Source organism: Mizuhopecten yessoensis, unplaced genomic scaffold (genome assembly GCF_002113885.1).
Source record: "Mizuhopecten yessoensis strain PY_sf001 unplaced genomic scaffold, ASM211388v2 scaffold9733, whole genome shotgun sequence".
Lineage (NCBI taxonomy): Eukaryota > Metazoa > Mollusca > Bivalvia > Pectinida > Pectinidae > Mizuhopecten > Mizuhopecten yessoensis.
In genome coordinates, this window is record NW_018408195.1 from 40,562 (window position 1) to 109,449 (window position 68,888).

Sequence of the window (68,888 nt, forward strand, 5' to 3'; positions counted from 1 at the left end):
ATCTCATGGCTTCCTTTCAATGCAGCTTGTCTAAAAGCACTCTCCTCAGTATCGTTGAGTAACGTGCAATCACAGCCTTTCTCGATAAGCAATTTCACTACGTCCAGTCTGTTTTCCTCAACAGCTCTGTGGAGGGTTGTTCTGCCATTACAATCCCTCCCTAGGACATCAGCACCATTATTAATCAAAAATTCGCACAAACTCAGAGAGCCTTTGCTGGCTGCATTCAGTAGAGGCGTGGCCCCGTATATGTTGGGGGTGTTGACGTCCGCGCCAGCCTTGATCAATTCCTTCACACATTCCGCACTATCATGTAGACAGCCCACCAGAAGAGCCGTTCCATTGGTGCTGGACGTACAATTGATGTCAGCTCCGAGACTGATCAACAAGCGCAATACCTCGATGGAATTGCGTTCTGTACAGCTCCAAAGTGGTGGAACATGATCATGAAAATGTTTGTGCTTGTAATGTCCTCTCTGCTCAATGTCTACCTTCCATTCTGACACTAGATATCTGATGATGTCTAAATGACCCTCTTCACAAGCAATATACAGCGCTGCCTTGTCGTTCACCAGATGATGTAGGACTTTGGAGCATACCTCGGCTGTCAGCTCTTTCGATGACAAATTCTCTTTCAAGACTTTTAACTTGTCATCTCCAGTACGAATTATGGTGTGGATAAAGTGTGCGTAAGAGTACACTTTTTCTGGAGACATAGTTTCCCACATTGTGTTGTTTGCAACTCATAAATTTACACGTACAGCATCATGCTACAACAAAAAATATAAACATTATGTCATTTAATATGAATTGTTGAAACCGTTAAATAATTAAACTTAACAAGTTACCTTAACATGTATTTTTTTCTTAAATAATATGTGTATAAATATATATAAATACTGAGAAGGTGTTTATATATTTTCACCAACACATATATATATTTCACCAAAGTTGTTTATTATTCTATACAGACATTTTCAAGTTTCCCTTATAATACAATTTGAAAACTATAAAGGAAAACTTCTGAAGCACAAAATATATGTCATTTTTTATTTGCAACAACAACAATGGTATGCTTATCAATGGCACAATAATTATATGTTAAACAATGCAATGAAATGCTGCATTTTAAATTGCCAAGATAGGATTTTTTGTAGTTTTTCTTTATAGTTTATAAATTGTACCACAAGGGAAGCTAGAAAATGTCAGTCTGTACATACAGAATAATAAAATAATTTTGGTGAAAATATTTGATAAAAATCCTGTATTTGGGTAACACCTACAAATGTACAGTAACATTTTATTACTGAAAGGGGGAACAAAGTGAATAAAGGCAAAATTACGTCATTCTTTCACTCTAATAAAGTGCAGGCGTTAATTTTTTTGTAAAATGTTAAACTGTATCACACCCTTTGCTTACAAGTTACAGTGTAGTGGAGAGTGGCCATGGCTACAGTATAATAAAAGAGGCCGTTGGTCAGCGTTTTCTATTGGATGTGATTTTGCCGACTGCGACGGCGCCTGTCAGAAGTATCACACTGTGTAAACCTCTAACACTGTGTTAGAGGTTTACACTTCGAGATACATTTGACAGGTGCCGTCGCAGAAATAGCTATACCAAGCTAATGTTTGTATGTTTATGGTATGCGACATTGAATAAATATTCTTGTATCTTGTATCGTTAAATAAATATTCTTGTTGCAGTCGGCAAAATCATATCCGATAGAAAAAAAGGCCGACCAGCGGCTTCTTATGGGGTCCAGTTCACTCTGACGATTGAGCTATATAGCTGTAAAGACCCATAATAGCTCTATTGACCTATCTGAAATAGGTTTTTTAAGCTATTTTCTTTTTGAAGGAAAACGAAACAAAGTCGCTTTTAAAAGAAGATTTTATCATTAGGTTGATAACAAAAGATATAAAAAATAATGTCAAAAAATCGAAAATTTTACATTTATGAAAAATAAAAATAAAGGTGGTAGGTAAATCTTGTACGCCGCTCCCGCTCCCGTCCCAAAACCCCGTACCAGACATATAGAGATATTTTAATATCTCATTAACGCGATCGTTTATATTTTTTATAAAATTATACAATAATTTCAAACATTATTTTCTAAATGTGACTGTTAATAAAATGTAAATTTATCATCTAATAATTTAGAAATTGACGATAATGTTTATTTCAAGGGGTAAAACTTGTACGCCGCAGTCAACCGTGAAAATCACGGTTTTTCATATATAATTAGATATTCAGTGAAAATTAACATGTTATTTTCAAATATATAGAACAAAATAACTTACTGGTTATAATTATGTAAGTTTCGTTGAAATAAACGACATATTTCATATGAAATTCTGACTTTGTTGTGATCGCGGGGAGTTTTGTTTACTCCCGTACCCGTGCTATGGGGACATCACTCCGTCAAGACTCGTGCTAAATATGCATAAATATGTAAAAAAAACTTTTAATACAACTATTTCATTATTTCTTTTTCATTTAATAATCTGCAATTTTTTTACATGTAATAAATAAGAGAATAATCCCTTATCGGAGTGATGTCCCCTTAGCATGGGTAAGGGAGTAAACAAAACTCAAAACTCCCCGCGATCACAACAGTCAGAATTTCATGTGAAATATGTTGTTTATTTCAACGAAACTTACATAATTTTAAAAAGTAAGGTATTTTGTTCTATATATCTGAAAATAACATGTTGATTTTCACTGAATATCTAATTATAAATGAAAAACCGTGATTTTCACGGTTGACTGCAGCATACAAGTTTTACCCCCTTGAAATAAACATTATCGTCAATTTCTAAATTATTAGATGATAAATTTACATTTTATTAATAGTCACATTTAGAAAATAATGTTAGAAATTATTGTATAATTTTATAAAAAATATAAACGATCGCGTTAATGAGATATTAAAATATCTCTATATGCTTGGTACGGGGTTTTGGGACGGGAGCGGCGTACAAGATTTACCTACCACCGAAAATAAACACCTAAATGTATACTTTTTGTAGTCAACATTACCATAAAACTTATTGTTTTGTGCGACTTTGCTTTGATTTAATGAAAATCGAAATCTGAGAAATTATAGCTCAATGCAGCTATAATTTATAGGTGAATATATACAGTATAGCTAGCTCAATCGGCAGAGTGTACTAGTACTGGCATGGACCTGCTTATGTTATACGAGCAGTGATGAGTAGAGTATAGCATAGATATTAAATAGAACATAGAAAAGTTCCTACATTTTCCACCTTCCTCAACTGCATGTACCTTAACTTAACATAGTTTTTAGTGTAGTGTCCGACCTAATATTTATGTCTCTGCTATTTAAATGAGGGGGGGGGGGGGCATATTCGCGTCGTTGCAGTTGTGCCAAACATATGCTGCTCCCAATGCAAGGACTTACGCACTGTAATCAATGAAGAACAAAGTCAGTTATATGGTTTGTCAATTTACTGAGTTACTTTAAACGCTTGAAATTTGTACTCTTACCTCTTCAAAATTCTGATATGGTAGTATCAAGGCTACAAGAGACAGCCAAGGAACATTTACCGTACACAATCGAATCCAGTTATTCTGACAGGAAGTGGAATGCTCACGTAAATAAATGAGACGCAAAGCGGTAAATAAATTCCGGACAACACAATAATGGTGGATAAAAAAAGTATTCACAGTTGTGTTACAAGATTTGTTTGAACAGAACTTAAGGTAAACAGTTTGAGCTCATTTCTAAGTGATACAGTCTCATTCGATATACTTGTAAGGTTATTTATTAACAGCGGTTATATAACTAACTTCACGCTACCACAGTTGGTAACTCAAGTTACACTTTCAGTTTTTCAGTGATATTTAAAAAAAATCAGATCTTGACAAAGCCGACTACCTATGGTGGTTCATTTTCAGAAAAACAAATTTAATTTTAAGTAGATCTAATTTGTTTTTGAAAATATGTTTAATTTGAACCCAGCAGAGCATTAAACCCAGAGACGTACCATAAGCCGCAATGGGGTAAACATAAACTAATTCAAGATTTTTTATCATATCTTTTCAATCATTTCTTTTTTATGATTAGTATTAACCGTTCGTATCAATCATAAAAAAGGAAATGATAAAAAAAAAAATCTTGAAAATTTTAGTCTGATGAAATAGTGTTATGTTAAATCTCGAAAGGTTATGTAAATCAAGAACGAATTAATGAATTCGAAAACACTTGTACAAAATTTGATATTATTCATATAAAAATTCGGGTTTTACTTGTTAATAATCAGACTTAAAGGATTTCACAGAATACAAGAGATTGCTTCTAGGGCTTAGTAGAACCACGGAAGTATCTAAGTCCGTGGTAGAAACTTTAAACGCTTGAAATGTCACATCCCTGGAAATGTGTACTCTTACCTCTTCAAAATTCTGATATACTAGTATCAAGGCAACAAGAGACAACTCTTATCTTCTCTTGTGAGCAGGTATTGAGTGTTACGTCATTTGTTTGTGAGAGTAACGTCATCAATTTTTGAGAAAACGACGTATTTTTTTCACACAAACCAATGACGTAACAATCAATACCTGCTCACAAGAAAAGATAACTCTGCAATACGCATAGACGGAATACCTTTGAGCAAGATACTTTACTCCGCTGGTTCCAGTCTACTCAGCTGTAAATGAGTACGTGGTTGGGCAGTGCTAGAATTGTCGAATGCTAGCTGTGAGCGCCGAAATGGCAGCTCCGGCTGTATGTTACCCATGAAGTTGAGAAAGATATTTGCTGGTTGCAAAGGCCCTATAACCACGGACAATAATGTGAGAAATGCTTTGAGACAACCTACGAACTAGGTTGTGATAAAGCGGTATATCAGAACCTCGAATTACTATTATTATTAGTCATAGGCGTAGCAGCCATAACGCAGAAACGCCCGTGCGTACACAAAAATAAAGTACAGTAAAATAAAAATCAAGTACAGTAAAAATGTTGATGTATATTAGTACGCCAAACCACCTAAAATACATTAATTATGTTAACCAGATAAGATTTGTGTTGTCAATTAATTATCTATTTTAGAAAAACGTCTGCTAAGTTACTTAGTTAGCTATATAAACAAGAGTTATCTCGCTTTGGACAATACATCTGCGACACGTAACAAATCGATCCGGATACATCCGCGGCAGATTTGGTCGAAATTTAGTATTAAAGGAAGTTGTTACTACACCGGCAAAAAACAAACATGGAGAAAAGTCAGAAAACAAGGAAAATTGACTCCTTCTTTAAACCAAAAAACAAAGACGATGCACCTGCTGAAAGTCCCGACGTTACCCCTGGCGATTCCGGGGCATATGCCAACATATCGACAGTTGTACCTGTCCCACTACTGGCTCCACACTACCCTGAATTAGGAACTAAATTATTTTCACATCTAGCGTGGTTGGTGTTGTTCTGACGCCTTTTCCCCTATATGTTGAAAATACTGGCTGCCCATATGGTTACTATGGTTAATTCCACGACGACTCTATGGATTGAATTGCCCGCTTATATCAAAAGGAAACATACGCAACGAAATAGGAGCAAGTTGCAAAGCTAAAAGTAGTTCAATCGATCAGCACTCCAGGAAAAGGTATTCCAACTCGGTAATATAACCTCGTCTTGAGCCGTTGAAATATATGCCCCATTCCCTTATGGAGCATAACAAGTTGCCCTTACCAAATAATTAAACTGTATTGTTATACAAACGTCATGTGTTATTTTCTTTAATGGAGCAAATTCATAAACCCATGCCAGAACACGGGAAATGGCTTCTGAGCCCTTCTAAAATTCTATTTTTTCCGGGGGACGACCTCCATACCCCCTAACGGGAGGGGGGATATCCCCCTCCTGTACCCACCCACCCCTCGTACTTCGCACATCGGCGTCGGCAGCACACGTAGCGTACACAAGTCAAGTGGGCCAGCTACGCCCCTGTAATAGTTGAAACATATTCCTGCTGTAACTCTATTGTGTTCGTGTCTGACTTCGACACTTGAATTCCATTGTACGTATCAATTCAGTATTTTAACATGTGTACTATTTAAGTCTCGCTACAGATATTTACAATGTATACGCATGTACTTTAAACATAAATCAACACCCGACTTTATACCTGTGTAATACTTATATACATACAGATAAGTTTACTGATTTTATAGTCCAACGCATCACGCTGATCAACACATGTCGACTTAGAATTTTATCAACATCGCATTGTGGTCGCGAAAATCTTATCTTGCCCCCTATACTGGAGCAGTCACCTTCTCTGAAATACTGGAGTCTCTCTCTCTCTCCCCAATCCTTTGGAGCCTCGCCACTCCCTTAATTCCCGATGCAAGTCCGTTTATCAAAACTCATAGTACATAAGTTATTAACTATACATGATCCCGTACCACCCCTTGTATATTTACCATATGGCAAATACAGTTACCCAGGGGCCTGTTCGTTTATGCGGAACAACCGGTTTGACCGTTTATAAATGTAACAATTTCGGGTATAAATCCTGGCGGACCTGCAAATGTGTATGCAGGCCTTGCAAGACTTTCTCAAGGCTCGCCTGAAAGCAGCATCAGATTACTAGGTCCGACCTTATTTAATAAACGAACAACAGTGGTCCGATCGGTTTGACCGTTTAAACGAAAACGGCCCGGTCTGGTTTGTGGAGTTCACACTCTCGTTCTTATCTCTATGTCATCCATGATGGACCTGGTCGCCACTAAATGGATACCCCTGTAGCATTATCTTCAATTCAACAGCCATGTTACATGTTCCGGTAAGTGTTTGTTTTTAGAATTATCTTACCGCAACCCCTTTCATTCTCTTGGGGCCCGGCCCCATCTTTTAAGTTCAACAATATACAAATGTAAAATAGGGTGGAAAAAGAAGTGAGCTATCGAAATTGGTGACAAATAAAGGAATAGTGGACGTCATAGTTAACTGGGCTACATAGAACGCAACAATGATGCATACGTCAGCGCCATCCATGAATTCAATTTTGCAGGAAGTACGGTACCATCACGGAATTAGGTTATCTAAGTCCGTGGTACCATGAAGTAAGGTCCAAATGTTTGGTAACATATTCATCGCAATAAAACATATAACAAATATCTCCGGTTCATTGATTAATTTTAATCTATTATTTGTTGTATCAATCCTTTGTATGTGTGTGTGTGTGTGTGTATGTATGTGTGTGTGTATGTATGTGTGTGTATGTGTGTGTTGAGAGAGGAAGTGTGTGTGTGTGTGTTGAGAGAGGAAGTGTGTGTGTGTGTATGTATGTATGTGTGTGTGTGTGTTGAGAGAGGAAGTGTGTATGTGTGTGTGTATGTGTGTGTTGAGAGAGGAAGTGTGTGTGTGTGTGTATGTGTGTGTGTGTTGAGAGAGGGAGTGTGTGTGTGTACGTATGTATGTATGTGTGTATGTGTGTGTTGAGAGAGGGAGTGTGTGTGTGTGTGTGTGTGCGTGTGTATGTATGTATGTATGTATGTATGGTATACATGTACAGCCAATACTTGATAATTCTACGCATGTTAATTAGTCTTGAATAATGTATTTTCTCTGCTGAGTTTTCAACAGTGCGTCTTTAATCAGCAGATATGTGCAAATTATGACGAGTAGATCAAAATTTCTGTTGTTCCTTTCTTAATTCTTTTTTCGGTTTCTTACATTGTTTCAAATTGCTGGATTGCACATTTTAAAGTTGTAGTTGTTCCCGTTCGCCTTGCACTATGTTGTCATTCGTTCTCATTTGAGAATGGGTAGCGATTTTTGAGACATAGAGTGGCGATCGGGATTTGTTCAAATCTATTTCTATTTTATTCAGTGTAAATCCAGGTTAAGTTTACAACCAGTTTTGGTTATCGTTGAGTTCGCTTTTAAAACACATACACTCCCTTGTCCTGTTCGTGGACTCTGCAGTACTTAATATTGAGTTTCTTTAATTTTACTCTCTCTTTTACTCACTCACATGAATGTCGAATCTAACCCAGGTCCAAACGAGTTGTCTATTTTTCATTTAAAAGTCCGAAGTTTTCGAAATAAATTTCTGTATATTGAAGATGTTGCTCACGAATACGATATTTTCTACTTAACCGGAACTCATTTAGACGAGCATTTTTCTTCTGATGATCTATGTATAGAAGGTTTCCATACACCTTTCAGGTTAGATAGAAATTTTGCGGGTGGGGGGATTCTTGTGTATGTACTAGAAACTGGTCTTAAGGTAAAACATTTATTTGATCTAGAATATCCCGGTGATGAAGTACTATGGATCATTGTCGAGCTACCTCAGTCCAGTATTTCAATTTGTACAATATATAGACTGGAAAATGCCGTAAGTCCTTTCTGGCATAACCTACGTGAATCTATAGATCGAGAATTACCCCAAGGCATATTTTGTCTGACATAATTTCGACGTACACTTTTTCAAATGTTATTTCGGAACCAACTAGATTCGGCCCAGGTAGACAAAGCCTTCTTGATCCGATCTTTTTATCTGACTCGTTAAATAGCATTGATGCATCTGTAGTAAATATAGACAGAAATATAAGTGATCATGACGGTAGTCTTCTTTATATTGAAATACCTTTTAATACGAAACCTGTTTTTAAGAGACACGTTTGGCTTTACAAACACGCCGATTTTAATCAATTTAACCAACTAATATCAAATCATGATTGGGAGGGTGATTTTTCAATGTGCGATTCAATTGATGCAGCATGTGAAATATTTACAAAACATTTTTAAATTTTGCAAATACATGTATTCCTTCTAATAAAGTAGCTGTGAGACCAAACGATAAGCCTTGAATGACGTCGGAATTACGTAAAAAACATTAGAATAAGGGACCGTTAACATAAAAAATGCTAGATTAACAAACATTTTTGAAGATATTGAAATGTTCAAGACACAGAGAAATAAAGTTAATAATATTAAAAAGCATGCTCGTTTAAGATTTTACGATAGTGTTCATGGAATTATTGAGCAATACTCTTCGACTGATGCAAGCAAGGTCGTACAGGAGACTTGTTAAACGACTTCTGAAATCTGCTCGCTCGCCCCATTCTATTCCCTCGTTAGTTGATCCCTTATCACATAAATTTATTATTGAAAATACTGAGAAAGCAGATTAATTAAATAAATATTTCTTTTCAATTACTGAAGTTGACGATGACAATACCGAAGTTCCCATTATTCCGAACATGACTGAGAGAGTGTGTGATGATATTAGAATAGACGCCACAGAAGTCAGTGACATCCTCCAGATTTTGAAACTTCTGGTTGCGACATCAGTCATCATATGTTAAAGTACATGTACACATATGTTTGTTAACCATTAACATTATTGTTTAATATGTCGCTATATACTTGTACTTATCAAGCTATGTGGAAATCAGCAAAAGTTATGCCCCTTTTCAAAAAGGGTGATAGGCATTCTCCATCAAATTACCGATCGATATCATTATTATCTTCTGTAGGCAAAGTATTTGAGAGGGTTATTTTTAAACATGTTCATAATTATTTTATGAGGAATTCTCTCTTCTATGTACACCAGTCTGGCTTCATGCCATACTACTGTTTATCAATTAATTGAAATTTATCACAATATTTGCATGGCACTTGAGAAAAAAGAACATACATGCTAAATATTCTGTGACGTATCAAAAGCTTTTGATAGGATTTGGCACTTGGGGCTATTGGCAAAATTGTAATCTTATGGAATTACTGGAAACCTTTTGGGATGGTTTAAAGATTATCTTTGTCATAGAAACCAGCGAGTTTTCAGTGCTGACTCACTTTCGTCCATTGGTTTTATCAAAGCAGGAGTACCGCAGGGTTCCATTATTGGCCCTTTACTTTTTTAAATATATATAAATGATATTGCTGAAGTTTTACGTTCTACATCTTGTCTTTTTGCTGACGATACCACCATTTTTAAATCCTTCACACTTTGTGTTGATATTGAAACCGAGTTAAATCAAGACTTACTGTCGCTCGATTACTGGGCAAAGCAGTGCCTAGTAAGTTTTAACCCTGGTAAAACAGAGGTTTTGTTTATTTATAACTAATTCCGTAAATCTAAATAGTCAACTTGATATTATCTTTGGTGGTGAAATTAATTTAATTTCACTGAAACGCATAAACACTTGGGTGTTGTTTTCAATTTAAGTGGGAAATGGTCTGATCATGTCAATTAGGTTTATAATTCTGTAATGAAAAAGATAAATGTACTCAGGAAGTAAAAATATATTCTTAATAGGAATACTTTGTTGAAAATGGAGACCCCTTTTAGTTTACCGGTGTTTGAGTACGCATGTGAATTGTGGGATGGATGTACTCTTAACGAATCGGAATTACCTGAAAAGGCTCAAAGAGAAGCATTATACGTATCACGGGTCTTCCGTCATATGTAAACAACACTGCTTTATACGTTGAAACAGGACTGGAAAAGTTAACAAACTGAAAAAAAAAAAGAAAACCATGCAGTTGTTATTTAAGATGAAAAACAGTATTACTCCTTATTTTCCTAACGATCTCTTACCACCTACGGTTGCTTTTACACTTAGAAACAGAGATGATTTTATGTTCCAAATGATAGACTTTTTGTACACGCTCTTCTTTTTACTTTCTTGGAACGGCTTAGACATGGAAACAAGATCTTCTCCTTCGCTCTTCACTTTTAAATCCGTTATTTCACATCCAGTTAATCAAATGCACCATCTTTCTACAGTTTTGGAGAAAGAAAACTTAATATATTACATACAAAGTTGAGGTACAAATGTAGTCCGTTAAATTATTACCTTTTTTAGAGTAAATCTGAATGAGAACTCTGGATGTACTTGTGGAAACCCTTGCAAGTCCTCGTTATAATATACAAAGTCGTACTCTTCTTTCAAATATAGATGATTTAAATCTGGATGTTGTCATTGATATAAATGTACTGCTCATAAGAAATGAAAATCGGTCGGTAGAAGTAAACACTTTTTAGAAATGTGCAAAAGTACATAAAACCCAGCCAAAGGTTTAGTTAATGTCATATCACTTTAACGCATCATATTTGTATCTGTTGTATTATTTCATTTATTGTATAAAAAAAATGGCATTCATTGAGATCGAATTACGCTATTTCTCAATTTATGTTAAATTTATTGTGGAGAGGGCCTTTGTAATGTTGATATAACTTGTGCCTAATCAGTTTGTTTCATTTATGCAATAACATATGTTTAACTCAAAAAACATGTAACAAGCTATGAAAAGTCAATTTAAACTATACTTATTTGGTACTCGTGACGACCGCTAGTTTATAAAACAATAAAATAACCATTAACTTAACTACCGTACAATTCCTAAACGTAAGGGTTGGTTTGATATCGTATTACGGTGATCATTTTTTTTTATTGTTGAGCATTTCAAAAGCTTTAATGTCTGTTTAAAACGGTACCACGGCCGCTTCCGGCTGTAAAATGGGCAGAAACGAACAATAAAACTGTACCAGAAAAGTGAAACGCGGTACACGAACGAATTAAGTAACTGAATAATTAAAATACTTCAAATGTGCCTAGCCGCCTTCGGCCATCGTATAAATCCCCTCTAGAGACGGAAAAACCCTTTTCGGACCAATATTAAGTATCCTTACAATATCATTACAATTAATACTGCATTTTTAGGTACTGTCCGCCCGTTTTGCTTACTCTATTGGTGTTTTGATTGATTGATTGATTGATTGATAGGTTTTACGTCCGCTTCACTATAATATAAAAAAGGGAAAATATATCATTCATGAGGCAAAAAACAGTATTGGTTCAAATGAGGGTACCTCTGTTTTTTCGGATTTTCAATTCTGCCACTTATTTTGAATAAACTCGTGAAATTTCCCACTGTCATTGTTTTAAGCATGTTTCAAAGATTTAAAAACAGAGGATGTTTGAATAGGTTCCAAAAGCAAAAAAAAATCTCGTACAAATTATCGCCGAAATCGGCATGTTTTTTCACTCCAAATTGGTGACATTGAAGCGAGGCGTTGATAAATACCTTTGTATAAATCACAGAATGTCCATTATTATGAAGAGGATAATACACTGGAAAGAAAAGATTTCAATGCACATACTGGAGCAATAAAATGAAAGTATAGATCGACCTATAGCTAGATGGCGCCTTGAAGTGTCCAGTTTATGTTATCTATTACGAATAGCAAATAAGTGTATGAAACTGCTCGTTTTCATAGATATTTTATATTTGACATCCGCTTTTGATGTCTCCTGGCGATAAATTTGTGATGGTCGTAATGAAGACGACGTTTTTACATAATGTTATCTTATCGCATGATGAAAAACATGATTTGCGATCTAAAACATGATTTGCGATCTAAATCTATCTAAATCTATCAAAATTACTTTTTTTCGTGAATTGATGAAACCTGTGGCATGCCTTTTAAGCAAAACATACAACTGGTTACCTATACATTTACAGTTGTGTTACGATCGTAACAGGATACGCGCTTTCTCCTGTTTTTGTTACGAACGAATATTAAACATNCCCCCCATTGCAACTAAAATCTATTTCTATTTTTTGAGGTAATCAGAATGTTTTCTCGGTCGCATCACATAAGAACAAGTAGAATGTTTAAAATTGATTTCTTAATTTCTTTTTAGATCTGAGACTTGCCAAAAGTTTTTTTCTCCCACCAGTAATGATTTCTTTATTCATTGAGCTGGACACCTATTTAAGTATATAGGTAACTGGCATACGTTCTGTACTCCTTGCCAATAGTAAAACATACTTGCAAATCTTGTTAGCCCAGATGAACCAGTTTTGCCGAAATCGTCCTAGTAATTAAGTAAGAGTTGTCAGGACAAATATTTTTAACAAAGGGCCATAACTCCTTAAAAAGGGCCGAAATGAAAAAGAAAATACTACCCTGATGCACGACATCATGGGGTAATTACCATATCTGTTAACTTTCATTGAAATCTGACCAGTAGTTTAGGAGACAGACAAAGTGTTTTTTAACAAAGGACCATAACTCCTTTTAAAAGGGTCGGAATGAAAAAGTACTACTTGGATGCACAACATCAGGGGTCAGTTACCATATCTGTAAACTTTGCAATTGGCCGAGTAGATTAGGAGAAGTTGTCAGTACAAGATTTGTTTTAAGAAAGGGCCAAAACGACATGAAAAAGGATTGGAAAAAAATACCTCAATGCACAACATCAGGGGATAGTTATCATATCTGAAAACTTTCGTTGAAATTGGCCCCATAGTTTTGGAGGAGTTGTCATGGAAAGCATTTTTCAACAAAGGGCAATTACTCCGTAAAAAGGGTGAGAATGAAAAAATAATACCTGGACGCCCAATATCACGTGGTAAGTTATCATATCTGAAAACTTTCGTTGAAATTAGCCCCGTAGTTTTGGAGGAGTTGTTTGGACAAAGATTTTTCAACAAAGGGCCATACTTTTGAAAAAACAAAAAGGGCTCAAAGTGAAAAAATTATGCCTGGATGCACAACTTAAGGTGGTAATTACCATATCTGAAAACTTTCGTTGAAATTGGCCCCGTAGTTTTGGAGGAGTTGTCTGGACAAGGATTTTTCAATAAAGGGCCATACTTTTGTAAAAAAAAAGAAGGTCAGAGTGAAAAAAGCAATGCACAACTTCAGGTGGTAGCTATCATATCTGGAACGTTTCGTTGAAATCGATCCATAACTTTAGAAGGAGTTGTCCGGACAAAACGTTTCAGGATTTGTTCAACAAAGGGCCATAACTTTGTCAAAAATGGTCAGAATGAAAGAAATAATACCTGGAATGCACAACTTCAGGTGGTAGTTATCATACCTGAAAAAAAAAATCGTTGAAATTGGTCCATTTCTTTAGAAGGAGTTGTCCGGACAATTTTGTCTAGGGACAGAGAGAGAGACGGACGGACGGACATGCTGATTCCAGTATAACCCCCACCCCCACCCTAGCTTCGTTGCAGGAGGTATAATAGCATGTCTAACTTTGCTTACTCAAGTGATATAACAATTACATGGCTGACATGTTGAGTGTAATACTATATAAATGAGTAACATATATTAATTTTCAAAGTTACTTCGTCTCTCAGAGCTATTAATTTCTTTACATTGGCATGCCTTTTCCAAATAAGGGAGGGGACCAGTGATTGTTATTGCTCAACATTATCCAAACTACATGTGTGCTGGTCAACATGTAACACCACCACAACTATTGTGCCAATATTTTACATAATGACGAGATACATAACTCATCTGAAGAGACGGGGTTATAAAATAGCAGGGGCGGATCCAGGATTGCCTTAAAGGGGGGGGGGGGGGGGCGAGAAATGTTTCTCAATAGTCAACGGTGTGCTGCCGAAGGCGCGTAGCGCGAGGAGGGGGAGGGTACGTGAGGGGGTCTTCTAGAAAAAAATGTGTTTTCTATAACGTCTTAGACGCGATTTCCCGTGTTCTAAGGATTGCTTTTATGTTTGATTAACAAGAAGAAAAAAACATATTTTAAGTATGGCCTAAAGACTTTTTTTGTGTACTGGAAAAAAAATTAAAGTTTCGGTTCAAATTCTCTATCAACAGCGTGTTTTAAAAGTCAGATGGTATTATTATAGGGGCAACCTGGTGATGACAAGTGTATGAATCCACAGGGGGCTTGTTCATTATTACCTTATTTGGCGTCCCACCCTCAAGGGGGATACGAGAGGTCCACCGTCAAAAAATAAATGTAGGGACGCACAATATCTAGTCTTCAGACATTGTACCTACAGTACCGTACTTCATGTAATAGTTTGTCGTACAAAAGAACAAATAACACCATAACATCGTTGCTGTTTAATTAATGAGTTTCTCATGGCATCACTAAGTTGCTAAACAAACGGATAAGTTCAAATCAGTGCGACACCCAAGACCACTAGCTATATAGTCTTTATTTTATTATTTTATAATTGTTGACTAATTCACTAGTGTAGACAATGATATATCTGAAATGTCCACGCTGATTAACTCATGTAAGGGCGTGCATATTACCAACAGTGGTACATTTGCTAAGCTATCTGGTTAAAATGGTACAACTTAGGAGGCACATACGCGTCACCTTTAAATTTAATTTAAAATTATCATACTTGTAAGTACAGCATATCATCTCTTTCTGGTACGTACAACTTATTACTACGTACACACTAGTATGCTGTGTGAAGATACCATCGTGTACTTACAAGAAAGTATCTTCACACAGCATACTGGTGTGTACGTAGTAATAGCTGTAAGTACCACAATGAGATATTATGTTGTACATACAAGATAGTTAAACTTTACAGTTCCAACAATAATATAATACCAAAATAATTGAATGGGTATGTTTAGTCGATTATACATAATATTGTCAGCCGAAAAAAACCTTTATCGTTCTTGTATAATGATATGATTAATATCGTCCGGGCGGTTAGGAAGGTTACAATAAAAAGTATTAATTTTCAGATCATCTATAACGAGCGGTCAATAATATAATTGTGCCCCCCCCCCCCCTAAATCCGCGCCTGAATAGTGATAAAAACTCTCGCTTGATAATCGATTTAATACAACGTAATCCGTATCACATTTATTAAATAGCAGTTTATGCACAAATGTAATGTCCATGTGATAAATTCATATATTTAAATAAGTTTTCCATTTTTGAGAAAACTTTATTATTTGTTTAACTAGAGTAATAACTTAATAATACAATTTCAGCCTAAAAGACACCATGTTGCAAACGCAACAGTGTGAAATTTGCAATTTTGAGTATGAAATACTGGTAAACGATAGAAATCCGGCATTATTTTTCTCAACCCTTTTTTTTTACCCGTTAATGTCATAGCCTTCAAGAAATGCTTAATAATTTGATTTGGAAGTCACACTTTCTGGACCAATACTGAATTTTGTTAAATATCATAGTAGGGATGTCGATTCCAAAGTCAAGTCCGTATCCCGGTCATCAGGACGGGCAATGCTGTTGCTGCAAGTTAAGGGATTCATGGTATGATGTAGCTGGTCTGTAACGCCATGGGGATATCATAATCTGACAAAAACATCCGGAACACCTTTTTCCGGTATCGTCTCAGTATATCTTAATTTTCCCGCGATTACAACTATCCCATAATGCACAGCAAGGCTGTAAACACATGGACGACGACTAGATTGAGATCGGGAAGAAAACATACGTTTTTGGTGATGTCATCACATAAATCAGTGATGCATGACCACGACGGGTATTCTCATGATCCATTGTGGACAATATGAGTGCAAGAACTCGGATAAGGCATTGGACAAGTCGTAAAATAGACGATAATTTACTCAGACAAGTTGCACCCTCACCGAAGCCATCGACATCTGACGAGACAGCAGCGCACGTTGGATGTAAGTTTGTTAGTTGTAAACACCGTAACAAGTGAACAAATATTGAAAGGTTTGCTTGATCGATTGCCTTCCTATTTATGTCGTCAATTTTGAAAAATATATAGATGCATTCCTAGCATAACTTTCTCAAAACCTTTTTGCATTCGACTGATGTTAGTGACAACACTGTCAACAGTCTGCAACAGTTGACACAGGGACCTGAGAATTAAGACACGATCCACTTTTTAGTAATGACAACATGTGTCCTGAGACCTTTACTAATATTTGACTTTAATTTGTTGGTCATCATTTTGGATAGATAAATGGTTTCGTTGTCTTAACACATGCATGCTACACTAAGTTATACTGATATGGGTGACAGAACATAGACACGCCCCACAGTAGCCTGAGTTTGCTCTTGCCCTAACACTGACTAAGACATTTTGACATATAGATTGTAATATGATGTATATGTACATGTAACTGTTCTGTTTCACTGTGTCTTGAAAAAGGAGCGGATCGCTCTGAAAATTTGACAACCTAAACTTTTCCACACTGTTGGAATTACTTCTTTGCCCCATATATATATATATATATATACTTACTAGTCGTGTACCAATAATCGGAAACATCGATTAAATCGAGTTTGAAAAGGGTCCGATCTAACAATCGATTTTGCTGATGAAAGATCGATTAATTATGTTCAATTGAATTGTAATCCTTTTCTAACTTGAAGCAGACGCAACATCTGCACCGACATTATAAATTTGGTGGTTAATATAAAAATGGAATTGTATATATGGTAAAAAAGCGGAAATGCTTTTCGTTGCGTCACTTGTATTCGTTTCGTATTATACATACATCCGCATTTTGTATCAACTGCAACCGCAATATTTGAAAGCTAGTAAAATGAAGCTAGCAGAGTGTTTTTCGTGATAAATTATTATTAATATGCTATGTTTTAGTGATTGGAGCATTCAAATGGGGGTAATTAATACCTAAACTGTAAGTACAACTATTTGTCATCAAGTTTTGAGTCAAAACAGAGATATAATTGAATCCTTCCTTTCGCCTAGATTTCGGAAACAAGTATTTTCTCATCAGTGTCATTTAAACCGATAATCGATTATGGAGTTTCGATTATCGATCTTGAATAGTTGACCGTTTCCCAGCACTAATACTTACCAACCTCTTGAAAATTTCATGGGGGAGATTCCACGTACTCCAAATTAAAAACACAAAAATAATATCTGCATCCGAAGAGGCACAAAAGAACCATTTTAGAAAACACCTTCTTTAAGGAGTTTCCACCCTTCGTAATACACATGTTTTTCTTGTCGTATTTTCGTGTCGTCATTTCCGTATTGCGTATCGGGCATTCCATTAACCGTAGTGTAAATTATAGTAACACCGGGTAAACAATAGTACACGTGCGTGACGATGATATGTCAACACCCGATATCTAGACTTAACTTGGAAATGTGTAATCACACGTACTTCAGAAATAAAGCTTATGATACAAAGACATTAATTAACTCACGAGAAAACACTGACATACGATCAGACGACTTCAAGAAGGTCGTATATGAGGCGCCTGGAATGCAGACTGATGTATTTTGTTTACCGACCTCACCTGTACGTATCACGTGCTAACAGTAGTTCAAAAGCTCTTGTTCGCTACGACTTTTGTTGTCGAGCAAGTTACGCTCAGATAAATCGGTTCAGAAATGCAATTACAATAACTCTGTGAAAATAGTGGTTTGTAAAATATCAAGATCCCTATAAAATACAAGTGCATGTGCGTGCACGTAATGACGGCATACCATGTGATAGCCTATGGTTACATATGTACCTGACATGTTAATATACCATGCGTAAGCAGGCAATGGAATGATGTCCAAAGTGTACATGATTGAGAGTAATTTTGTTCCATAAAAGAACAGTAAATTGACAAATAAATGTAGTAATTTAATTTATTTCCGTCGTTTTTGGTATATTAAATAAAATAAGTGTCATTGTATAAATTCTATCCCTCTGCAAAAAGTTCCGATTTTTTTCAAGGTAGACAACTCTCATCAGGATCAAAATAATTGTAAAATGTAAAATAAATTAATTATAAAGACTTTGTGTTTATTTGGTTCAATTTTTCACTCTTTTTGTATGTAACTATGTGTCCTGTTTGATTTTGGCTTGTATTTAGTAACTTTTATCCATGTAGTTTCAATAAAAAATGCTTTTTGTAACTTGTTGTAGATATTTTATGATAAATAAAATATTTGTAGGGTTGATTAGCAATGTTTCTTTTCATTATTTTATTGTTGTAATAGTTTTGAACAATGCCACACGCTCAAAAAATGTGCAAGTGTTGAATTTGACAAAAATTCAATTTTTCGGTATTTTTTACAAATAAATCCCCAGTTTATCGGAATGCTTAGATTTTCATAAAATCATCTCTACATAGTGACATAACCATCATGTGAAACATTCATTGAATTCTGATGGCTAATTGCGAAAGGGTGGAGCCTCCTTAAAATCGAGTTGGTTTTTCAGATGAAATATTTATATATTGGAGTATAGGAATAGTTTTGTAAATTCACTGGTTGGAAATATTAAATTTAGGGTCCTTAAAGGGGAGACTTCACAAATATGGATATATACACTCAGTTTATAGAGATAAAACATCTTTGTAAACTGGGATAAACTGGTACAGAAGTATATCAAACTGCTTTTAAGGTATAATTACAAAACTTCCATTCAGGGCCAAGTGAGCCTATGACCAGCTGGTGTCTAGATCTGTAGTCCTTCCATCCAGCATCACCTTTGTATAGCTCATCATCAGATGGTGGCAATCTCCCTTTGTCTTTGGCCATGGTCCGTTTGTCAGTAACAGTTTTTATACGGTATAAAACATTTTATCGGGATGTATTATATGGTATGATGAGCTTAAATATCATTGAATTTTTATGGAACTTTATTGATCTATATGCATACATGAACATTATTCTGTAAAGGCTGTGGCTACGTTTGAAGTTGAGGAAAATGTACAGTGGTCAATGTGGGTAAAAAGCTTTAAAATAAAAAATTGTGAAATTTTAAACAACAATATCTTAAGAATGTTTAAGAGGTTTAAAATGTCTTGTATTCTAGTAAATAAATTTGCTCTGAAGTTACCTATATATGTCAGTTTCATTTAAAAAAAGAAACAGGTGAGTGATACAGGCCCATTGGCCTCTTGTTCAAATTCATATTGGGGTTTCCCATGGTCCAGAGTTGTGCATGTTCATTTTGAAAAGCTAGGTTGCCATCTTGAGTTTTTACAGTTCAAGTTTTGTTATTGCTATTTCTCAAAAAGTGTTTGACAAATCTTTCCGTTGTTCTGTAGTTATTTGTTTATAATGTTTTGCCAAAATCTTTCTCTTGACCATGACTTCTATACTGCACCAGGTAGTTAGGCTTTAGTGCATGATGTCACTTCTTCCGGTATAACTATATATTTACAGTATCACCAGAAATATGTAAGGTAATAAATATCAGGCACCATATACTGATTGAGGTTTACCATTAACAACAAGCACCAAACCGATATATACTGTATACAATAACAGGTTTCTGTGGCTGGCATGACTCAGTGAGGGTCACTCCCCATGCTTCTTAAGAGTGTCGTCAAAGTGTTATTCTCTACACAATGACACTGAGGATGAAATCCTTAATTATTTACGAGTACCTGTCACACATGCACCGAAAGTTTTGGGCATCATGAGGATAGATGTATAAACACTACAACCAAATATGTTCAACTTCACTTTTCCCACCCTTCACAGGTGTGTCCCCCGTTTTAGCCGGGAAAGATCAGCTTGTCACCCCCTAGGGAGAGATAGCCTCGTGCCAATTAGCACGTGTTCAATTGTGACGTCGTTAAAATGAGTCATCAGTGATTGTGACGTCATCAAAAGTAAAAGACGATATGCATACCCCACATGTGTTTTTGGGAGAGAAAATTTTTGGGAGAAAAATAATCATTGATTCCCTACATCAAGGGTGTGTAACAGAGAAATCTCCAACCCTCGGGATGACTCTTTTGGTTGTCTTGCCCTCGGCAGAGCCTCGGGTTAGACAACCAAACTACATCACCCCTCTGGTTGGAGATTTCTGTCGCATCCTCAAGGTAGGGGAAGATATAGAAGTCCTTTCCATGTAAATTGTGATGGGATACAACCCACCTATATGGAGAAATGGTCAACATAGCATAGGAAAAAGGAAATAATCTGGATCAAATGTCACTTTCACTAAGTTGTCACTGGAAGCAGATTGAATCCATGGCAGTGTAAAGCTCCACCTCTGCAGTGGTCATCAAACTTCAAGTAACACTGCATAATCAGCTGTTGTGCATATATATACAGGCCTATGTGTATGACCTAATATATATGGGCCAGTAATTCCTCTTTAAAATTTTGGAATTATTTTCCCCTAATTCAGTTAAAAATTCCCCAGCTGAAATACTTCCACATGAATATCTGTCTTTGTTCTATTTCTTTTTCATTTTCCGTCTCAATCAGTTCATGCTCAACAAATGAGTGATTTATTTAATTCCCTGTATTCATGCTGTCATTGCTGAAATTTTACAAAACGTTTACAGCTGACAGTATACAATATCAATTTAATTCTAATGCATATCCGGGGTTGGAATCAAATCGTCTATAATAAACTAAAGATCTCATCAATGCACCCCCACCCCACCCTCTGATTTGTTATATACCTCAGTGGTATACAGATGTAGTTGTAGGACTGACCTATGATTTGTTATATACCTCAATGGTATACAGATATAGTTGTAGAACTGGCCTATGATTTGTTATATACCTCAATGGTATACAGATATAGTTGAAGAACTGACCTCTGGTTTGTCATATACCTCAGTGGTATCCAGATGTAGTTGTAGAACTGTCCTCTGATTTGTTATATCCCTCAGTGGTATACCGATGTAGTTGTAGAACTGACCTATGATTTGTTATATACCTCAATGGTATACAGATATAGTTGTAGACCTGACCTCTGATTTGTTATACATATCAGTGGTATACAGATGTAGCTGTAGAACTGACCTCTGGTTGGTTATATACCTCAGTGGTATGCAGATGTAGTTGTAGAGCTGACCTCTGATTTGTTATATCCCTCAGTGGTATACCGATGTAGTTGTAGAACTGACCGCTGATTTGTTATATACCTCAATGGTATACAGATATAGTTGTAGAACTGACCTATGATTTGTTATATGCCTCAGTGGTATACAGATATAGTTGTAGAACTGGCCGATGCTTTGTTCTATACCTCAGTGGTATACAGATATAGTTGTAGAACTGACCTCTGTTTTGTTATATACCTCAGTGGTATACAGATGTAGCATTAATCTTCATTTTTTTTTTTTTTTCAGGTGGCACCTCTTTAGATCAAGATGTTGGGATAGATTGTGATTGTAGCACAGCTAAAGTCACAACGTCTACAAATGAAAACAAAGACATATTGTACAATTCCTCTGATGTCAAAATAGAAGTAGACTCTAACGAGCTGGCAGATCAGCAGGGATTGTGTAACGACCTGAGTGTAAACAAGTGTAAATTTTGTGAGCAATTTTTCAAATGCTATATTGATTTGATAAAGCATTTAAAAGACTACCACGTTAATGAACCTGCCATGGATTCCGACGCAAAGAAATCTAGTACCTCTGCTGCTGACGGCAAGCTTGTCAGATCTTACAAACACAAAACAGGAATGTTTGAATGTGAGTTCTGTGAGAGGGTTTACAAGTACGGTTATGATTTGAATAGACATGTGAAAGATGCCCACTTAAAAAAACTGAAGCGTTGCAGAGAGAACAAGAAACTGAATGAAAAGATCAAAGCCTATGTGAAAAAATACCTTCCTTTCAAATGCAAAACTTGTGGCTACGTCTATGTTTCACAGAAGGGTTTGACGCATCATATGAGACAGGTTCATTCCAGCGAAGCAGCAGCTAAAGCAAAATGTGTCAAAGAGATCGGTGACCGCAGCAAGAAGCTGCTTTCTTTGATAAGCAATATCAAATCAAAGACTGGGTCGAATTCTACTAAAGAAGCTTCGGAACCAAATTCATCGACCAAGTCTCCAGCATTAAAAAGAAACAAAGTGATGTCCCCGAAAGGCCCATCCAAGGAAAAGGCATCAATAAAGAAAAAAACTGTTCAACCGAAAGTCCCCTCGAATGGGACACTGTTACATCCCAAAGTAGGCTTATCTTCACCATCTCGTGAGAAATCTCCTCTCAAGAAAGCAAGCACAAAGTTTCCTGACAAAAGAATGCACCCAATTGAGGAAATACATGAAAAAAGTGAGAAGAAATTGAGATGTAAATTATGTCAGAAAATCTATGGTACACGCCCAGGACTCATGTACCATCTGAAGGTAACTCACCTTTACTGCATCGTATGTTACAAGCAGTTCTGTTATCAGAAGATCTACGACAAACACATGGAGATCAAGCACAATCAGCGCCATGTTGTCGTCGACGACAATTATTTTTCTGATTTGTCAAAAGCAAGTGAGACTGCAAGTGGTTCAGCACCGGAAAGTACCAAGGTAAAGCCGGACTCTCCGGATGTAAAACCTCAGATTATGAAATCAAAAGACTGTACTGAGAAAATGTCAGCTTCCAGCCAAAATTCCGCCACCAAGCTAGCTGTATCATTCATATCATGTCAGTCAAGCTCTTTGAGCACTAACAACACTGTAAAAATTCCAGAGGGCACTGTTCTCAGTCCAGTCAAAATCAAACTAAATAGACTGCCTTCAGACCCTGCAGCTCTCCAAAATTTTACACAGAAGCATGCTGTAGTATCAACTGAGGAACCTGAAAAGCATGACTTGGAATCATTTACCAAAAACGGTTTGGACAATAAAAAGTCCAATTATACGAACAGTGTGGTTTCCACAGGGTCGAAAGACATAACTCTTACTACCCAACTTTGTCAAGACACACAAAAAACGGACATTGTCTGTGAAAAACGAACGACTCGATCCAAACTGGGGCCAAAATCGAAACGAAAGTCGACGAGAATAAGCTATGGATTTAATGCCACAGAACCGAAATCACAACCAGTAACAGTGTCGGATAAACGGAAGGTTGTGAAGTTACCAAATGAGACAGACAATTGTGACAAAGAACTCTCTGTGAAGAAGGAGGACGCATCAGTTAACGATGTACAAAATGTCAGAAAGACACGGAGTAGATTACGGAAAGCAGACCATTCCAAAGACACTACACCGGAATCCGTGGATGATGGGCAACTCAAGCTCATGGAGGTGGACAGTTTAAGCGGAGGAGATCTAGAGCCATCAATAGAATGTTCAATACTTTCTTCTTGTACAGAAGATGTTACTGACCAGTCAAATAAGAATTCAGACACGACTACAGTAAAGTCTTCTCTGAAATCCCAGACTTCTACTGAGCGTATAACAAGAAGTTCTTCACAGCCAGATACAAAGGAAAATACTCATTCAGATGGGATCATAACTAAGTGTCATTCGCAGCCAGAGAGGAAAAATTCCACTGAGCTTTCAGCTGGTTCTTCATCGCCTGCAGCAAGAGGTATTCCTTTTGTTGAACTGGTTGAAGCTACTGATATTGACCCTGTTACGCAGTCAACTAAGAGTTCTTCTCGACGACCTGCTAGGAAAGATAGGTCTTCATCTGAACCTTCAAATTCTTCACGTTTATCCAGGAAATTGGCAAAGTCATCAGATTTAACTAGTTCATCACAACTCGTTCACTCATCCAGGAGTCCTTCTTCTCAACTAACTAGGAAAAAGACAACTTCATCTGAATTTACACCATATGCTCACTCAACCAAGAGTGCATCTGTACCTACAACCAAGAAATACATGCCTTCATCTGAACCTTTACAGTCATCCAGGAAATTAACAAATTCATCCAAACCTTTGACCTGTTCATCACAGTCTGGCTTGAAGGATAACACATCCAACATTCCTTCAAATATTAGTTCCATTTCTACAAAAAATTATCAACTTCTTGCTGATCCAACACTGACATCACCTGAACTGGCATCAGAGGAGAATACAGGTTCAGAGGCAGAAGATACTAGTCATAGAATAGAGCAAACAATATTTGCAGAAAAAATGTCTTCCAGCAGAGAAACAACAAGAGAAAGGCAGGAAATCGAAACACCTATCAAACACACAACATTACATTCAAGAAGTAAGGCTGATCGTATGAGCCATGACCATGATATTCGAGAACTTATGTTTGGGAAGTCCTGTAGTGCCCGTGACCTTCATGTAGACGATCAACGTTCACCTGAACATCACGATGACTTGAAATGGAAAATTGTGCATGAAGAAAAATCTTATGATTTGAACAAATTAACTCTGAAAATAACCAGAGATGTGAAAACAGATGTAAGGAGTGTGAGGACACAGGAAAGATTCTTATGTAATTTAACAGGATTGAAATTGAAAATTGTTCGTGATTTCTCTCAGCAGAGAAGGACCGTTCTGTCAGATGATGATCGGAAGTGTCAAGGAGAATCCAGTACTGGCCTGTCAGACACACCACAAGCTATACATGTGATTTCTTCAACGGATGGACTGTCATCTGACTTAGAGAAGGCTACATCAGGCATTCAGCATGACACGCTTAGTGCCCTTGGTGACAATTTTTCCTCTGTTACTAGTGACAGTGATGACTTAACATCTCCAAGAAAGAGTGACATGAAAGATAGAAATCATGTGACGTGTCCAGAAAAATTGACACCCAGTGACTCTGAGGTTCGGAACTCTCCAAGACTAACTCGTTCTGGTAACAAAAGTGATGGAAAAGCAACGCAACTAACATGTTCTGATGACACAGCTGTTTACAAATCACCCAGGTCGACAGATTCTGTTGATCAGGATGACATACATTCTCGGAAAAGAACAATCAGTTTCGATTTTGAAAGGAATTTGGCAAGAAACTCTAAAGTAGACAGCAGAGAGACGAGTTCTGGTGATGCGAGTTCTCATAAGAGAAGACTCAGTGACAATGATGATATAAAACTTGTGAGAAACACTGGAGATGTTTCTACAGGAAGTGACCTAGCAACAGTTACCAATTTGGTGAGATCCTCTGGCAATAACATTAAAAAAAAAACTCCTTGCGAGACGATTGTAGGACCAGCAGGAGATCGTGCCAAGACATCTGCCAGCAATCTGTCTATGAGGGAGAGGACAAACCAAGGTCATGTAGAGGAAGAAGTGGATGTGGTAGGTGTACAGATGAAAGCGTCAGATTCTGAACACAAGGAAGATTTGCAGAAAGCCAACCTTAAAGAAACACATGGTAGTGATGACGATTCTCAGGACATTTCCATGCATCAAGATGCTAGACTCAAAGTGTTGGAGAAATCGCCAGGGAAGAAAATGGAGATAGACATTGAGCACCATGACACTGACAATATTCTAACATTGTGCTCGCAGTCTTTCGGCAGTCTTCTTAAGCATGTCGAGGAACGGGGTGTAGCAAAGGTGCTAGTGGAAAAGTTACCGGATACAGTGACTTTAAAGGAAGCATTGCCAAACAGTTCGCTCAAGAAAAGAGGTATGTCAAAACGGAACAAACCCGCTCCTGCATGCGTGAAGAAGCAGCGTCTGGTTCACCGAGAGCCGTGGGAAAAAACACCAAGTGGATCATGCAATGGGGTAATGGAGGAATCTGAAAAACATCCTGAAAGTGAAGACATTATTGTTCCCAGTCAAACACCGTCTGACACCACTATTGATGAGATAGACGGAGAATGCATCCCATCACCCGATGTGAAGGTAGGTTATGATGTGCTGTCAGACAATATGACAGATACCCGTGAGAAACAGAGTGATGGTAGTGGTGCCAAAGTTCTTACGGGAGACACGATCGGCCAACAGCTTTTGAAGGATTTCGATGAAAGTGATCTGGATCTTCTTTTGAAGGATGGTTCATGTCACGACTTATTCTCCGATAAAAACGGAGAGGTGACTTTGTCAGATGATGGTTTGTATGCATCCGTGAACACACCACTGGGTGATGCGAACAACAACCATTTCAAAGGGAAAGTCATAAAAGAAATTATGGAAATTATTCAGTTTGTGGAGAAAATGGAGAACTGTGAAATCGTGAAGTCCCCTAACAGAACGGGAGAGACTGGTTCCATGCTCATTGCAAAAGAATCAAAAGATGAGCAGGCCAAGAGTGTTTGTTCTTTTGGACAGTTGGACCATGTTGAAAAGATACCAAAAGTGACCAATGCACAAGTAATGACGGAATCTTCACTCGCTGGTGGACACGTGCAACAAGGCAACAATGGAACCGACACTGCATTTAGAAATATAAACATCACCAAAAAAAGTGTTTGTCATGTTGGCAAGAACGAAAGGAGGAATCCAAGTGAAGAAAACATCACCATTTCTGAAAAAGAAAAAAGTGTGACTCCTGCGGAAAGTGTTGCTTTGAATAGAAGTTCTAGTGACGGTAGTAGTCTAGGAAAGAGATCGTTGGAGAACAGACTCCTTAAGAAGGATCTCTCATTGAAAGCTGGGGGTAAAACATGGCCACCAAAGTGTAGGGTGTGTGGTAACTCCTTTTCTTCAGAGAAGAATTTAGGACGACACAATGCTAGATTTCATCCGGAGGATTTCAGAAAACAGCGAAGGTACTCAATTGTTTGCAAATTGTGCGGTATGATATATGCAAACAAACAAAACCTTAAGAAGCATGTTGCCAGTAAACATTCAGAGACCGAAGCAAGTTCAGACGACGCTTTCAAACTTATATGTAAGGAAATAGAAATTGATCCGGATCCATCTTCAAGTCAAAATTCCAAGGAGAAGCTGAAGGAGAGGTACGACATGAATATCCAGTACCGATGTTTATTGTGTGACATCACTTACAAGAATATGAGTAGTGTTATTTGTCATATCGAGTCCAGTCATAAAAGAAGGGATAAACCAGTAAGGAACTGTTATAGAGTGGAAAACTTGTGTGACGGTGACAGCGAGTCAAAAGCACAGGAAGCTGGTCATAGTTCCGTAGGAAGCTCAGGAGAACACTTGTGTGGCGGTGACAGCGAGTCACAAGCACAGGAAGCTGGTCATAGTTCCGTAGGAAGCTCAGGAGAACACTTGTGTGGCGGTGACGGCGAGTCACAAGCACAGGAAGCTGGTCATAGTTCCATAAAAAGCTCAGGAGAACGCTTGAAGCATCAGTCTTGTAATAGCGACCCAAAGATGGATGAGTCTGAGGCAGCCGTGCACAACCTGTTGGAAAGCTTTGGAGGGGACGCTTCATTTGACACCCATAAGTCTCCGATACAGGATTCAGATGTCATGAACTCTCTCAATAAACAACAAGGAGGTGCTGGGCAGCACTGTCAAGGAGCCCAGCTAGAAAACAATGCTTTTGAGGAGGAAGGACAGGATCATCATGGAAGTCAAGCTGAAGATTGTCATGGAGATCAGCAAGATCACAAACACTCTGAGAAAATATTACATGAACGTGTGGGAGATAAAAAGCTACAGCATCAGGGAGAGGAAGAGTCAAAATGTGATGGAGAGAAAGAACCGGAGAGTCGTGGGGAAGGAAAACCGGAACGACAAAGGAATCAAAACGAGGAAGCTGCATGTGAAGAAGGAGGGAAAGATCTGGTGACAGAGCCATTATCTGATCCGAATTTAGATGTTGAATCGTCTTCGTCTGAAACTATATTGCCCGAGTCAACTGTTCAATGTCCTCCTGTCCAGGAAGCAAGTGGTTGTACGAAAGAGGAGATACACCTTGTGCAGAATAGTGCTGACATGCAGCAAGATCAACAGCCTTCTCGCTATGTGTGTAAAAGTGATGACAAGATTTGCAGAGAAGTTGCTGATCAAACTGGATTTCGTATTCATCGAAATTGTACAGTCAAACTTGTCAGGTTTCCCCAACCTTCCTGTGAGATGACAATGGGAGATTTCCTTCTGAAGTCTAAAGATTCTGGGAAAGCTGTCGTTGGGAAAATAAGCACTATTAGTAGGAACTCAGCACCAAACAATTTGAACCTTCCTGAAGATGTGGATACAAGACCTCTGGAAGACCGTAAGGAAGACGAAGTTGAAAGCAGGACACAAATTCATACAGTAAAAGAGACAGAAAACCCGGCCAAGTCAGCGTTAACTGAGGATCAGCCTAGTAGAAAGTTTGTATGTGAATTGTGCGGATTGACTTATGTCGCCAAAAAGGGTTTAAAAAGACACATCTCCAACAAACATTCAGAGACCATAACAAAATCAGGAGAAACTTGTAAAGTGAGATGTGAAGAGGAAATTGATTCCAACCTAGGTACAGGACATTTCACACAAATTCAAACCATCGCGGAGACAACAAGCAGAAAAACAGGTAAAAACCCTGACATCTCTTCTGTTGTACACGAAGGTCAAGCCGAATCAAAGAAATCAATATTGGGCAGTACAGATGGCTCCATGAGTGAAAACACAAGTGCAAAAGGAGAACTAGTCCTCGAATCTGACAGTCAACCAGATACTCCTAGAGACAAATCAGACAGTCACTCAGATGTCCTAAAAAACAAATTTGGTGACCACCAAGAAGTCATGAAAGAGAAGTCAAAGACCTTACCAGTGCTGGAATCAACTCTAACCAAACAATCAGTTCTCGAAGAATCGGTAGAATGTCAACCAAGTCAAAGAAAAAGACCAAAAGTTCCTAAAACTAAGAAAGATAAGGAGAAATCTAAATCCAAGCTGATCAAAGTAACACCAAGTGGTACTCCCACAAGTTCAGCAGCATCAAGTGGTACAAGTTCAGCCATCACAGCCTTTGAAATGGCCATTAGTACTCCAGCATATTCACAGCACAAGTTAAAGAAAAGGAAGTTAGACCGGCAGACATCCTCTGAAGGACCTCCGTCCAAACAACCGAGTTCTGCCAAGTCCAAGGCCAGGTTGGATGAGAAACCTCCTGGTGATCCAGAGGAAACAGTTTCTACTGGTACAGACGAGAGATATCCTAGCCATACAGTGGAGATATTTCCCAGCAATATGGAGAGAATGCATGATAGCAATGTCGGTGATGGCCATGCGATGCTGTGGCAGAAAGATGCTGAGTTCCAAAGTGGCCCTGAAACAACATCACCAAGGAAAACTGAAAGCCCAAAGAAATCCAACAAAAAAAGTATTGATAAGATCGTGCAGGGTATCATTCAACGACAAAAGGATATTGAAAATAAGAAAACTAAGGAAAAATTGGACCCACCAGAAGTTGATTTTCCCGTGCCATTTGAGGAGATTTTAGCTCAGAGCAAAAACAAAGCAGCAAAACTTGCTGAGTTGACGGAGTCTACAGCACCTTTTAATGATGACAATTCAAATTCATCGGGGTCTGTAAAGAGTGGGAAGTTACTGACAAAACCTGTTGACATATTTTCTTCGTTACAAATAGGTCCAACTGTTAAATTCGGAAAAAGTTTCCGTAGGGCTTCGTCTAGAACGACTGCTTCGTCAGCAGGTGGAGAACCTCAGCAGAGTTTCAGATCGCCCCTAGACAGAGTCGGAGTTGAGATGCCAATGAAGTTTGGCGCATCACAGGAAAGCAAGAAGGTTGGTGAGGCCAGTTCTAAACCTAAACAACAGAGCAACAAAAACTATTTAATAGATATATTGAAGGATATACCCTCTATATACGACTACAGTAATGATGTAGGACCGTACGTTTCTCCATGGGACAACCCGTCGGTGAGTAAAGCTGGGAAGTCGGTCATTGGTGGAAACAAACCTCCAATGGGTTCCAAAAATGTTCACTTTGGATCGGAGATGAACGACACAGCAGCAGTCATGTCAAATGATGACCATGTCATGGAAATCTCAAATGATACCACAGTGGAGATTTTCAATGAAGATAGTGATATGGACATTTCAGAGGATGGAAAGACGGACACAAAGCAGGATTTGTTGCAAAAGTCATCAGAGTTTATGCCCGAGGAGACCGAGGAGGAACAGAAAGACTGCATTTCTGCCACACCTTATGACAATGATGAGGAAACACAAAAAAAATCAGTGCTTCCTGATGAAGAGAATTATCACAATTTAACTATAGCAAATGACGAGGAGGATTCTGACAATGACCACAGAAATAAAGACAGATCAGATCATTCTGACGATCATCTCTCGGATGATGGACAGAGCAATATAGAGGAAGAAGAAGAAACCAAGGAGTCGGATCGTGAAAAAGAAGAGGAGGAACATGATTTCAGTAAGTACATAAGTTTGAATCAGTAAGTAAACAGATTTTCATTGGTTACAGTAAAAGTGTTATGTCTCTTTTTAACCAAAAATCTGATACGCTAGGTAAACTGCTTCATTTCGTTATAACATTTGATATGTCATCATCATTATCAGATCCCTTTCTGTGTAATGTGTCGTGAGAAATCCTATATTTTATGATCATGTCTCATTTGGACACTTTATGTAGGGCTAACGTAAGAGATATATGATAAGTGATGGATATTTAGAAACACTTGATAAAGAAGCTGCTTTCTACATCACAAGAGATACACTTAGGTAGATAAAGAAGCTGCTTTCTACATCACAAGAGATACACTTAAGTAGATAAATGGGAGACACAGGTGCCCCAGGGCTACCCGGAGAAAAACATTTGGTACCAATGAAAAACTTGCGGGCTTGATTATGAAGTTTTGATCTTTCGATATTGTTTGTTGTTTATAAAAATAACTATGTTATACACAAAAAACACCACTCAAGAATCTTTAAAAAAAAAAAGAGAAATTCGCAAAAATTAATTCAATTGCTAGATGACTTATGGTCCCCCAATGCTACTAGTGGTTGTAAAGGAGTTTGTCTGGTTGCCTTAGTTACTACCATAGCCACCATTTCAATCCCTTATTCACAGTTTCACCTATTATATGCATGTCAATCTTTTGTACACAAAGTGTCTCCCTCGACACCTCCATCGAAACTTTACGAGAAAAAGTTCAGTGACGAAGAAAGGGACATCCTGTCTATTGACTACGACTCGGATGAGGCGAGTTTCCTTGGTGATGAAGACGACGTCAGGTCTGTTATCAGGTACTGCCAGTAAAAAGAATTTTTCATTGACATTTATTTTTTGTGATTTTATTATAATTTTATATTACCTATTTTTCTGTTGAATTTTAGTAAAATTTTGGTATGATTTTTCTAAGATAACAATATATGATTTGATGTGCATTATTTTTACGGTAATCATATGCATCATTATATATTGCTCTGCATTGCCACTATTTAACACTATCAAAGCCAGTTCCATGGAGCGAGACCATAAAACAGATGTAGTGATGTCTCCAGGGGTCCGACTAACTATCGGATCACTATTCCCCACCGCACTAACGAGCAGATCAGCAAAATAAACACCACTACGATTAAATAATTTTCACTGTTTTATGTAAGAATTTAAAAAAATAAAATAAATGTAAATATAAGCATAAAACAGCATTCTGTTCTGTGTTATGGTCCCAATGCTTAAATATTGATATGCATCATATACAATTTGATATACGTTATAACATAATTTGTGTATTAGAATATAATTTTATATATAAATCAACCGGTGTATGTGTCATTGCTCCAGTGTTGTAGCTTTGGGGAGTGATGTCAATCTGCTGTGGTGTATTGTTAATTAAAAAATATGTCAACATATATACTTTTTCATATTCAATGACTTTGTTTGCAGCAAAAGATCAGTTTCCAAGAGAAGGTCTTTGGTTGCAGTCGAGTCTGAATTAGAGGCTGTTGAGAAATCGTCTGTAGCCATGCCGGCTATGGACCAGGCCAATGAATCGTCGATTGTCCATTCCAAAATACAGGTGAGGTAATCCTGTGAAATGTGTTTTATTGTAGGACTATCATAATACAGTAAATAATTGTACAATGAATGACAAAATTAAGTATACATTTTATAAGAGGCATCAAAAAGTCAGTTTTAAATCATAAATGTAAAATTTGATAATTTTACACATTTTACACAGAATCAGGACTGCCATCAACTAGCAAAAAGACATACTATTTACAGAACGACATAGAGGTCATTTCAATTTTTCACATGATCCTGCCGTCACAACTGCACACAGTTAAAATACTTAACGATGTATGCTATGCTACCTTACTGTGACATGGAGACTTAAGGATGTATGCTACCTTACTGTGACATGGAGACTTAAGGATGTATGCTACCTTACTGTGACATGGAGACTTGAGGGTGGTGTATGCTACTTTACTGTGTTACAAAGAGATAAGGATGTTTGCTACCTTGCTGTGACAAGTAGACTTAAGGATTTATGCTACCTTGCTGTGACAAGTAGACTTAAGAATGTGTGCTACCTTGCTGTGACAAGGAGACTTAAGGATGTGTGCTACCTTACTGTGTTACAAAGAGATAAGGATGTATGCTACCTTGCTGTTACAAAGAGATAAGGATGTATGCTACCTTGCTGTGACAAATAGACTTAAGGATGTATGCTACCTTGCTGTGTTACAAAGAGATAAGGATGTATGCTACCTTGCTGTTACAAAGAGATAAGGATGTATGCTACCTTGCTGTGACAAATAGACTTAAGGATGTATGCTACCTTGCTGTGTTACAAAGAGATAAGGATGTATGCTACCTTGCTGTTACAAAGAGATAAGGATGTATGCTACCTTGCTGTGACAAATAGACTTAAGGATGTATGCTACCTTGCTGTGTTACAAAGAGATAAGGATGTATGCTACCTTGCTGTTACAAAGAGATAAGGATGTATGCTACCTTGCTGTGACAAATAGACTTAAGGATGTATGCTACCTTGCTGTGTTACAAAGAGATAAGGATGTATGCTACCTTGCTGTGACAAGTAGACTTAATGATGTATGCTACCTTGCTGTGTTACAAAGAGATAAGGATGTATGCAACCTTACTGTGACATGGAGACTTTGTTATATAAGGACTCTCACACTAACATATCTGTTATGCACATTTATTTGGACATTTGATTCTGAATCACTAGACAATGGTAAGGCAAGTCAATCTTGCACAATTGACAGGTTTGTCTCCCACCCTTCACAGGTGTGTCTCCCATTTTAGCCAGGAAAGATCAGCTTGTCACCCCCTAGGGGGAGATAGCCTCCTGCCGATTAACACGTGCTCAATTGTGACGTCATTAAAATGTGTCACCGGTAATTGTGACGTCATCAAAAGTGAATGACGATATTCATACCCTACATGTCTTTTTGTTTACACTAGGCCACTTTCGGTGCAGCTGTGACTGAAATAATAGGATGGGAGAAAAACAATCATCCCATACCTCTGGGTGATTTATTTGGTTGTCTAACCCTTGGCAGAGCCTCGGGTTAGACAACCAAAAATCATCACCCCTCGGGTTGGAGATTTCTCTATCACACCCTCAAGGTAGGGGAAGATTCTATTAATCTTAGCTGTATTTCATTTTTAGCCCAATCTCCTATAAAGTAATTAACTGTCTTTACCTGATTCCAGTGCAATGTACCTTCTGCATTGACTCCAGCGGTGGTTTCCAGAGCAGCCAGCATCTTCTCATCATGGGGAGGATACTGCCACCACTTCCTGCTTTGTGGCAACTGTAGACGTGGAAATGCCTGCAGGTTCAAACACACCATACCCCCTTTAGTGAGTTGCTTCCCTTGGAACGAATAAGGGATGCTATTTTCAGTTCCAATGAGTCAGTCTTGTCAATAATTGTGAGAAAGTACTTATTTTATGTGAAAAAGAATTTCCTTCGTCACCTGAGAGGGTCTTAAGTTGACTTATTGTGATTGCCTTTACTTTGTTGTTGTGTATCATGTGTAGTTTGTCTGTAAACAGATCACATTCTCGACTTCTTCTGAACCACTGTTCCGATTCCGGTAAAACGTTTCAAGAAGCTTCCATGGTACCAAAAACAAATTGTGAATTACATGCTTCTCGCCCCCTAGAGGTCTGAGGGGTGTGTGAATTACATGCTTCTGGACCCCTAGGGGTCTGAGGGGTGTAATTCTTCTTGCCCTCGAGGTTCTGAGGGGTGTAATTCTTCTCGCCCCCAAAGGGTCTGAGAGTGGGTGAATTACATGCTTCCTGTCCCCTAGGGGACTGAGTGGTGTAATTCTTCTTGCCTCCTAGGGGTCTGAGGGGCGTAATTCTTCTCACCCCCTAGGGATCTGAGGGGTGTAATTCTTCTCGCCCCCTAGGGGTCTGAGGGGTGTGTGAATTTACATGATTCTCGTCCCCTTGGGGTCTGAGGGATGGGGCAAAAAGGTGTCAAATTGGTTGAAATGGTAATAATTTTCTTCTTCAGCAAATCCTCTTCATGTCTTTATGGTTAGAAAGGTCCTGAGGTGCCTTATCAAAATTGTGAATTTCATAACCCCAAGTTCACCCATTTGCCATTAGGGAGAGGGTAAATTTACCTTAAGTTTATGTAGGAAAATAAGACTTTTTGTTTTATTTTGTTAATTTCTAGGGGGAAATAATTCAAGCATGGTCAGAACTGTTATCATGTATTTGCAGTTTGATCGTATTAAAAGAAAAAAGATCCTGACTTGCACCTGGAGCTTAACGGGTAGGAGCAAAAACTGTTGAATGGATTAAAATTTCAACTATCTTCTTCAGACCTAAATGTGCAAGAATCAAATACTAAATGTGCGTGTGGGGCGGTAGTCTGTTTAACTTAGGAATAAGGAGTTTAGGTTAGTTATGGTCGGTCGTGTAATTCTGTAAAAAAAACTACCACTTTTATTTTACAAATGCTTCCTACAACTTCCCTTTGGTGATCATAATACAGATTCCATTGTAATTCCATGATAATCTGCTTGTTTAGTAAAGATTGGAGAAGGTTTGTACATGTATAGGTTTCGCCTGTTTTCTGAAAAGTAATTACTAGCTGTATTATATTTGTTGGTCACTCCCTAACACCATTTTATCAGCAGATCCACTGTCAAAAAGTTATGTTTGGTTTCTAAATGACTTTATATGGATTATTTCTCGACAATTTAGATGACCAGAACCATGACCTGATTTTCATATTTCAGGTTATACCACAGCATCTACTTAATATTGATTAGTGAAGTGTTGGGGTCAATCATCCTCGATACCAGGGGTTACGTTCAGTTTCACTCTCTACACCTCTGGAATATGTCATAGCAAAATTGGAGGCTCAGTGTACGCCACCTTGTTGACGAGACAAGAAGACTAGTTCGATCCTTTGATGTACATCAAAAGAGTCTCGCTGTCACATAGCGGTAAAAATTGACAGGCTTTGAAGACGGGCGTCTCTCCTTTGTAATCTTCAAAGGACAGGTATCAGCCTAGCAAATGGTCAGGTTTTTACCCGAGACCAATCAAAGAGCTATCTTTGTGCCTTTAATTTTGCTATGACATATTCCAGGGGTGTAGAGAGCGAAAGTGAACGTAACCCCTGGATATCGAGGATGGGGGTCACCATAAGAATTGTGTGGTTGTGGGTCTTCAACCTTCACATGCAGGAAGATCACGTGTCTACACCTAACAATTCACCTATCAAACATTTCTGAAGGATCCCTGTCCCCCTGTGCTGCGTTTTTTTTGGAGAACTATGTATGCTCCCCTTAACATCCATTTACATATATATATAACTGTAGCATATTTGGGATGGGATAATTCCGTGGAGCAGGTAGCTATACGTAGCTCAATTGGTGAGAGCGAAAGTACAGTGTATAACAATCTGAAGTCCAGAGGCCCGGTATAGCCCCACTGAAATTTTACACTCGGAACTGTTATTGATTGTATACTTTGTTTATTTCATCTTTATAATTTCCTGCAGAGTACGGTTTTCTGTATACGAATGATTTATCAGTCATAATCTTACCGGTAAAACAGTTTTTGTCAGTGGTACAGGGATCCTTAATGTATAATAAGAGGGCCCCGGGTATAATATTGATCTGAAGGTATTGGAATGGTGACATAATTTGTGTGATTTTGTAGGAGTGGTTCTTTCAGCAAGGCCAGGCCACAATACTGAATTCACGAAAGACACAGAACAAAGAAAGGTACTTTTTAAAGCTACTTGTTACAAACTGTCAATGTTCTTTTCCAATCATCTACTTTCCTTACCTACACATTATTTGCATTTGAACCAGGGACATAGAATTCTCATGAAGATGCAAGCAAACAAATTATGCAGAACTTTACAGTATTCTTTATATCTTAATTAATAATGAAATATTGCCTTGAACTGATCGGGAACCATTCTTTGTGATTGCCCCAACAAACGCACTTGCTTGGGGCAAGTAGGCCTGGATGATATTTATTGATAAATGTTACTTGCGTTCGGCTCTCGGCCTGAAACTGATGTTTCTGCATGTCAGACATTTTCATTTGTGTATACCTCATGAGATAGTAGAATATACAAAGCTTATAGCAGTTATAGCTTTTTAGGTCACCTGAGACAAAGTCTCAAGTGACCTATTGCGATCGCCTTTTGTCCGTCGTCGTCCGTCGTCCGTCCGTAAACAATTTACATTTTCAAAACCCCTAAACCAATTTCAATGAAATTTTGCAGAAACCTTCCATGGCCAAAGGTCAACTAAAATTGTGAATTATATGGTCCCCAGCCCCCAGGGGCCTGAGGGGCGGGGCCAAAAAGGGGAAAATTGACTAAAATTTCAAAAATCTTCTTCTCAAGATCCAGATATGTTAGAATCAAAAACTCTTCATAGATAGATGGGTCTTAAGGTGCTTTACCAAAATTGTGAATTTCATGACCCTGGGGTGTCAGGTTTCCCGCTGGGGAGGGGGTAAACTTTACAATAGTTTATATAGGGAAATCACATTTTGGACCAAAATTTGTTTAATTGCCATTGGAAGTAATTCAATTTGGGTTAGCATTATCAGTATTGGGTAGCAGGTTGATGGTATGCACATATGAGCCCTGACTGACCCCCCAGGGCTGATGGGTGGGGCCAAAAAGAGTTGAATTTACTGAAATTTCAAAAATCTTCTTCTCAAGACCCAGATATGGTAGAATCAAATACTCTTCATAGATGGAAGGNGGGGGGGGGGCAAAATTTGTTATGGTTTATAATGGCAAATGATACTTTGAATATTACATGTTGATAACTTGATTGGAATTATAACCCTAAGTTGACAGTTTGATACTTTGTAAATTTTGAGCCATCCCTACCCCCAAGGGCTGTAGGGTGGGGCCCAATGGAGTCTGTGTGTTAAAATAAAATTTCTTCATTTTCCTTGTTTAGAATCAGAGGTGCTAGTTTCAAATACTTTTCAGTCTTAAATCTGTATGCTAGATATTTAATAAGGTGGTTTTATTGTTTTTTGTCACTTTGAATAATATTTCTGTTCATGTTAAAAACAAAAAACAACTCTCTGTATAAATATATCAGGTGACCGTTAAGGCCCATGGGCCTCTTGTTTGAAAAAATGAGTGTTGTAGAATAACAGAGTTTTGTAGCCATTGTCACAGAATTTCAAATTAAAATAAGAATGAGACGAAAGCTTCAAGATTCAGCACTTTGAACCTATCACATGTAAAATGAGGTCATATTGGAGACTTGGAGTTAGTTACAATTCACAATTCTAAAAAAAAAAGTGACACATGAATATTTTTTAAGTAAATGTATGTTGTGCATATATCGTGAAAAAGTGTAATAACTCAACATGTTTATGTATTTGTGAAAATTTGAACACCAAAAAAATATGATACTTTTTACAAAGTGAAACTAATAGAATCTTGTCTCTCTGCACTATAACAGAGCATTTGAAGCTTACCAGCTGCTGAAGACGCTGAACGTTAGGCCAATCACGCGGGACGTTGTGGAAGTCCTGCTTCAATTGGCGGTGCATGTCTGGGACACGGATGCTGCATTCCAGCTGTTTGGAGACCTCAAATCTACAGACCTCATCAACAACATGTATGCATAAATACATTTCAGAAAGTAAAACCAATGTTTATAAACGTAACGATTCAAGGGTTGAAAGACAAACATGCTGTGAATATTGAACTTCATCAGGATTGGAGAATACCCAAGTGTTTAAGCAAAAATTTGAATTGAAAGTTTCAATAGGCTGGAATATCACCTTTGATGCCTTGGGGTATTAATGCTCACTTATTTTTCTGTGCACCCCTGGAATATGTCATAGCATAATTGAAGGCACGCCACTAGCTATTTGATTGGTCTCAATTAAAAAGGCATGCCTCTAGCTATTTGATTGGTCTCAATTAAAAAGACACGCCACTAGCTATTTGATTTGTCTCGGGGTTAAAAAAACCCAAGAAAAACCTGACCAATCACCAGGCTGACACCTGCCCTTTGAAGATAACAAAGGAGCAAGACCAGGGCCACATACGTTTATCACGATCCAAACGGTTGAACTGGTTGGACGGGAGTTGTTCATTATCAAATAAGGTTGGTCCTAGTAATCTGATGCTGCTTTCAGGCGAGCCTAGACAAAGCCTTGCAAGCCCTGCATGAACATTTGCAAGTCCGCCAGGATTTATACCCGAAAATGTTATATTTAAAACAGACAAACCGGTTGAACTGGATATGTGAAAGGGGCCCAGAATTCAAAGCCAGTCAATTCTACCATTACATGGCCACAAGATTCTTTTGATCTTTTGCTTTTACTATCAAGTTTAAAAACAACACCCTAACAAGTCAGTCTGAGTGTTGTTTTTATTGCCCAAAATATCCAATTTCGGTCTCCTCAATAGATAATGGTAAGCTAGGTAAACATGAAGAGCTCTCTTCCCAAATTACTCAGCATTTTCGACCTTCTTTCCGATATAGCCAGCCAGGTGATTCAGTGTACTTGGACCACTTGCAATGACATTTATTAAACTTTTAAAAAAACAAATCTGTTTTGCAGGACTTCATCGATGTTGGTGCGTCTTTGTAACAGTTCCCCCCAGAATTATACCGACCAACTGTGGGCGCTCTTCCAAGTAGTCACGGAGAAAAGTCTGAAGCTTAATGGTGCTTGTCTGGACACAGTTGTACAGTAAGAGACTTTTTGTTTTACAGCTTTTCTGATTTTGGATCAGGTGATGATTTTAAAATTACTTAACTTGAAATTTTTGTATAAAGCTAGTTTCTCATTTTGCCAAAAACTATTTGGAAAAAATCACAATTTTGCCTTTTAATGATCATATTTTCTGCATGAAGACTTAATCCCTTTTACATAAGAATAGGCCCTGCCAGTTACTAGGATAAAATTCAAAAGTTGTTTGATCTGTGCCTCATGGGTGTATTACGTTGTAGATTTGAAAGAAGTCTTATGTAAGTCTAATAAGTGACAGAAATAAACCACATGAGTTTAAGGGTTTATGCTACTTCACACCTGCCCTGCTAGAATGATTTCCCTTGAATTAGCATTAACATTGTCACGATGCCCTCACAGTCTTCTGTATGGAAATACTCGGAAACAGAATACTCAACAATTAAAATGATCAACATTTCAATAATTCAACAAATAAAGTTTTAAGTACTTTCACAACAGCTGCCTTGGCGAACCGGAAAAAATACAACCGTGATAACGATAGGTTGCCAGTATTAAGATACAAAAAGAATGCACCTAGTATACCTAATTACTGTATGTGACAGCCCACAAGATCTGTATCAAGTAATACCCGTCTACAACAACACACATTAAGTAATACACGAGTTTCGGTTTCCACCATACACTCACTGTGACTAGTGTACTATGATTTAAAGTACCAGTTTCAAAATAAAGTTAATGTTTCAATGATACACTGTAATAGTTAACAGTAACCACTGTGTAATGGTAAAGTTCTCCCTTCAGTTCCCTCGAGATGATGAGGCAAACATATAAAGTTAAAGGCCATACACATATGTCCATGTGAAGTATTTAGGCCACACAGTTATATTTCTCATCTAATAATACAAAATGCTATTGAAACATAACTTATAGTATATAGTCATGGAGAATATACAACACAGTCTAGAGTTCCAAGTCCCTGACTTTACTGATTTTGCACAGGAGATACGACGACAACATATGCTGCAACGGACAGTTGTGTGAAGTTCTGTGTGTCTAACTGGGAGTACTGGTGATCTGCTGAACAGCCTGATGAAGGTCAAGGTCCTCTATCGTGTGATGTTTTGAAGTCCACCCCATCCCTAGTGCCTGTCTATCTCAGCTGTACATATCGTTATCCATATCCTGGTCAGGCATCCCAACCGAGGCCTAAGCCCATGACTGACTGTGCCTATCAAACCAAACAAACACCCTATAACTATAATTGTCTCTCACAGTCTCCAATGTAAACAAACAGCGATAGCCCGCTTCCGGGTATCGTAAGTCGACTTCCGGTTTACAATATTAACCCTGCAATGTGTCCATCTAGCTGTCTGTTGTACTTGTCTAGATGATAACTTGAGAATGAATGATCATATGATGTTCAAACTTGATGTGTTTGTTGCCTAGTGGGTGCAAAATAACCCTATTGATTTGGGCATGGTCCGCTAGAGGTCAAGGTCACCATTGCTAAAAATAGAATTTTGTTTGATCAGGCTTGTCCAGAAAGTAACTTGAGAATGAATTATTGTACAGACTTCAAGCTTGGTGTGTGGTAATGCCCAGTGGATGTGAAGAAATGTTTTGATTTTGCAGATGGTCTGCCAGTGGTGAAGTCTCTCTCCTTGATAACTAGATCCTAGCTGCACTACCAGAGGAGCTATATGTTTGTCTGTCATTGAGTTCCTCAGTATCTCACTTTGTTTGCAGCATATTTTGTGTACTCCTTGTAATACAATTGCCATATTTTGTGTGTGAGTACCTCTGTGGACATCCATAATACTCCAGGAGTCACGCTCACTTTCCCTCTCTGCACCACTGGAATATCTCGGCAAAATTGAAGGCTAGGTATTTGATTGGTCTCAGGAAAAAGAACCTGACCACTCACTAAGGCTGATACCTGTCCATTGAAGATTACAAAGAAACACCACCGGACTTCGAAGAGGGTCAATTTTACCGTTACGCGATCAAGGGCTTCATTTGATGTACATCAAATGATCAGACTAGTCTTCTTCTTTCATCCACAAGGTGAAGCACATTGAGCCTTCAATTTTGCTATGAAAAATTCCAGGGTTACAGAGAGCATAACCCCTGGAGTATCAAGGATGCTTTCAAAGATGTTTGAAATAAATTAACAAAAGTTTATAGGTTTCTTTGTGCAGAACTCTTTAGCGTAGGAATCAGTTAGGAGATGCGTATTTGACTTAAGTAACATACAGCCTTAAGTTGTTTTTTGTTTTGCAGGGCATTCAGTGTGAGGCGAGAATACACGAAACTGTGGGAGGTGTTACTCTATTGTAACAGTATCCCGTACTATGTGGTGCCCATGCAGGTGCTACATGTGCTTCTGTTCACGTGCATAAAGTCCCCTGAAGAGTACCTGCCTGCCATCACTAAGTGGGCGGAAACCTGTAACCATGATCTGCTTCATCAACTGGAACATAAAGTAAATACTCCTCTAGACATTCTTAAGCTAGTTTCATAGGAAGCACGGTAGTCTAGTGGTAGGACGCCGGGCTCGTGACCGAAGGGTTGCGGGTTGGAGTCACGGCACGGCACTGTGTTGTATCTTTGAGCAGGATACTTTACTCCGCTTGTTCCAGTCTACTCAGCTGTAAATGAGTAGGTGGTTGGGAAATGCTAGCTGTAAGCGCCGAAATGGCAGCACCGGCTGTATGCTCCCCAGGGAGTTGCAAAAGATATTGGCTGGTTGCAAAGGCCCTATAACCACGGATATTTGTGAATCCCATTGAGACGACCTACAAACTAGGTTGTGATAAAGCGGTACTCAAATTATTATTATTATTATTTATTCATTAATAATACATTCCAACATGAAATAGGGTGACTAAATACTTCTCTAGACTTTCTTAAACTAGTTTTATCAATAGGATTGAACAGCAGGCTAGGCTAAGTTCTCTCCTTAGGTTGACATGACAAAGACAGTAATGAAACAATTGATCAGAAAATACTGATCTTTTATTCTAATACATGTACATATTTGATTAATATAGGCAGTTGCTGACTTGCTGGCAAGAGTAGTCTGCTATATTGATGAACTTTGAACTAACTGTTTTCCTGAATATTTATGGGCTATATATAGCAAAGCAGTTACATATATATACTACTACAGCTGCATACAAACACTCAACCAGCTACTTTTTTCTAAACAATCACCTGTTTCCAAACTTAGTGAGAACACTGCAAACATCGTATAAGTTCAATTAAAATCAATTAGTAATAGACAATCAATGCCCTAATGATACTTTAAACAGAAGAATTGCTACAATCTTCGTTAAAAACATAAAACCATGAAGCATCCGTATGTATCCATTGGTTGGAGTGATCACAAAGCTCTTCATTTTCAGTGAGATATGATTTAAGCCTGGTTGGCATCATCACCATGTGATTACAATTTAATTGTTTGAAGATTAAGACCCTAACTTCCCCTAGTGTCTGGGGAGCAAGGCCAAAACCTAAGCCCTCATTCAATTTCCCTGATAAACAAATCTCCTTCAATCATTTTTGGGAGCACAATTTATATGTTATATAAAAGAACCCCTATCTCATTTAAACTTTACCTGAGAATGCAAAAAAATCTTTAGAATGCCCTTATTTAATATAAAGTTACATTTTCGATGCATATTCAAAACAGAATATTTATAAAATGGCAATTTTTCCTCAGAAATTTGAGAAAGAGGTGTGTTAAATATTTTCAAAAAAAAAATATGACACAAGTTGCAGACTTATTTACAATTAAAGAAGGCTCAAATACACAAGGTCATAACCTTAAAATATATGAAGAGTATTTGAGGTTGAATATTAGAAAATATTCCTTCACACAAATTACTGTTGACATATAGAACAACCTTCTGCCAGTGACAGTTTTAAAATAGTATTGCACTGCTCCTTTAGAATCATAAATTAACTAGTTGATGTTGTTAGACAATAATTTTAAATGGTTTGTTTGATCTGCTGTAGATCCTGCTGGAGCTTTATGATATCTCTGTGAAGTACAACAGCAGGGTTCTAAGTTCCCTGTTGGAGCAGCTTACCGCCACCCAGCTGCCAGAAACCCAGGTAAGATTCTAACTAACAGCCACCTAGCTACCAGAAACCCAGGTAAGATTCTAACTAACAGCTACCTAGCTACCAGAAACCCAGGTAAGATTCTAACTAACAGCCACCCAGCTGCCAGAAACCCAGGTAAGATTCTAACTAACAGCCACCTAGCTACCAGAAACCCAGGTAAGATTCCAACTTACAGCCACCTAGCTTCCAGAAACCAAGGAAAGATTCTAACTAACAGCCACCTAGCTACTAGAAACCAAGGTAAGATTCTAACTAACAGCCACCCAGCTGCCAGAAACCCAGGTAAGATTCTAACTAACAGCCACCTAGCTACCAGAAACCAGGTAAGATTCCAACTAACATCCACCTAGCTACAAGAAACCCAGGTAAGATTCCAACGAACTGCCACCCAGCTACAAGAAACCCAGGTAAGATTCCAACGAACTGCCACCCAGCTACCAGAAACCCAGGTAAGATACCAACAAACAGCCACCCAGCTACCAGAAACCTAGGTAAGATACCAACAAACAGCCACCCAGCTACCAGAAACCTAGGTAAGATACCAACAAACAGCCACCCAGCTACAAGAAACCCAGGTAAGATTCCAACCAACCGCCACCCAGCTACCAGAAACCCAGGTAAGATTCCAACAAACAGCCATAAATACACAGAATATCAATATTCGAGTCTAATTTCAGTAGTACTCTGCCAGATTCTGTGGAAACTTCAGGAATCTTTTTGGCAGAAGAAAAATAATACATGTGTAAATGTACCATGGAAGTTTATTACCTTGACCTCTGTGACGAGGCTATTGCTCTCCAGTGTTGTAGTGGGGCATTTATTTTGTTCAGACCCATTTCTAGTTTCTTGATGGTGGCAAGCCCACAGGGGAAAAGCATGGTGCGATCCTTTCTCAATACTCCCAGGGGTAACGCTCGCTGCACTCTGGAGTATGTAACGCTCGCTGCACTCTGGAGTATGTAATGGTCACTGCACTCTGGAGTATGTAATGGTCACTGCACTCCAGAGTATGTAATGGTCACTGCACTCCGGAGTATGTAACGCTCGCTGCACTCTGGAGTATGTAACGCTCGCTGCGATCTGGAGTATGTAACGCTCGCTGCAATCTGGAGTATGTAACGCTCGCTGCGATCTGGAGTATGTCATGACATTATCGAAGATGTTCATGCCACTTTGTGCATTTGATGTACATCAAAAGGATTGCAAGGGAGTGTCACAGTAAAACTGACTGACTTGGAAGTCTGGTGTCTCTCTTCTGTTTGTACATCTTCTGTTAGTACCATCTTCAAATGATGGGTATTAACCAAGTGATTGGTCAGGTATATCTGAGACCAATCAAATAGCTATCGTCATGCTGTCAATTTTGCCATGAGATATTCAAGGGGTACAGAAAGTGTAAGTGAGCGTAACCCCTGGGGTAAAAAGATGGGTGCCGTTGAAGGAAGAACAACTAATCCTATCTGACATCACTCCTTTTGTCTGCAACCACTAGAAGACTGAAATGTGTGAGTGGTTTGAGGGTTCTGCTTATCTACTTAATGTAGTATTGATTGTCTACCTTATAAAACCGCCTTGTTAAGTCGTTGCTCTTGGTGTTTTCAGGGAGAGCTTCCAGAGACCACAGACATACTAGGAGAGCAGGACTGGAATGGGGACAACGTCGACGAGGGTCCAGTCACAAGTTCAGACGAATACAAAGGACGTCAACACAGAATACGGGTATGTGATGTTGTGCATCCAGGTATTATTTCTGTCTCCTCGCCATGAAGTAGCGGAAGCGAGACTAAGGTGTTGTTTTTCCTGCAGCCGCGAAGTAGCGGAAGCAAGACTAAGTTGTTGCTTTTACGGCGACGGCGGTGTCAACATTAAGTTTTTGCATTTAAGTTAGTTTCACTGAAAGTATAAATGCTAGACTAACCAAACTTGGTCCATAGATGCATCTTCGGTAGTACATCTCAACCAATGCATCACATGCAGGATGCGGCCCCTTTCTTGGTCCATTGACTTTGTCAGCATCTCTATCAAAATGAAGTTTTTGCGTTTAAGTAAGTTTCTCTGATATGTGTGTATTGATGGACATAGCGGGGCACAGTTTACTTTTCCTTTAAAATACTACTTGTCCTAAATGGCCAAGTAGATTTTGACAAAATTTGGTCTTGAGCATCCTTAGGCAAAGGGGACTCAATTTTGTATAAACAGTGGGTGTGGACCCCCTAGGGTCAGAGTAGCGGGGGCCCAATATTGGAAATAGAGGTAAAACCTTTAAAATCCTTCTTCTACCGTAGGGATTAAGGGATTTTGCCCTAATTTGGTCTGGAGCATTCTTAGGCCAAGGTGACTCAATTTTGTATAAATGGTGGGTGTGGCCCCTGGGGCAGAGGGACGGGCCCTATAGGAGAAATTGAGGTAAAACCTTTAAAATCCTTCTTCTACCATAAGATTAAGGGATTTTATCCCAATTTGATCTGGAGCATCCTTGGGCCAAGGGGACTAAATTTTGTATAAACGAAAGGTGAGGCCCCTCTGGGTGCTGAGAGTTGTGGGGCCCAATATTGAAATTCAAGTTTTAAATCTTAAAAATCTTTCTTCTTCTGTACTATTGGAGGGATTTTATATATGTAATAAGAATTATTTGCTTATTATCCAGGTGAGCGATACTTGCCCTCTGGCCCTCTTGTTTATGGAGTTTTACCCCCTTTGTTAAAAATCTTTGTCCGGACAACTCCTCCTAAACTAATGGGCCGATTTCAATGAAAGTTTACAGATATGGTAACTAACCCCTGAAGTTGTGCATCCAAGTAGTATTTTTTCATTCCGTTAGATTTACGTCATATTGAAGTTGTGCACCCGGGTATAACTTATTCATTTTGTTTTAATTTATTCCCTTCATGCTAATTATGGGATGCAGGGGTATCTTTGTTACCCTCTGGATAACGGTTCTAATTTGAACTGGCCTTCCTTTGGTGCCAACAGCATTATGGCTTCAAGGTGTATTTAATGTCTGCAAATGCCTGTGTTGTGTTGATGGGCCATTAACCATAAGAAACCAAGCTTGTTCAATTAATTATAATGAAATACATGTATAATTAAGTCAGGCTAAAATAATTCATTGAAAGTTTCCGATAGAAAATCTCAAATTTGCGTGTATTTTATTTGAGGAAAAAATGATCAATTTCTTTATCACTTAATATTTTAAACTGAAGATTCATTTGTGTTTGTGTATACTTGAAGGGATGCAAATTAACAAAGAATTGGGAACATCTTGGATCTATCTTTGTGGAGCTGTGCTGCGACCTTGAACTAAGCAACCCCCACTATATCCAGGAGTACATCTACGTTCTAACAGACACCGTGAAACCAGTGTCAATGGCTCAGAACTTCAAGCTCTTTCTACAGGCCATACATAAAGGTGCATAGAACAAAATTCAGGGGTCTCAGAATCATCCACTATAGCACTGTCCTTGGAACAAAGTGGGAAGGTTTTCAGAACTGTCATGGTAAAACTACTCAGAACAGAAACAATTACTTCTCTCCAGATAAAATATAAACTTTATATATTTTACAACAACAAAAAAATGAAAAAAGTTATTACTAGTTTAGTTATATTAATCACTTATCAGATAGACTAGAACAATGTATCTTCAAAATTTTTATAACGATCTGCGGATAACAAAAGCTTTTTGGTCTTCATACAATCATTGAAAATCCAAAAACATTATAGTTATGAATCTTAATATTTTTGGCCAAATTGCAACTTCCTGAGGGGAAGCCCAATCGTCGGTCTGCACTGTGGTAAGGAGAATGGTTCAGTTAACAAGTTGTTATAGCTACTTGTCCTACGTCAGCTAAACTCGTACCATATGATGATTAGCACATGTGATGGGTCGGTCAGATGCTGGGTCTGGCCAATATTTCCCTCTTGAGTGACATTGTAAGTAAGATTTGTTAAGATCATGTCCGATATTGTAGACCAATGTTTCCCTCTTGAGTGACATTGTAATAAGATTTGTTAAGATCAGGTCTGATATTGTAGACCAATGTTTCCCTCTTGAGTGACATTGTAAATAAGTTTTGTTGCGATCAGGTCCAATATAATTGTTTCAGAGCTAGAGACAAAGTTGACAGATAATATGGATGTTTTGGATGAGCCGTCCCTGGCGCGTATTGGTGCAGGCCTGCTAGGTTGGTGTTACCAGGAGGGACTATGGGAGGAGGGCTATCACCTGCTGTTTGTGATGCATCAGACAAGAGTCTACTACCACAAGTGTACAGGCCATGGAGCCATTGGCACAGCCCTTATCGCCATGGAGATCTGTCTCAACACCCTCAGACCAGAGAGTGCTCTGCAGATCCTACAACGTAAGCTGTCTAATACCTACTATTGGGTCGGTTTAGGTTTACTGTTGCCTTTTGGGGCAACAGCATGCCCGTCATGATGGTGATCATGATAGGCTTATAACTACATGGAAATAATTATTGTATTAACTCCTTCACCCTTGTTTCATAATGAACTATTCCAACCTTTGAATTGGGAGAGTTCAAATGTGTCTTTGGGAAAGCGCCACCTCTAAAAATCTTTAAATTTAATACTATAAAAGAGGACATTTTAGAAGGTGGAAATGTTCACGTTGTGACTCTTCAATCTGTTCGTGGTGTGGAAATATTTGCATTGGGCAATTGTTCTGAACTCAACATATTCTATCCATCTTTAATATTTATATAATTTTTCACATGCTGATATTTTTGTGCTTATTAACATAACATGAAAAATGCAAGCATTTCACGCCACAAAAAAATCCACTTTTACAATATATGAAATCACTGCTCTGAATAAATGAAAATTGTCTTTGACTATTTTACATTTAAATCCGTAACTGATATATTTTGTAGATCTTCAATCATTTAAGTGCAGCAATCGAAGCACTTTGTAATTGATAATTAGGGGACTAAACTAAATGTAATTGTTACATTTATATAGTGGGCCCCATGAGTAAAAGAATTGTCAGTCACTTAAAGGTGCCTCTCTGCTCTCTATGGTCATGTGTTTATTTCCATGGTAGGTACTGATATAACAAATTTGAGTAGATTTCCATCTCTAGCTGTAAGTATTGCAAGTAGATGATGATATCAATTTTTTTAAATTTTACTGTGTCCAAATGATAAATTGATCCAATGTATAATGGTGGAATATTGTTACAATTTATTGCAGGTTCCAAAGGACTGATTACAACCACAGAGAATGGAGCAAATGTCACGAGGATTTTGGAGATCTTGTTTGATAAATTGTTGGAAAAATCGTTAACGAAGATGGCTTTCTCTGTTCTTGTTATAATCATAGAAAAACGAGGTAAAATAAACGAAGAATTAATTTCAGAAAATGAATCGTCATTTCTCCTCCCCCTTACTGTCTGTGATCCCATTGGTAAATCTCTGTTAATAGTGTGATAGGTTGTTGTATCGTCATTTCTCCTCCCCCTTACCGGGATCCCATTGGCAAATCTCTGTTAATAGTGTGATAGGTTGTTGCATCGTCATTTCTCCTCCCCCTTACTGTGATCCCATTGGCAAATCTCTGTTAATAGTGTGATAGGTTGTTGCATCGTCATTTATCCTCCCCCTTACTGTGATCCCATTGGCAAATCTCTGTTAATAGTGGGATAGGTTGTTGTATCGTCATTTCTCCTCCCCCTTGCTGTGATCCCATTGGTAAATCTCTGTTAATAATGTGATAGGTTGTTGTATCGTCATTTCTCCTCCCCTTACTGTGATCCCATTGGCAAATCTCTGTTAATAGTGGGATAGGTTGTTGTATCGTCATTTCTCCTCCCCCTTGCTGTGATCCCATTGGTAAATCTCTGTTAATAATGTGATAGGTTGTTGTATCGTCATTTCTCCTCCCCCTTACTGTGATCCCATTGGCCAATCTCTGTTAATAGTGTGATAGGTTGTTGTATTGTCATTTCTCCTCCCCCTTACTGTGATCCCATTGGCCAATCTCTGTTAATAGTGTGATAGGTTGTTGTATCGTCATTTCTCCTCCCCCTTACCGTGATCCCATTGGCAAATCTCTGTTAATAGTGTGATAGGTTGTTGTATGGCCATTTCTCCTCCACCTTACTGTGATCCCATTGGTAAATCTCTGTTGATAGTGTGATAGGGTGTGGTATCGTCATTTCTCCTCCCCCTTACTGTGATCCCATTGGTAAATCTCTGTTCATAGTGTGATAGGTTGTTGTATCGTCATTTCTCCTCCCCCTTACCGGGATCCCATTGGCAAATCTCTGTTAATAGTGTGATAGGTTGTTGCATCGTCATTTCTCCTCCCCCTTACTGTGATCCCATTGGCCAATCTCTGTTAATAGTGTGATAGGTTGTTGTATTGTCATTTCTCCTCCCCCTTACTGTGATCCCATTGGCCAATCTCTGTTAATAGTGTGATAGGTTGTTGTATTGTCATTTCTCCTCCCCCTTACTGTGATCCCATTGGCCAATCTCTGTTAATAGTGTGATAGGTTGTTGTATGGTCATTTCTCCTCCACCTTACTGTGATCCCATTGGTAAATCTCTGTTGATAGTGTGATAGGGTGTGGTATCGTCATTTCTCCTCCCCCTTACTGTGATCCCATTGGCAAATCTCTGTTAATAGTGGGATAGGTTGTTGTATCGTCATTTCTCCTCCCCCTTACCGTGCTCCCATTGGAAAATCTCTGTTAATAGTGTGATAGGTTGTTGTATGGCCATTTCTCCTCCACCTTACTGTGATCCCATTGGTAAATCTCTGTTAATAATGTGATAGGTTGTTGTATCGTCATTTCTCCTCCCCCTTACTGTGATCCCATTGGTAAATCTCTGTTAATAGTCTGATAGGTTGTTGTATCGTCATACCTGCCCAATGTCCCTGTTCTGGAAGGAGACTCCAAACTTTTCATTTTTTTTAAATTGTTTAAATCAAAAGAATGCTCTACATCGTGATGTTGTTCAAGTTTAATAAGTTAATTGCACAAATTGCTTGTACTATGGTGAGAAACTTTGGGTATTGTAATATTTGACGATTTGGCACTGAAAGTAGAAAGTAGATATTTGGCATAAGCTCCGGACATTTAAATTTATGTTTCAAGTGTAGTATCACTGTCCCTTGTTTACAGTTCATCTGTCTGTTCCTATTATGGACTTCAGACAAACTTTGGGTGCACTTGCATTTTGGTGATACAGAGTTTTGAAGATGAATTCAACTTCTGTGTATTTAGGTTACAACTTCATCATCGTTTCTGCGTGGTTGATGCATTTCAGACCATAACATAGCTAAATAGTGGTGGTATTTCAGTAACATTTGTATTGTTCATATGATGACAATATGCAGACCAAGTTCGATGATGAATGGAATGAGAATATATAAATATATATATAAAGAAAAGATCGTAACAACACGTCTTTAGCTCTTTCATCTCATCAAGGAGATTCTTCAGACTGTATTTTTGAAGGAGAAATTATGATGTCGTAAACTATCACATAATAGTTCGCTATTTGTGTACCCCCATAGCAATATCTTAGCAATAGAAATACATAATGATGGTCATAAGGTAAAGAATACTATTGGTTTTAGAATTGCTGTACTATTATTACTTTTATTTATGTATCAATTATTGAGAGAGAGAAAAAAAACTTTCCCTGTGTGGGGTTACTCTGGACCATTACATTACTGATCCGATATCTAATTAGTATGTTGCAGGCACTTACAGTTGGTTTTCCCCTTTCAGCCTTTACATGTATTTCTATTTTGGATTGATTTTCACCAAGTTGGGTGTGTTTGTATGATATGATGGCAATCCCCAGACTGTTTGACTGGGCGCTGTGTATTAGGAATGAGGTCACACATAGTTCTGATTAGTTCTGATAGCTAGGTTGTCATTGGACAATGTTTCCTATTTGTGCAAAGGTTTTCACAAATTTTAGTTAATGGTTAAATGTACAATTTTAATATTCATTAGAAGATTTAATGATGGTGCATATTCTGATTGGTGGACATTTTGTAGACTGCATAATTATATGATCACGTAATTTGGCGTCAATTTCACAAATTTACATTATTTCCCTATATTGCCTGTATTTATTTTCGTCAGTATCTCCCTTGGTATCCTTAGTGGAATGTCGTGCTGATGTTGCTAGGCTGAATGTCGTGCTGATGTTGCTAGGTGGAATGTCGTGTCGATGTTGCTAGGTGGAATGTCGTGCTGATGTTGCTAGGTGGAGTGTTGTGTCGATGTTGCTAGGTGGAATGTCGTGCTGATGTTCCTAGGTGGAATGTCGTGCTGATGTTGCTAGGTGGAATGTTGTGCTGGTGTTGCTAGGTGGAATGTTGTGTCGATGTTGCTAGGTGGAATGTCGTGCTGATGTTGCTAGGTGGAATGTCGTGCTGATGTTGCTAGGTGGAATGTCTTGTCGATGTTGCTAGGTGGAATGTCGTGTCGATGTTGCTAGGTGGAATGTTGTGTCGATGTTGCTAGGTGGAATGTCGTGTCGATGTTGCTAGGTGGAATGTCGTGCTGGTGTTGCTAGGTGGAATGTCATGCTGATGTTGCTAGGTGGAATGTTGTGTCCATGTTGCTCGGTGGAATGTCGTGCTGATGTTGCTAGGTGGAATGTTGTGTCCATGTTGCTCGGAGGAATGTCATGTTGATGTTGCTAGGTGGAATGTCGTGCCGATGTTGCTAGGTGGAATGTTGTGTCCATGTTGCTAGGTGGAATGTCATGTTGATGTTGCTAGGTGGAATGTCGTGCCGATGTTGCTAGGTGGAATGTTGTGTCCATGTTGCTAGGTGGAATGTCATGTTGATGTTGCTAGGTGGAATGTCGTGCCGATGTTGCTAGGTGGAATGTTGTGTCCATGTTGCTCGGGGGAATGTCATGTTGATGTTGCTAGGTGGAATGTCGTGTCGATGTTGGTAGGTGGAATGTCGTGTCGATGTTGCTAGGTGGAGTGTCGTGTCGATGTTTCTAGGTGGAATGTTGTGCTGATGTTTCTAGGTGGAATGTTGTGCTGATGTTTCTAGGTGGAATGTCGTGCTGATGTTGCTAGGTGGAGTGTCGTGTCAATGTTTCTAGGTGGAATGTTGTGCTGATGTTTCTAGGTGGAATGTTGTGCTGATGTTGCTAGGTGGAATGTCGTGTCGATGTTTCTAGGTGGAATGTTGTGCTGATGTTTCTAGGAGGTATGTTGTGCTGATGTTGCTAGGTGGAGTGTCGTGTCGATGTTTCTAGGGGGAATGTTGTGCTGATGTTTCTAGGTGGAATGTCGTGCTGATGTTGCTAGGTGGAGTGTCGTGTCAATGTTTCTAGGTGGAATGTTGTGCTGACGTTTCTAGGTGGAATGTTGTGCTGATGTTGCTGGGTGGAGTGTCGTGTCGATGTTGCTAGGTGGAATGTTGTGCTGATTTTGCTAGGTGGAGTGTCGTGTCGATGTTTCTAGGTGGAATGTTGTGCTGATGTTTCTAGGTGGAATGTTGTGCTGATGTTGCTAGGTGGAGTGTCGTGTCGATGTTGCTAGGTGGAATGTCGTGCTGATGTTGCTAGGTGGAATGTCGTGCTAAGTCCAGGCTTTGACACAGTGATGGCTTGTTAAGTGTCCTGTAGTAACCCCATCCACTGAAGACACCTGTCATATGACCTTAGGTGTTGTTTGGTCCCATTATTAGTCAATACTCTTGTTGTATATTAAGATTGTAAATGTACATATTTTATTTTACAATATTTGCTCAGTTTTGAAATGTGACTTTAAATAGACAGAATACTGTAGGCTTAATAAAAAGGTCAGTTATGAATTTTCTATATGCAAGGCAGACAGTTTTGTAACTCTATCAAGACTAGTAGGGAAAAAAATCTAAAGTAACTTCCAAACAATCTTTAATATCTCCTTCTCTTCCATTTCAGAACAAGATCAAACTCAGACAGGTATGTTTTGTCATTTTGATACCAGAATGTTTAGGTTCTTAACATTATAGTACCACACCAACAGAGGTCAAAGTTAACATTACAATACCCCACCTACAGAGGACAAAGTTAACATTACAATACCCCACCTACAGAGGTCAAAGTTAACATTACAATATCCCACCTACAGAGGTCAAAGTTAACATTACAATACCCCACCAACAGAGGTCAAAGTTACCAGTACAATATCCCACCTACAGAGGACAAAGTTAACATTACAATACCCCACCAACAGAGGTCAAAGTTAATATTACAATATCCCACCTACAGAGGTCAAAGTTAACATGACAATAACCTAACTACAGAGGTCAAAGGTAACATTACAATACCCCACCAACAGAGGTCAAAGTTTAGTTTTGGATGGATTTGAGGGAACAAGTCTATGCCACAATATATTGACAAAACAATTCACTTTTATACCATGTCACATGTTTCCAGAACTGGTCTACCTAGCATGCTCCTGTTTTTTGTTGCAAAAGGAATCTATGTTCAATGTTAATGGTGTTAGATGTTTTTGTTATAATAATCTTCTTGTCATTAATGCACAGATTAACTGGATGTTTTAACTGATTGGTGTTGTCATTGATTTCTTAGACTGAACTTAGATGTTTCACCTGTCTTGTCATTTATTTCACAGACTTATCTGGACATTTCAACTGCCTCGTGCGGAAATCGCTGGCTACAGGTGACATACACACTGCTTTCGGAGTGTACAAAGTCCAAAAGGAGACTGACAGTGGCAAACTGGACATGCTTGGCTTGCGCGGGCTTCTCACAGCTTGTGGTAAACACAGGTTCGATAACAAATATATCAAGGAGGTGTACGAGTCCTGTGTCATGCGTAAGCTCTACCCCCCACAGATCTTGGACACCCCCCGATCGGTTGTGCTGTCGTGCATGATGACACCCGTAGAAATGTATTTGTATATCAGTGATTACCTGAATGCCCTGTACAACACTCTCTGTGAATGTGTAATGGACGGTACACATCTGACAATGGAAAACTTCTGTCTGACTGTACGGGTCTGGTGGGAAGAGAACCCGCTGCAGCAGAAAGACTTTCCATACCTATCTCTGGCTCCACAGACACAACAGGAGGTGTGGCCCATGGCGCTGTACGTTCTAAACAAGAACATCAACCCTCCTCTACAGGCCGAGTACAACCAGAACACTGGCTGTATCCGTGTCAATCCTGAATCCTTGTACAGCTATCTTCAGGAGAAAGACAGGAACGGTAAGATGGACTTCACTTAATGACCGTTAATCAAAGATATATTGTTTGAAGAATGATATATTGTTTGATCAAAGATATATTGTTTGAAGAATGATATATTGTTTGATCAATAATATATTGTTTGAAGAATGATATATTGTTTGATCAATAATATATTGTTTGAAGAATGATATATTGTTTGATCAATAATATATTGTTTGAAGAATGATATATTGTTTGATCAATAATATATTGTTTGAAGAATGATATATTGTTTGATCAATAATATATTGTTTGAAGAATGATATATTGTTTGATCAATAATATATTGTTTGACGAATGATATATTGTTTGATCAATAATATATTGTAAGTACCTGTACAGCTATATTAATGAAAAAGGTAAGAACGGTAAGATGGACTTCACTTAAAGACGGTTGATCAATGATATACTGTTTGTCAATAATATATTGTAAGTACCTGTACAGCTATCTTGAGGAAAAAGGTAGGAACTATAAGATGGACTTCACTTAAAGATGGTTGATGATATATTGTTTGTCAATAATATATTGTAAGTACATGTACAGCTATATTAAGGGAAAAGGTAGGAATGGTAAAATGTCTGTCAGTGTTTTTTCTCCGGGACTTTCCTCCACCAACAAAATCTGGCACGCCGTTAAATGACCATAGCTGCAATCTGATTAAAATCATATGTTACATGGCTTCGTTAACTTCGTACTACGCCTGAACATCTGAGTGTGCCGCGGTCAGGGTCACGTTCAGGTGACCTTTATATTAATAAATACTCATTTAAATTTTGACCAATCAGAAACCCTCTTTCAAAAGGGCGCTCGGAGTTGTAACAAATATGGCAGACATTGATGGGAATAATGCGAAAGTTCTGAAGTTATTTGAGATTGATCGTCTGAAACCCCAACAGAAAAAAATATTCGAAGCTTTATTAGAGAAGAAAGACTGTATGGCGGTGTTGCCTACGCAATTATTACCCAATGGGTACATTTTCCTTGGCGTCGTAGAAACGTCAGTTCCCGCCGCCATATTTGTTTGGAAAACTAATCTGTTCAATACCCCTCGCTATTTATCTATAAACCATGCTATTCCGATTCGCTGGCAAACTTTTGCCAGTGCGCCTCTGATTGGTTCATCTAAAGGTCACTTGAACGTGACCCTGACCGCGGCACATTCAGATGTTCAGGCGGAGCCATGTAACAGATGATTTTAATCAGATTGCCATAGCTGTTAATAGGACGTAAAACACAAACAAACACAAACCCATAATTGATTTTTCTGTTTGATCAATGATATATTGTAAGTTCCTGTATAGCTAGCTATCTATAGGGAAAAGATGGGAATGGCAAGCACAGATTATAACATCTGTACATCTTAATCCTAATATTTTTTAATGAATAAAAAAAATGTAAATTAAATTAAACAAGTTTAATACAGTAGATTTGCTTTGCTTTGAGAGCTGAAATATCACTCCCAAGGAATGACTTTTGCCATTCCTGGAATGAAGATTGATCTAAAAAATATCTAGTTTTAAAAGTAGTTATTTTCTCATGAAAAGATCATCTACTCGCTCACTATATAACTGTAATACAAAAATAATGTCTCTGTCTACGAAGTATCATACTAAATCACTATATAACTGTTATAGTCAACTTAGAAATTAATGTCCGTCTACCAAGTATCATACTCGCTCACTAATTAATGTCCGTCTACCAAGTATCATACTCGCTCACTATATAACTGTTATAGTCAAAATAGAAATTAATACAACGGAATAAAGCCTTCAGTCTTGATGTATGTGTGTTTTCATTGTTCTAGTGAATTCCTTTCTGAAAGGATTAGGATTAAACTTCATGGATGATCATGCATGAGAATGCATTGGGAAATTTTGTGTTTCAGTGAGTCAAGTTCACTATTACTTTTAAATGATTATTTTCTGCGTTGCTCTAGCAACAGTCGTTGACACTTTGCTTCTGTTACAGGGAGAAAGCAGGGCCTACATATACAGACTGCTCAGACAGGTGCTGGGGGGCCTGCCAAGATGAGAGGTAGGGCATGGGCACGTCCACAAAACTTTTCCAATCGTGGGCGGGGCCGACCATACAGGTGATAAACCTCTAGCCCAGGAAGGGGGCTGTAGTTTATTTGATCAATGCCTGATGGCGTAAGGCAGCCCTAGGACAGGTGTTGCTTAATAGACGGTACTTGTTGGACCACAAGTCTGTGATGGTGTATCCTTGTCTAAGGTAACAAGGCAATCATACTTAACTCTACATTTCCCTGGGCTAGGCTGTGAGCTGTCACATACTAACTATCAAAGATAGAGGACAGCTACTATGTGTTACTGGGCCAGGAATGAAGGAGTTGCACAGCAAGTTGATACATAATGATAGAGGATAGCTACTATGCGTTACTGGGCCAGGAATGAAGGAGTTGCACAGCAAGGTGATACACAATGATAGAGGATAGTTACTATGTGTTACTGGGCCAGGGATGAAGGAGTTGCACAGCAAGTGGATACATAATGATAGAGGACAGCTCCTATGTGTTACTGGGCCAGGAATGAAGGAGTTGGACAGCAAGGTGATACACTATGATAGAGGAAAGTTACTATGTGTTACTGGGCCAGGAATGAAGGAGTTGTACAGCAAGGTGATACATAATGATAGAGGATAGCTACTATGTGTTACTGGGCCAGGAATGAAGGAGTTGTACAGCAAGTGGATACATAATGATAGAGGATAGCTACTATGTGTCACCTGGGCCAGGAATGAAGGAGTTGTACAGCAAGTTGATACATAATGATAGAGGATAGCTACTATGTGTTACTGGGCCAGGAATGAAGGAGTTGTACAGCAAGTGGATACATAATGATAGAGGATAGCTACTATGTGTCACCTGGGCCAGGAATGAAGGAGTTGTACAGCAAGTTGATACATAATGATAGAGGATAGCTACTATGTGTTACTGGGCCAGGAATGAAGGAGTTGTACAGCAAGTGGATACATAATGATAGAGGATAGCTACTATGTGTCACCTGGGCCAGGAATGAAGGAGTTGTACAGCAAGTTGATACATAATGATAGAGGATAGCTACTATGTGTTACTGGGCCAGGAATGAAGGAGTTGTACAGCAAGTGGATACATAATGATAGAGGATAGCTACTATGTGTCACCTGGGCCAGGAATGAAGGAGTTGTACAGCAAGTTGATACATAATGATAGAGGATAGCTACTATGTGTTACTGGGCCAGGAATGAAGGAGTTGTACAGCAAGTGGATACATAATGATAGAGGATAGCTACTATGTGTCACCTGGGCCAGGAATGAAGGAGTTGTACAGCAAGTTGATACATAATGATAGAGGATAGCTACTATGTGTTACTGGGCCAGGAATGAAGGAGTTGTACAGCAAGTGGATACATAATGATAGAGGATAGCTACTATGTGTCACCTGGGCCAGGAATGAAGGAGTTGTACAGCAAGTTGATACATAATGATAGAGGATAGCTACTATGTGTTACTGGGCCAGGAATGAAGGAGTTGTACAGCAAGTGGATACATAATGATAGAGGATAGCTACTATGTGTCACCTGGGCCAGGAATGAAGGAGTTGTACAGCAAGGTGATACATAATGATAGAGGATAGCTACTATGTGTTACTGGGCCAGGAATGAAGGAGTTGTACAGCAAGTGGATACATAATGATAGAGGATAGCTACTATGTGTCACCTGGGCCAGGAATGAAGGAGTTGCACAGCAAGGTGATACATAATGATAGAGGATAGCTACTATGTGTTACTGGGCCAGGAATGAAGGAGTTGTACAGCAAGTGGATACATAATGATAGAGGATAGCTACTATGTGTCACCTGGGCCAGGAATGAAGGAGTTGTACAGCAAGGTGATACATAATGATAGAGGATAGCTACTATGTGTTACTGGGCCAGGAATGAAGGAGTTGTACAGCAAGTGGATACATAATGATAGAGGATAGCTACTATGTGTCACCTGGGCCAGGAATGAAGGAGTTGCACAGCAAGTTGATACATAATGATAGAGGATAGCTACTATGTGTTACTGGGCCAGGAATGAAGGAGTTGCACAGCAAGTGGATACAACTTAAACTGAGGATTGGGATGGCCAGCCAAACTTGTGTTCACAATCAATAATGAAGGAAGGCAGTCATGTCTGCCATACGTATCAAATTCTTCACTCTGTACTCCATTATTAGCCGTCGGATTCATGGAGATTTTTCTGAGCCACAACAGGTGTATAAGAGCTATAGGTACCAGATTGTCAACACTGTTCCAGGATGTCGGTCCACTGGGAGTGGTGGGGTCACACTGTTCCAAGTTGTCGGTCCACTGGGAGTGGTGGGGTCACACTGTTCCAGAATGTCGGTCCACTGGGAGTGTTTGGGTCACACTGTTCCAGAATGTCGGTCCACTGGGAGCGGTGGGGTCACACTGTTCCAGGATGTCGGTCCACTGGGAGTGGTGGGGTCACATGATCTTCTGTTGTGGCTTTTTGTGATCGACTCGATTGCAACAGACATATGGTTATTTAACCATGAGCAAATCAGATTCATTTAACATACAAATAATGCATTCTAGTCTGTATATGTAAATTTTCAATTTAAGATTTCATAGCAATACCTTGCCTATATATAGAGAACGTATCATTGAAAGCACAATCCTTAGGACCACTTGCCATGGTTTGGTGTTTTTTTTCCCTATTTTTCCCAAAGTTGGCCAATTGTTGAATTAATTTTAATCCAGGTGTGAATGTGATATGTGTGTGATGTGGTTAAGAAGAAAGCAGTCTTCAGCTGGACAAATGCCTGAAAGTGTCGTTAGTAAAATGGATTATTGATGAAATTAAGAGAAGTGATTTCATATCGAATTGCTTGATGTGGGAGTTTCCAAATACATACCTGTATGAGAAGCTTTGGTTTTTGAGAACACATGTACTGATTGGTAAACATTGAAGACCCATGTCTGCGGAGCTTCTCTTTCCCGTAATGTCAACATAATTATAACATATGGGTTGTGTTGCATCGTATCACCTCTACATCTTTTATTTCTTGGAGTTATGTAACAAAACTGAAAATAATACTGAAACAAGCACTTATTAGAACATTAAAAAATTACATCAATTTCATCCTTCGTGTTCAGAACTGTTTACAAGTTGGCAGACACTTAAAAGTGACCGCTAAACATATTTTTTCATCATGATTGAATTTTCATGTGTGTATTACGTTGTATATCTATGTTTTCCTTTACGTGTGTCATGTGTAGTTCTGTATTATGTCATATACCTGTGGTATGTTATCACTTACGTGTGTCATGTGTAGTTTTGTATTATGTCATATACCTGTGGTATGTTATCACTTACGTGTGTCATATGTAGTTCTGTATTATGTCATATACCTGTGGTATGTTATCACTTACGTATGTCATATGTAGTTCTGTATTATGTCATATATCTGTGGTATGTTATCATTTACGTGTGTCATGTGCAGTTCTGTATTATGTCATATACCTGTGGTATGTTATCATTTACGTAAGTCATGTGTAGTCCTGTATTATGTCATATACCTGTGGTATGTTATCATTTACATAAGTCATGTGAAGTTCTGTATTATGTCATATACCTGTGGTATGTTATCACTTACGTGTGTGATATGTAGTTCTGTATTATGTCATATACCCGTGGTATGTTATCATTTACATCAGTCATGTGAAGTTCTGTATTATGTCATATCCCTGTGGTATGTTATCATTTACGAATGTCATGTGTAGTCCTGTATTATGTCATACACCTCTGGTATGTTATCACTTACGTGGGTCATATGTAGTTCTGTATTCTGTCATATACCTGTGGTATTTTATCATTTACATAAGTCATGTGAAGTTCTGTGTTATGTCATATACCTGTGGGATGTTATCATTTACGTAAGTCGTGTGTAGTTCTGTATTATGTCATATACCTGTGGTATGTTATCATTTACGAAAGTCATGTGTAGTCCTGTATTATGTCATATAACTCTGGTATGTTATCACTTACGTGTGTCATATGTAGTTCTGTATTATGTCATATACCTGTGGTATGTTATCATTTACGTGTGTCATATGTAGATCTGTATTACGTCATATACCTGTGGTATGTTATCATTTACGTAAGTCATGTGTAGTTCTGTATTATGTCATATACCTGTGGTATGTTATCATTTACGTAAGTCATGTGAAGTTCTGTATTATGTCATAAACCTGTGGTATGTTATCATTTACGTAAGTCATATGTAGATCTGTATTATGTCATATAACTGTGGTATGTTTTCATTTACAAAAGTCATGTTATTCTGTATTATGTCATATACCTGTGGTATGTTATGATTTACGTAAGTCATGTGAAGTTCTGTATTATGTCATAAACCTGTGGTATGTTATCATTTACGTAAGTCATAGGTAGATCTGTATTATGTCATATACCTGTGGAATGTTTTCATTTACAAAAGACATGTTATTCTGTATTATGTCATATACCTGTGGTATGTTATCACTTACGTGTGTCATATGTAGTTATATAATATTTTATATATCTATGTTTTCATTTATGTATGTTGTATGTAGTTCTGTATTAGGTTATGTATTCATTTATGTATGTGTATGTAAAAGTATATGTTATGTTTTTTAAGCAATTTTCTTTTTTGAGACCTTCCTCGTCCCTGGAAAGGAAACAACAAAAGACTGATCAATATTTCCAGTTGTTCAAGTTATTGTTCTCTTTCATCTCCGGTTTTATTTACGTCCAAGATTTGCAACCACAAATACGAAAGAAGAGAACATTGTTTTTATATATATCTACAAATGTATTAGTATTTGTCAACCCTTGTGTCATTCAAACAACACATATTCCATATGTTATTTGTACCTTTCTTCAGAAATTAATCTTAAAATTTCTAAAGATGTGTTTAGATATTTCTCATTCCAGATATTATCATCAGCTTTCACCGAAACGGGGTATATTATTTTGGGTTTGTCTGTCTGTCTGTGTAAAAGACAGTATTGGATGACAAATTGTTGGTGTGCGTGTGTAAAAGTCGGTATTGAATGTGCGTGTGTAAAAGACAGTATTGGATGACAAATTGTTGGTGTGCGTGTGTAAAAGTCGGTATTGAATGTGCGCGTGTAAAAGACAGTATTGAATGACAAATTGTTGGTGTGCGTGTGTAAAAGTCGGTATTAGATATTTGGTAAATGTTGATGATACAACGACAGCTTTTACAATACACTTAGGTAATTTGATATTTCAAACTGCATTTAAATTGTATTTTTCAACATGTTAGGATGGAATTGATGCTAGCTTTTTAGAAGGATTATGACATATTTGCCTGTTTTACGTTAAACAATATATCTTTATTTTGTATAACCACATACTAGGGTATGTTTTCAGCATTTTAATTTTGACATGAAATTTACATTTAAATTGTGTCATCAGTATTACATCTAAGGTTCCCACGTTAAATTGTAAATTTATAAATCTTTTATTGATTATCAAACAATCAAACTAAAATATGAATTGTACGTGCATTATAAATCTTAACTTTTTCAGTTTATGACTATATTTGTTTCTACAGGTGAATTTTGGAAATGATTTGAGTTCATTTGTATCGGGGAAAAATTGAACATCCCTGAAGACACATTTGAACTCTTCCAATTCAAAGGTTGGAATAGTCCACTATAAAATTTCAGGGATGAATGAGTTAATAGAAATTAAGGACTTAATCAAAGTAAGTAGCAAGGAAGAAATGTGGATTTTATAATAGAAATTCATATAAATGATGCTTATCAACACTGAATGTATGCAAATCCCCGGAGAGCTATCAATGTATGTGCATTACATCTCGAAATACAAATTGTGTTCATTTTGTACTTTTTGCTATGCTAAAATGCTGTGTTGTATTCTTTAATTAAAAGTATACCATTCAAATGCATTACAAGTGGTGTTGTTTCAGTTCATAAGGAAGTTTATTCCGTTATCCTGCTTACATCCTTGTGCTCCAGAACCCATATTCGTGAAACCATTCTCATGCACAAACTCACATTCTATGCTTAAACCCAATTTCTTATTCTTGAGATAAATTAATAAATTCAATCACATTTTGTACAAAAAAAAAATATGGAAACATTGGATAGACTATAAACTGTTACAGTTTTCAATGTTAACACTGACGTTTCGATTGTGACACCTAAATTAAGTAGGGCTGAAACGGGTAACCGAGTACCCGGTTCAGTAACGAGTACTATCAGGTTAGCAAATCCACGCACCCGAAAACCGTCCAAAAATCTAGGTCAGTGTATACTTATGTATTTATTGACTTCTCGGGCAGAAATGTCGCTCCTCACTGCTGATTGACAGACCTTGAAAACACTTGTGATCAGTATACTTGCTTTACTATTGAGTGCATGTAAACAATAAACTTTGAATATAAAGATAATATCGACTGACATTCTGTTGAACAATGTATCATTCACCGGCAGCAACTGAAGTACGTGAGCATAGCGTTAACAACACATGAGAGTGAAGTGAGACTACGAAAATTTCCCTATTGCTATGCAGCATTTTACAACTGTTTTACAAGACATAAGTATTAATTTATCTTTGTTTATGTATTTAATGAACTAAGTAATCATACTTTTATCAAAATAAAGAGCCATTGGTGGCCGTATTTCATTACACAAGAAAACATGGTTACCTGGTTACAGTTCGGATAAGCATACACGGTTATCCGAGTGGCATTTTTAGCTCGCCTGGCCCGAAAGGCGTAGTGAGCTTGTGCCGTGGTGCAGCGTCCGTCGTTCGTCCGTCGTCCGGCATCAATATTTAACTTTAACCAACTTCTTCTCAATAACCAAAATGCCCAGGGTACTGAAATTGGGCCTGTTGCCTGCTGGGATGAAGGGCTACCAAATTTGTTCAAATGAATGATGTTGACCAACTTTCAAGGTCACAGGGGTCACATGTCTTAAAATCTTGAAAACAACTTCTTCTCAATAACCAAACGGCCCAGGGTACTGATATTGGGCATGTAGCATGCTTGGATGAAGGGCTACCAAGTTTGTTTAAATGAATGACCTTGACCCACTTTCAACCTAATGTCCTTGTTCGACATTGAAGGTCACAGGCGTCATAAGTTTAAATCTTTTAATAGGTTCTTATGAATCAAACACTGATATTCTGTCTGTAGCTGTATTTTAGGCGGCTTTTAAGATTACAAGTGTGAGATTAATACCAGGTGAGCGATGCAGGCCCCTTGGGCCTCTTGTTTCTGACCGTCGCAGCCCTAAAATTAAGCAAGTTACAAGAAAATGTTTTGAGAATCCTAACATGAGCATGAGAATTGTTTCATGAATATGGAACCAGGGGTTACTCTCACTTCCCCTCTCTGCACCCCTAGAATATGGCATAGCAAAATTGAAGGCTCGGTGAGCTCCACGTTTGTGGATGACGACATCAGAAGACTTGGTTTGATCCTTTGATATATACATCAAAAGTCAGCCACATAACAGTAATATTGTCTGGCTTTCAAGTTGAGTGTCGCTCCTCTCTAATTTCAAAAGGACAGGTATCAGCCTAAAGATTGGTCAGTCCAATTGGTTGATTCTTTACTTTTGAAACTTCACATACGATTATATGTTAATCGTGACCGCATGGTTTGTGATGTTACACTGTCATGGCAAATCCAACTGTCAAAGACGAGGCCAACCCAAAGGTAAGCTCATTCCTCGAGCATTGATGATCGATATACAGTTATACGAGTATCAATCGTTATAAGCAACAGACATACGAGTATAAACAACAGACATACGAGTGTCAATAATTATAAACAGCAGACCTACGGGTATCAATCAGTATAAACAACAGACATACGAGTGTCAATCAGTATAAACAACAGACATGAGTATAAACAACAGACATACGAGTATCAATCAGTATAAACAACAGACATACGAGTGTCAATAATTATAAACAGCAGACCTACGGGTATCAATCAGTATAAACAACAGACATACGAGTATCAATCGTTATAAACAACAGACATACGGGTGTCAATAATTATGAACAACAGACATACGAGTAGCAATCAGAAAAAAAACAGACATACGAGTATCATTAATTATAAACAACAGACGTACGAGTATCAATCATTATATACAACAGACGTACGGGTATCAATCTTTATAAACAACAGACATACGGGTATCAATCTTTATAAACAACAGACCTACGAGTATCAATCATGATGAACAACAGACATACGAATATCAATCTTTATAAACAACAGATATACGAGTATCAATCATTATAAACAACAGACATACGAGTATCAATCATGATGAACAACAGACACGAGTATCATTCATTATAAACAACAGATATACGAGTATCAATCATTATAAACAACGGACATACGAGTATCAATCATTATAAACAACAGACATACGGGTATCAATCATTATAAACAACAGACATACGAGTATCAATCATTATAAACAACAGACGTACGAGTATCAATCATTATAAACAACAGACATACGAGTATCAATCATTATAAACAACAGACATACGAGTATCAATCATAAAAAACAGACGTAAGAGTATCAATCTCGGATTTTTCATTTCGTTGAAACGGTTGTGCCGAATTAAAGCAATGATGATAGCTGAACAGTTGCACGGAAGGTCCATTAATTTGGAGAAACAAGTACTTTTATTTATTAAATATGTATAACGTTAAAACCGTTGATATCTTGATATTTTGATTTAGAAACCCATTACAAAACCGCACGTGATCGGTTTTCCGAACGGGGTTTTGTTTGCCTTCAATAAATGAAAACCAGTTTCAGTTCAAATCTATTTTTTAACTGGTTTTCATTGAAATACTAGAAACTTTACAAAACCAGTTTGAAACTAAAACTATTTGTGATAACAAATTCGCCTAATATATCCACGGATAATCATTTGTGAACCGCTTTTGAGACGACCTAGCTACGACCTATGTTGTGATAAAGCGGTATATATATTTAAGAACCTCGAATTAATTAACAGCGACCTTGGCCTTGACTTTGAACCCTAAAACACAGAGATGTCAAAGGCATTCTCATAATTGACTTTTATATAAAGTTTGATCAAAATTCGTCAAAGAATGGTGCTGTTAGAGTGTTTACATTGAAACGCGACGCAACGGGCCGCGATGCAACGCCGGGACGTGACGCGACGGCCCGCGATGCAACGCCAGGACGTGACGCGACGGCCCGCGATGCGACGCCGGGACGTGACGCGACGGGCCGCGATGCAACAACGCCGGGACATGACGCGACGTCACCAACGTGTAGGGACGGGAACGACGTACCCGTTTGTATGGAGAGGCATAAATATTGATGTTGAAGACCCGACAAAAATCGGTGGCATACACTAAAAAGAGGTAAATCCCCCCTTTTGTCAATCGTATGCAAGGATATATTTGTGTCTGTAACTAAAGAATTCTAACGTATAGCTGTTTCTGACATAACAGTTAGGGGTACTTGATCTAAAGACCTTTTACTCCCTCATTCCAGATTTCCAGTTTATTTTGCGACGCATGTGGTTTGAACTATGTTGTGTTGCACAAAGGTTAAGTTAGAAAGGCCTGTCTTGGCCTTGTACCTTTTCAATGGTTCCTTTCTTAACCTTTCGTAAATTGTTTTTATGCTCTTTTAAAAAAATCCAGAGTGAAATGAATTATCAATATATTTCTAAAAATGTTGTAATCTGTTTGTTTTAAAAATCCCAGTTTGGCTTTATAGTGAATATATACACTCCTTGTCTATCATGCAAGAATATAAAAAGGAATAAAACTTCAAATTTTGTGTTGCATGCAACGCGAAACGACATATACATTGTAGGTATTACTGTATCGGCCTCGTTAGTTGCATCGTCCGAAAAGAAAGTTTCCGTGCGATATCTCGAGTTCCCTTAGGTTGATTGAACTCAAACTTCATACAGTGCTTCCTTACTTGAAGTGCTTGCCTACGATTGCTTTTCAGTTTCGAGGGTCAAAGGTTAAGGTCGCAATTACTATAAATAGAAAATACGTTTCCGTGCGATAACTCGAGTTTCTTTAAGTCTATCGAGCTCAGACTTCATACAGTGCTTTCATACCAATAGTGCTTACTTAGCAGTGATAAATCTACATGCGAGTCCCGAGTCCTATACTCACAGAATTTTTATGGGACTCGCAGAATTTCTTGAAATACGTAAGTTTAACATTGTGGGCCTCATTGTATTTAGCAATACAGTTGAAAAGGACTCGTAAAAATGAATTGTAGATTAATCACTGCTTAGGCTTTCTTTTCAGGTCCGAATGTCAAAGGCCAAGGTCACCGTTACTATAAATAGAATATCTGTTTCCGTGCGATAACCCCAATTCCGTAAAGGGCCTGTTACACACTACCGATGTACCTCGCCGGGACTAAACCGGAGCAAAAAATTAACGGCGAGAAAATCGGCAGAGCTCCGGCGAGAAAGCACTTGAAAAATCTAAATTGATCGTAGCAATACCGTTGTAGTTCCGGCGTTCCCGTTGTGATACCGTTGTTCTACCGACGTAAGAGCCGATGTGCTATCGAATACCTCTTTTCTGACACCTCGATCAGTGTTACCGATGCGCCGCCGATGTTATACCGATGTGCCACCGTTGACAGGAGCTATACGGAGTGATACCGAGGCGCTGCCGTTGTTCTACCGATGTGCCACCGTTGACAGGAGCTATACGGAGTGATACCGTTGCGCTGCCGATGTTACGGTAGTACATCGTCTGCGCATCATTACTTCTTCGGTGGAATTCGCTAGTACTACGGTATCACATCGGTACCAGTACTGTACACATTGAGGTCAGCGGAGAGCCGCCGATCCATTACGGGGCGCTACCGGTGCTCTACCGACATTAACGAAGCAGTACCGGAGTACTGCCGATGTACTGCCGTTATAGTCCCATTGCTCGCTCCTGCATCGCACTGGAGGAGATTTGTAAGCATGTCACTTCAAAAATTTCTACCGTCGCTTGTGCTGCTTAATTTTTCGCCGATGTTCTGACAATGTACTACCGTTCTTAGCGATGTGGTGCCGTTGCGCTGCCGTACTAGTACCGATCCCCGATAATCGCTAAATTTGTGCTCCGGTATAGCTCCGGCGACCAAAATCGGCTAGGTGTGACAGGCCCTTTAGGTTGGTCGAGTTCAGACTTCATACAGTGCTTCCTTACCAATAGTGCTTGCTTGGGATTGCTTTTCAGGTCCGAAGATCAAAGGTTAATGTCAACGTTACTATAAATAGAAAGAAAAAAATGTTTACGTGCGTTAACGCGAGGCGAAATATAGGTATGACTTTATCAACTTCTGCGTCCATATTGGTTGCGTCGTCCGAAACAAGATTTCCGTGCTATAACCTGACTTCCCTTTAATTTGGTTGATCCCGTCTTCATAATCTCATTACATTAGAGTTGCCTGCGCAGGCGGCACTTTTAACATCCACTCCTGTAAAATTCTTGTTTAATTTATACTGAAAATGAAAAAAAACCCGACTCTTATGTTTAATTATTGTGCAATCAAAAGTATCTTCTACATGAAATGGTACCGTTAATGGCTATGACATGATCAACTTTCTGTAGAGTAGCCAATATATAGTACATGTATATGTGTGTCATTTTGGCGTCATAAAGGGGTATCGCATACCTGGACTCTGTTTGTTTTTAGCTCACCTGGCACGAAGTGCCAAGTGAGCTTATGCCGTGGCGCGGCGTCCGTCGTCCGTCCGTCCGTCCTCGTCCGTCAACTTTTCCTTTAAACAACTTCTTCTGAAGAACGGACAGGCCTAGAGTCATGATATTTGGCTGAAAGCTTCGTTGGTAGGAGCCCTACAAAGTTTGAGAACGAAAATGACCTTGACCTGTTTTCAAGGTCACAGGGGTCAAATATGTCAAAAACTTCAAA

At 38.3% G+C, this 68,888-nt stretch overlaps 2 protein-coding genes across 5 annotated transcripts in view; one reads left to right on the forward strand and one right to left on the reverse strand.

Annotated features, from left to right (window-relative positions):
- The window catches only part of LOC110458734 (protein fem-1 homolog C-like), an 8,660-nt gene extending 4,160 nt beyond the window's left edge, over positions 1-4,500 (reverse strand). Inside the window, exons 1-2 of one of the 2 annotated variants that reach the window (XM_021510618.1) lie at positions 4,415-4,500; positions 1-770 (exon numbers count right to left, since the gene is read on the reverse strand). The exon at positions 1-770 is cut by the window's left edge and continues 511 nt beyond it. In XM_021510618.1, the coding sequence (XP_021366293.1) occupies positions 1-728 (728 nt within the window). In that variant the 5' untranslated portion in view covers positions 729-770; positions 4,415-4,500. Of the gene's footprint in view, positions 771-3,511; positions 3,606-4,414 lie in introns of those variants that run through there. The other variant, XM_021510617.1, reaches the window with a different exon arrangement.
- Positions 4,501-16,194: 11,694 nt separating this feature from the next.
- Positions 16,195-60,520, forward strand: LOC110458735. 3 transcript variants are annotated; one of them, XR_002463823.1, is made up of 18 exons: positions 16,195-16,434; positions 21,845-30,715; positions 31,413-31,548; positions 32,192-32,324; positions 33,989-34,138; positions 36,467-36,531; positions 38,254-38,412; positions 39,368-39,499; positions 41,780-41,981; positions 43,517-43,615; positions 45,230-45,346; positions 46,859-47,036; positions 47,732-47,986; positions 48,837-48,974; positions 53,555-53,575; positions 54,252-54,848; positions 56,839-59,210; positions 59,334-60,520. XR_002463823.1 is itself a non-coding variant. In XM_021510619.1 (17 exons), the coding sequence occupies exons 1-17, from the start codon at positions 16,314-16,316 to the stop codon at positions 56,964-56,966; spliced, it is 11,502 nt and encodes a 3,833-aa protein (XP_021366294.1). In that variant the 5' UTR covers positions 16,195-16,313; the 3' UTR covers positions 56,967-60,520. The 3 variants fall into 3 exon arrangements, 2 of the variants coding, with proteins under 2 accessions (XP_021366294.1, XP_021366295.1); XM_021510619.1 differs by having other exon boundaries at positions 56,839-60,520; XM_021510620.1 differs by lacking the exons at positions 41,780-41,981; positions 43,517-43,615; positions 45,230-45,346; ... (5 more) ...; positions 56,839-59,210; positions 59,334-60,520 and adding an exon at positions 40,499-41,741.
- The last annotated feature ends 8,368 nt before the right edge of the window (positions 60,521-68,888 follow it).

Coding starts and splice junctions, on each gene's coding strand:
- LOC110458735 (XM_021510619.1), top strand. CDS start 16,314: ATGAGTGCAAGAACTCGGATAAGGCATTGGACAAGTCGTAAAATAGAC. Junction 43,616..45,229: donor CCCAGCTGCCAGAAACCCAG/GTAAGATTCTAA, acceptor TGGTGTTTTCAG/GGAGAGCTTCCAGAGACCAC. Junction 45,347..46,858: donor GACGTCAACACAGAATACGG/GTATGTGATGTT, acceptor GTATACTTGAAG/GGATGCAAATTAACAAAGAA.